Source organism: Hevea brasiliensis, chromosome 3 (genome assembly GCF_030052815.1).
Source record: "Hevea brasiliensis isolate MT/VB/25A 57/8 chromosome 3, ASM3005281v1, whole genome shotgun sequence".
Lineage (NCBI taxonomy): Eukaryota > Viridiplantae > Streptophyta > Magnoliopsida > Malpighiales > Euphorbiaceae > Hevea > Hevea brasiliensis.
The window spans coordinates 23351582-23423670 of NC_079495.1; the positions used below are offsets into that span (position 1 = coordinate 23351582).

Below are 72089 nucleotides of genomic sequence, written 5' to 3' on the forward strand. Positions count from 1 at the left end.
GGTTGGAAAAAGAAATCCTCAAGAAAGAAAGTAGTAAAACAGATAAGACACAAGGCGGGGTCCACTACCCTAAATCATACATTATTATCACGTGTAGCACACTCCTAATTTTCTTGGTCTCAAAGCACTGTTAATCACAGGCTACATCCCTGTAAGTCTCTCACTTTCTCTCTCTTTCTATATACATTTATGCATGGAACATATGGTTTCTTGGTTCTTTTTTTGGTGGCTTTTTACGTGTTATTAGTGGTTTTTATTTGTTGACTGCCAAGAAAATTTGAGAATAGGAGAGAAATGAGTTCTGGGTATTTGTTATTTGTCTGGTACCAGAAAGCATTGACCTTTATTCTTCTGAATTAATATAATTGTTTGTTTAATTTATCACTTGCACTAGAGGAAGAGAATGGTGACAATTCAATATTCTTTTATTGTGATTTGGGCCCCTTGCTATATTAGCAAGGAACTTTTATCTTTTTGCTTCATCTGATGTTTCTGATTCTAAGCATCCAAAACGCAGAAATGGAATTCCCATTTAATGGCCATAGTCTTAGTACATTATTGGTATAGCATAATTGTAGGCAACTCATGTAATGAAATTAACCGTTAGCTCATTTTTCTATTAAATTTTTATTTGATTACATTCCATTAGGTTTAATTACATCCTACCAAACATGCACTTAGTGCTTTCTTTGTTCTGTAAGTTGTATTAGCTGATTTGAGGATTGATTGACTAGTAAGGAACTGGGGGTAGAGAAAGTGTAATTTGATTGTGGCAGATGAGAGGATTTTTCCCCCACTTATCGAGTTTTACATTGTTCTGCTACTAAGTTGCAGCGACCTTCTAGGAAATCTCCCTAAGGAGTTCTACCATTGGTTCAGTCTGTTTTTGCTAGTCAGATACTATGTTTAGATAAAGATGTGGAGTTGGGGAGAGATCACAGTGCTTAAAGATTGACTCCTGTTTTTGCAGCAGGGTTAATGTTTCCTATGAACAATGATCTGAAGTGTGGGATAGTTAGAGTTTCACATTTCCATGAGAGAGAATATCGATTTTCTACCAGAGCACCATGGAAGTATTCTTTTCAGCCAGCTTTTGTGGGCACACATGATCTGATTGAGCACAGGAAACTTCATTTCCAAGCAAGAGGTACAATCAAAGTTATGTACTTTATATATTCAAAACTGAATACTTGAACAATAAATACTATAACTAAAGGAACTTTAAAACAAAGTAAGATCACATGAGGTGGCCCTAGTATTGATTCAGGGGATGAAAGGTTTGATATGAGTTTTCAAAATTTCTTTGTTGGTTCACATTTCAGGTTTTAAGTATCAAAAGATGTCATCTCAAGTCATGGAAAAAACAAAAAGCAATGAGGCTGTCAAAGATTCTTTGCAGGACCTGCCTCTTTCAAACTCCTACGGAACTGCCATGGAAGCACTTTCCTCCCTTATTACACGTCAGAAACGTGGAACCCCCTCATCCATTGGTGGCAAATATGGAAAATTGGACAGGATGCAGATGTATCTTAAGGTAACACGATAACATTCTTGCTTTGCAAAGGGTATATAAGCAAGGGGCAACAATCTTTTATTCTGTACAAGTCAGTCGATGCTTCTTTACCTTTTATGGTGTTTTTATTACCTGTTTCCATTCTTTTGGTTGAATCATTATGCTTGATTAGTTTTATTTATCGACATTGTACATGGCATTCAAGTGCTCCTTTAGTTTTTCATCTCTACTATGAACCTGTTTCCTGCTTATATCAGGGAAAAATGCCCTTTGAAGTTTCTTATTGGTAATGCCCGGCAGATAGGCAAATTATTAAACTTTGTTATTTTGTTGTCCTAAATGAAATTGCCTGAATATTGAAAGATAGCATGTGTGTTTCTTTACAAATACTCAACTTGGAAGAGCATATACCTGAGCTCAAGATTATCCATGTAGCTGGAACAAAAGGGAAGGTACAGTCCCATCCCAGTTTCAAATGTGTTCTTAGTAAATTGATTAGATTGTAGACAACAATTTACACCCTGCTGACATGTCATTTAAATCTCACTTTAACATTTAGATCAAACCTTTTTTGTTGTCCGTGTCCCAAACAGTGTCTGTTCTAAAATATTGTTTGGTGTCACATGAGCATGCTGAAGGAAATAGGTGCACTTTTACTTCAATAACTCGATGTTCTACACACACAAGGAAAAAGAAAAGAAGAGGAAATATCAATATAAGTTTCACAGCTTCTACCCGTGATTATGCTATCAGATTTTGATCTGAGGCTTATATTGTTAAAAGTGTATTAAAATTTGAAAAGCCAATGGTATTTGATAGCACTCATTCTTTAACATGGTTTGTTTTCCTTTGATTGTTTTATTTCACGGTTCAACGTGCACATTCTTTGAAGCTATTTTATGAGAATGTGGCTTTCGAACAGGATTATTTACTTCCCCTCACCTAATTGACATGAGAGAAAGATTCCTTATAGATGGCTTAGTGTTTGAATTTATAACACAACCTCCCCCCCCCCCCCCCCCCTGCGGGTCCCATACAGGGAAAAACAAGAAAAGAGAAAAAAGAAAAATTCAAATCTATTACTTCCATGCCTGGAATAAAAACCATGATAATGAGTTATTGAGTTTTACAATAACAACAAAAAATAGTTCTCTAAGGACATGTCCCCTAAATTATGGAGTTATGAAGATCAAATGCTGATGAGATGGAAGAAAAATTTGTGATCTTTAATTGCTATGTTAACTGACTGGTTATTTCATGATCATTGGACCATCAAATGCTCCTTCAAACTTTTCTAGTTTTATTAGAGGCACTAGAAGCTTCTTCTTTTTGGAATCATTGGTTTTAATTGCAGGCATGGCTTTGATAACAGTCATGGTAGCATGTAGTGGAAATGGGACTGTCAAGGCTGTAACATAACAGTAATGACCTATTGCTAAAAAATTGCAAAATGCAGTAAAATAATAGATATCAATAGAATCAACTAAAATTAACTACAACATAAACTAAAACTTTTGTAAGTATAAGTAACCAAAAAAAAAACAAAAAGAAAATATGAAGAATTCTCCTTTCTATATGCCTTTTCCCTTGATGCCTAGTAAAATGTGGCATTACTTTCAAATTGGTTGAAGCAAAAAAAATAAAAATAAAAAGCAGATGTGTGGAGGAAATAAGTCTTTAGCTTGGATTGTGGGCAGTTTCTCCTGATGCTTGCTAACATATCTTCTTTTTGAAGGAGTGGAAGCGTGACTATTGGACATTAGAATCTTGAATTTCAAAAATTTTCTAAGGTTACATGCACCATACCAAGTATTTTATGAACTTAATCAATTTTCAATGCCCAATTGCTACCAAAACATATTTTAGCATGCATTAAAAATTTTATTTGCCATTAAAGATTATGAATTAACATTTAATTCAATTAAACTCTAACTAAAAGAGGGATTTTTAGGTACTAACCTCTTGATGCACAATTGATGCAATCTTAGAATGTTCTTAGGACCAAATATTGTCCCTCTAGTTTGTCCACCACAAGCACACACCAAAGTAGCAGTGGCAGCCCCTAGATTTCCTTCTCAAGCCTTGTCAACCAATTTTGAGATGGGGTTTATGCTTTATGAAGGTTGTATGAATGTATTGGTGTTAGAAATACTTTCTAATAATTTAATTCAAGAGGAAATTTAAGGGAAGAGGAGGAGAGACCTTTGTGCCGTCCCATATAAGAGAAAAAGAGGAGTGGCTGATTTTTTCTTTATAACCTCTCTTTATATACTTAGGTCAAACCCTAACTCCCTTGCCAAATGTCATCACAAGATCCCATCTTGTTATTAATTGATTTAATCCTATGAAGCCAAGTGTCAAGTTCCATTTAAATCATGACATGTGGTCTTCCATCACAGGAAGACAAGTGGCAAGATCATATGGTGCCATGTATCACCATCTCATGGTGTCATATGTCACCATATGAAAAGACCAATTTGCCCTTACTCTTTAATTTGAGTTCTCAACACAAAATCATAATTTCTCCTCTTTAAATTAATTTATATCAAATATAAATTAATTAATTAATTAATCTCTATTAATTAATTTCTCATAATTAAATTCATATTTAATCAAATTAAATATAAATTTAATTTATACTATACATCCAATAATCTAGATTTAGTTTCAAGTAATGCTAGAGACTTTGCAATCTTATTACAAACCAAACCTCTTTAATTAATTAATTAAACTCTTTAATTAATCAATTAAATCACATTTTAAATAATGATTAACTTGTGTAGATGTGAGACTCACCACTCCATCTTATTTATATCTCATATAAATACCTTAGGAACAAATATGATTATAATCTTTCTGGATAAGTCATGTCCTTTGTGAAGTATCCTCGATTATGAACCAATTTATGATACTTTGTACTAGAAATACTGTCACTCATATTCTTAATAACTTAATAATATAATTTCTAACAAAATATTAATGGACATTTTCTATTACACATAAATATATTATATAAACGGAAAAGTAAAATTGCCTTTTATTAATTAAATATGTACAAGATACATGCAAAATGATATGCTCTAGGGCATACTACTAACACTTTTATGTGGTAATATCCCTTACAGAAAGGGTAATGGTCAAATAACAGCTGTTATTGTTACATTACAGTGGTAATGGCCATTAACAAATCAAAAGAAACATGCCTGTTAATGTTGGGTAATAGGGATAATGGTACAAGTATCCCCAAAAAACCTTTGTTTAACAGCTGTTATGTCCATTATTATGTCCATGTTTGGTATCTATTGTGATATTACACAATTAATTTGCACTTCAAATGGTTTCATTTGAGTTTGACTCTTTCCACTGTCAAATATGAGAGAAATTTTGGGTTTTATGGAATTATCAAAACCAATTTTGACATAGGTATTCAACCTATTTGGGGGCTACAATTATAGTCCTTTAAGTTATATGGAAGTTTAGTTCATTCATATGATTCAGATACATGCTAGCTGTTAGGTTTGGACTATGGATAGCTGATCAATGTCTAAACTATTTTTCTTTGTTAATTCGATTGTTTTTCATTGGTATTGATTTGTGTCTGGCTATGAATTGCTTTTGCATATTGGACATATCTGAAGATAAATTTTTATTGTATTTTTGGGATTGTTGGAATCAGTTGAAGGTTTCATTTCACATCTTTCATTATTTTCAATAATTATTTGATATTTGTGCAATCTTTAAATGGTAGTGGCTGCTACTTAATTCTTGAAATTTTGATTTCAGGAACAGACCTGCCAATGCCCCCACTATTTCAATTCCTCACAGTCTTAGCATTCAAAATATTTGTCTGTGAACAGGTTGACAACAGAATTTTTAACATGCAAAATGAAGTTAATAGTAAGTTTCCTCATTGTTAATTGAAACAATCAGGTAGTAGCACAATTAGTCCTGTCTCTTAACTTTTCTTTGCATATGCTTGTCATTCTGACTAAAAGAGACTTAATGACAGGATCTCTGTGTATATTGACAAATGCCAAGAACATTATCTACTATAGCTAATTCATAGGATAAGGCTATCTAGGAGGGTTTTTTTTTTTTTTTTTTTTTTTTTTAAAGTTGATGGAGCAGTTGGAAGATTATATGACTCAGGAGACAGAAGAATTACCATCACCTTCTAAGATTCCCACTTCCTAGACAGCCGGAGTTGTACTGCTCAAGTTGCCTTAGTCTGGGTGTTCTTTTGGTGGTGGCAGTGCTGGGTTTTGAAGGCTGGATGGTGGCGGCTGGTGAAGGGAGGAGGGGTGATGGTGCTGTTTGTTTTCTGTGTTTTTTTATTAGCAGGCTAAGGAATTTCAAAGGGAAACAGTAGAAGGAAGGGGTGGATTTTGAAGGCTCTAATACCAAATTGATGTAAAACCAAGAAAGAAACCAAGACCAAGAGAAAAAAGTTTCAAATAATTTTATTTAATTGTTAATAATATCATAATAAGCAAAGCCAATTATGTAGAAACCATGGGTCCTATTTGTAGAGTTTTGCTACCCTAATTACATTACAATTAGAAACCTAAAGCAATAAAATACTAATTAGAAATCCTAAACAAACTTAAACTAAAATAATAATAATAAATCTAATAAGAATAAAATTCCTAAAAGATACTATAATTCCTATACTTCCAGTGCTGCATTAACATGTCCTCGCTACATTTTTTTTCCTTGAATTCTATGCAAAATTTTTTAAATCCTTGATCAACATCATACCTATTTCACTTTGACTAAGCAATAAGGGGTCCTTTTAAGTTTTTCATTCTGCTTTTCCTTTCTTTTTAACAGGTTGATGTTTCCATAATTGAAGTTGGTCTCGGAGGAAGAAAGGATTCAACAAATGTGGTATGCTCTCTTCCTGGATTCAAGTATATTGATTATTGTAGAGCTTACACCAATTATTGGCCTTTTGACATATACTTCCAAGAAATGTGTGATAGGCTGACAACTGAGAAAATTCTTATTTTGTAAAGCTTTCCTTTATGAATATTATAAAGTGAAATAGAGAATGAGGTCAATGGTTAATGATCTAGTTTTGTTTGTAAAACATTTCAGATTAAAGAGCCTGTTGTCTGTGGCATTACACCTCTGGGGATGGATCATACAGAGGTTCTGGGTGTGCGGTTTTCTCATATCTTATTCTTCTTTGTACTCATTAGACTTTTCTTCTTTTATTTGTAGATGCAAATTTATGTGAAGGATTATTTTCTGGACTGGGGCTTAATAGCCAACATCAGAGGTTGTTTAGTCACAATATTAATCGATTCAAGTAGCACCCATAACTTCATCAGCAAAATTATGGCACAAAAATTGGGAGCAACCTTGGATTCTCAAAGTGCTTTACAAGTGGTAGTGGCAAATGGAGAAAAGATTCCTAGTATGGGCACGTGCAAGGAGACTATTCAAGTATCTGGTGAACACTTCCCTATCGAATTATATGTTATCCCACTAGATGGATTTGATGTGGTTTTAGGTGTATGATGGCTGATGACATTGGGCCCTATCTGGTGGAATTTTTCAACTCTCACTATGTGTTTCGAATTGGGAAATAGACAGGTCACCTTGCAGGGGCTCCAACCTGGACATAAACCAAGACTACAACTTCTGAATGCACAGCAAGCAGAAGGATTGGAGGGAATTCTTGAACAATTTGCTGATTTGTTTTAAGAACCCAAAGGCTTGCCTCCCATTCGTTCATGTGATCACCGTATATTCTTATTTCTGGGTTCAGCACCTGTGGTAGTCTGGCCTTACAGATATCCTCATTTTCAGAAAGAATAAATTGAGAAGCAGTGTGAGGAAATGCTAAGCCAAGGAATCATCCACCCTAGTCATTCCCCTTACTCATCACCAGTTTTGCTTGTTAAAAAACGGGAGGGCACATGGTATTTCTGTGTCGACTACCGGGAGCTTAATACTAAAACAATTAAAGATAAGTTTTCGATTCCAATAGTGGATGAGTTATTTGATGAACTCCTTGGTGCTCGGTACTTCACAAAATTAGATTTGAAATCGGGATATTTCCAGGTCCGTATAGCGGCTAAAGATGTAGAGAAAACAGCCTTTCGCACTCATCATGGGCACTTCGAATTTCTGGTTATGCCATTCGGCCTCACCAATGCTCCATCCACCTTCTAGGCATTAATGAATGAGGTATTTCAGCCTTACTTACACAAGTTCGTTCTAGTTTTCTTTGATAATATTTTGATTTACAGCAAAATGTGGGAAGACCATTTGCAACATGTCCGTATAGTGTTTCAGTTACTTCGCTCTCACCAATTATTCCTTAAAAGATCCAAATGTTCCTTTGGTGAAGAGCAAGTGGCCTATCTTGATCATGTCATTAGTGCTGTTGGTGTTGCAGTTGACACTTCTAAGATTTCAGCCATCCTGGACTGGCCACCACCTACTTCTATTAAGGCATTGCGAGGGTTTCTTGGGCTAGTAGGATATTACTGAAAATTTATTTGTAATTATGGATAGCTCGCTAACCCATTGACGAGTTTGTTAAAAAAGAATAGCTTTTACTGGACTGCTGAGGCTGCCACTTCCTTTGATGCACTTAAAACTGCATTGTCGCACGCCCTTATTCTTCAACTCCCTAATTTTAATGGTGAATTTATAGTCGAATGTCATGCCTCGGGTGTAGGAATCGGTGCAGTTCTTCAACAGAGCAGCCACCCCATTGCTTTTTTCAGTCGCAAATTGGCTGGCCGACACCATAAACTGGCTGCATATGAGCGAGAATTAATTGGTTTGGCCAATGCGGTGGTTCATTGGCCCCCTTATTTGTGGGGAAGGCAGTTTCTTATCCGAACTGATCATTATAGTTTGAAATATTTGCTTAAGCAATGGCTTACTACCTCGCCACAGCAGCACTGGCTCAGCAAATTAGTTGGTTTTGATTTTTGAGTCAAGTATAAAGCTGGGCAACAAAATATTGTGGTTGATGCACTATCTCGGCGAGATGAAGAACAATGCACTTTAATGGCTATTTCGTAACCAATAATGTCATTATTGGAAGCTATTCGAGCTGAGATTAACACTGTAGAAAGAGATGATTCTCATTAATTTCAATTAATCTGTACATGGGTATATATATACAATTGATTCCTATAATTGTGTTCTACTAATTAGGAAGAAATCCTAAATAAGAAATCCTAAATAGGAATACAGAATACAAAATATACAGAGAAATAATATAGTGATTGACTTTCCATAATATAGTGATTGACTTTCCATAACACTCCCCCTCAAGTTGGAGCATAGATGTTAATCATGCCCAACTTTTTACAAATGTAGTCAATCCTAGCTCCATTCAGAGCCTTTGTGAAAATATCTCCTAACTGCTCTCCAGTTTTGATGTGTCCTGTTGAGATGATCTGTTGTTGAATCTTTTCACGAATAAAGTGACAATCAATCTCAATATGTTTAGTCCGCTCATGAAACATCGGATTAGAAGCAATATGAAGAGCAGCTTGATTATCACACCACAATTTTGCAGGCAGGGAGGTCTTAAAACCTGTCTCATCTAGTAATTGAAGTATCCACATTACCTCACATACTGATTGTGCCATGGCTCTGTATTCGGATTCAGCACTAGATCGAGAAACTACACTCTGCTTCTTGCTTCTCCAAGACACCAAATTTCCTTCAATAAAAACGCAATATCCAGTAGTTGACCTCCTGTCAACCTTAGATCCAGCCCAGTCGGCATCTGAAAAACATTCAACATTCAAATGCCCATGATTACTATATAGCAAACCTCTTCCTGGAGCGCCCTTCAGATAACACAAGATTTGTTCCAAGGCTTCCCAATGAGCAACAGTTGGGAAAGACATAAACTGACTTACCACACTAACGGCATAAGCAATGTCAGGACGAGTGACTGTAAGGTAGTTCAATTTTCCTACCAATCTCCTGTATCTCTCTGGATCTTCAAACAACTCACTATCCTCTGCTAACAATTGTAAAGTTGGAGTCATTGGTGCGCTACAAGGCTTAGCACCTAATTTTTCTGTCTCTGTCAATAGATCGAGGACATATTTTCTTTGAGACAAAAAAATACCCTTCTTACTTCTCATAACTTCGATACCCAAGAAATACTTTAGCAATCCCAAGTCTTTGGTCTAAAACTGAGTTTGGAGGAAGGTTTTAAGAGATGAAATACCTACAGAGTCACTCCCAGTGATGACAATGTCATCCACATAGACTACCAAGAGAATTAGACCAGCCTCAGATTGCCTATAAAATACTGAGTGATCACACTTACTCTTTTGCATACCAAATTCTCATCGCTTCACTGAATCTCCCAAACCATGCCCTAGGACTTTGTTTCAAGCCATAAAGAGACTTCCGAAGCCTACAAACTTTACCCAACTCCCCCTGAGCAACAAACCCAGGTGGTTGCTCCATATACACCTCCTCCTGAAGATCACCATGAAGGAAAGCATTCTTGATATCCAATTGATGCAGGGGCCAATCATATGTAGCTGCTAAAGAGATAAACAAGCGAATAGAAGTAAGTTTAGCTACAGGAGAAAAAGTATCAGAGTAATCAACCCCATATGTCTGAGCATATCCTTTTGCTACAAGGCGTGCTTTTAACCTAGCCACAGAACCATCAGGATTTACCTTTACTGTATATACCCATTTGCAACCAATAGCTTTCTTACCAGTGGGCAAAGGCAATAGTTCCCATGTACCATTAGCATCTAAAGCCTCCATTTCCTCTTTCATAGCATCACACCAGCCAGGATGAGACAATGCCTCATCAACAGTATTAGGGATAGGAACAGAGTCTAAAGAAGTAACAAAACACCGAGAACAAGAAGACAATTGATTATAAGAAACAAAAGAAGAGATAGGGTAAGTACATGAACGTTTACCTTTATGAAGAGCAATGGGTAAGTCTAGATCAGAATCATGATCAGTATGAGGTACAGGATCTCCCAACGAAGTAGCTGGTGGAGGATCTAAGTCAGGAATCTCCAATCTCCTGGAATAAACATGAACAACGGGAGGTCGAGTAGGTCTAGAGACAGAAGGAACAGGCTAAGGGAAAGGACTAGACATTGGTTGGACAGTATATATTAAGAGATTATCCTCCTCCTTCTGACTCTCATACACAGATGATGGAGGAAAAAATGGAGTGGACTCAAAAAATATGACATCTTCAGAAACAAGATAACGATTAAGAGTAGGAGAGAAACAACGGTACCCTTTTTGGAGCCGGGAGTATCCAAGGAAGACTCATTTGAGAGATTTTGGATCCAATTTAGTAACCTGTGGACGAACATCACGCACAAAACAGGTACAACAAAAAATACGGGGTTCAATAGGGAACAAAGATTTTGTAGGAAACAAAGTAGTATAAGAAATATCCCCATTAAGGACAGAAGACGGCATACGATTGATAAAAAAACATGCTGTAGAAACTGCATCCGTCCAAAAGTGTTTAGGTACTTTCATCTGAAAAAGAAGAGCACGAGTTACCTCAAGAAGATGACGATTTTTCCTTTCGGCCACGCCATTTTGGGATGGGGTATCCACACAGGAAGACTAATGAAAAATGCCATTTTGTGTCATATAAGGCTGAAATTGTGCTGAAAAGTATTCTTTGGCATTGTCACTTCTTAATATGCGCACAGAAATATTAAATTGAGTTTTGATTTCATTACAAAAGGCACAAAAGATAGAAAACAATTCAGAACGATTCTTCATTAAATATAACTAGGTAACACGAGAGTAATCATCAACAAAAGTAACAAAATAACGAAATCCAGTTTTAGATGTAACAGAACAAGGACCCCAAACATCAGAATGAACTAACTCAAAAGGAGATGAAGCCCGTTTATTGACTCTAGACACAGAAGGCAAACGATGATGTTTTGCAAACTGACACGACTCACATTCTAGTACTGATAAAGACTGAAATTGAGGACACAGCTTCTTCATGGTAGACAAAGAAGGATGACCCAATCTACAATGAGCTTCAAGAGGTGTTAAGGTACTGGAGCAAACAAGCGACCGCGGTACATGATTTTCCAGAATGTAGAGACCACCTGACTCGCGTCCTCTACCAATAATCTGCTTCGTCGTAAGATCCTGAAACAAACACTGGTCAGGAAAAAAGGAAACAGAATAATTTAAGGTACGAGTAAGTTTACTAACAGAAAGTAGATTAAAAGAGAATTTTGGTAAACACAAAACAGAAGTCAAAGAAATTGACAAAGTCGGGTTCGCAGTTCCAGAACCCATGACACAAGAAGTAGAACCATCAGCTAAAGTAACAGTAGAGGAAGTGAGATTAGACTGAAAAGCAGATAGAAGACTAGAATTACCTGTCATGTGATCTGTCGCACCAGAATCAATAACCCATTTGGATGAAGAAGACACAAGGCATGTAGTGGATTTACCTGACTCAGCGATCACAGTGACAGGGGAACTGGTAGGCTTTAGAGATGCCTGATACTGGGAAAATTGTGCAAAATCCTCTGCAGATACCAAAATAGTTTTCTCAGAGGAAGATACTATAGAATTCTCTGCTGCCATATTTGCCATCTATGATCGCTGATTTTTTCTCTGAAGTTGCGGACAATTATATTTTGTATGGCCAGGCTCATGGCAATAATAACAAATGACTCCTCTTGAGTCCTGATTAGAACTAGCTTCTTCATTACACCGATTACATTGCTGTTCGTAATTCCTCCTCTACTTCCTCTTCTATTACCCTGTTGTCCATTTGGATTACGGCTAATAAGAGCACTACTGGCAGGCTGTGAAGATTGAGCACTCTCTGTACGAAGGACCCATGTGAACGTTTCATGCAAAGAGGAAATCTCGTAATCGAGAGGATCCGAGATTTAGCGCCTCATACTCTGAAGGAAGGCCTGCAAGAAAACTCATAACAGCCAGTTGCTCCCGTTGGGCCTGCTGAACTTTCACATCAGGACTAAAAGGCAACAATACATTAAGTTCCTCATATACCCATTTAAAATCCATAAAATAAGCCGTGAGAGACTGATCTTCTTTCTCAGCACGGTAGAATGCCTTACAAACATCATAAATACGGGAGATATTCCCTTTACCAGAATACAGAAAATCTAAGTAATCCATCAATTCCTTAACAAATTCACAGTGATTAATTAAACTAATTACCTCACTATGAATCGAGTTCCGAAGCTGCAAAAATAACCGAGCATCCTCCCTTAGCCAAGTTTGTCGTGTATCATCAGTGGGTGGATCTTTAGTAAGGTGATCATCCTTATCAATGCTACGCAAATAGACCCTAATGCCTTACTCCACCTGTAATTCGAACCATTAAGTTTGTGTTCCGTAATCTTAGTCATCACCGGAATCACATCAGAAATAACATTCTTATTGTCTGCCATTTGTTGAGACAAAGAAAACTAACCGAAACGCTAATCCAAAGTGCTTATAGCAGCAAAATAACCCAAAATCACAAATCAAGCAAATACCAAAATAAGATCTGAGAGCCAAATCTCAGAAGTCCTTTAATGGTTATACTGGATCAGGCAACAACACACAGTGGTGGAATGAGGGGGTTGAGACGACGCCGGCGATGTTGAACGGGGTTGAAACGGCCGATCGGCGGCCAAGGTCTCTCCTAAACTGGGTAGTGAGAACAAATAGTCACCCTAGATTGATGACTTGCTCTGATACCATGTAGAAAGAGATGATTCTCATTAATTTCAATTAATCTGTACATGGGTATATATATACAATTGATTCCTATAATTGTGTTCTACTAATTAGGAAGAAATCCTAAATAAGAAATCCTAAATAGGAATACAAAATACAAAATATACAGAGAAATAATATAGTGATTGACTTTCCATAACAAACACCACTGACTCTCTTAGTCAGTTACAGCACCAAGTTGAAGATGGTGAGCTCGGTTCAGAATGGTCGGTATCCAATGGTCTCATTCATTACAATCAGCGGGTTTTCCTTCCATCAACTTCTCCACTAATTCCTACTATCATTGCAGAAATACATAATAGTACCCATAAAAGCATCCAGAAAATGCTGCATCGCATTCGCAGTGAATTTTATTGGCGTGGCATGAAATCTGCTATCCGAGACTTTGTTGAATCTTGCACAATTTGTCAACAACAGAAGTCATCCAATTTGCATTCGGCTGGGTTATTACAGCCCTTAGCCCTTCCATCTCAGATATGGTCAGATATATCTATGGATTTTGTGGAGGGTTTACCCAAGGTGAAAGGCAAGTCTGTTTTGTTTGTTGTAGTTGATCGCTTTTCTAAATTTGCCCATTTCATACCCCTTTCGCATCCCTATAATTCTGTAACCATAGCCCATACTTTCTTTTCACATGTTTTTTGCTTACATGGATTACCCGAGTCCATTGTTAGCGACCGTGATTCTGTGTTTACCAGTAATTTTTTTCGCGAATTGTTTCGATTGAGTGGAACCAAGCTGAATTTCTCTTCTGCCTATCATCCTCAAACGGATGGGCAAACAGAGGTTGTTAATCGCACTATAGAAATGTATCTCCAGTGTTTTATGGGTGACAAACCAACCAGTTGGGTGGATTGGCTTCCTGGGGCTAAATACTGTTACAACACTTCCTTTCATTCAGCTTTACACACTACTCCTTTCGAAGTGGTGTATGGGCGAGAACCACCAAAATTGTTGACTTATGATTCGGGCTCTTCTCGTTAGATGTAGTGGAAAAAGCCCTATTAGACCGAGATTCTGTTCTTGTATACATTTGTCAACATCTTCAGCAGGCTCAGTAATGCATGAAAACATATTATGATAAGGGTCATCGTGATGTTCAGTTTGCAGCTGGTGATTTGGTTTGGTTACGTCTTCTTCCCTATAGACGTCTTTCCCTTACCAACACCCCTTATCATAAGCTCTCACCCAAGTTTTATGGCCCCTGCAAGATTTTATGATGCATCGGTGAACTTGCATATCAGTTAGAGCTTCCTCCTTCAAGCCGGATTCATAATGTCTTCCATGTTTCTCTCCTCAAACCATTTAAAGGTGAGCCTCCAGTTTAGGTTCCGCTCCTTCCTCCTGTTGTCGAAGGCCGAGTGGTACCCACTCCAGCTTCTGTCCTTCGCACCAGATTGAACAGAGGCACTTGGGAGATACTAGTGCAATGGGCACATTTACTAACTTCAGAAGCAACTTGGGAAGACCTTGACCAATTCCGCCATGCTTATCCAAACTTCGAGCTTGAGGACAAGCTCCCTTCTCAGGGGGGGAGTGATGTCGTGGATGCCTTTGTGGGACAGCACTACTACAGACGTGGACATGGAACCAGCAGCACCAAGGAAATTTGATTGCAATAGAATTCTTGGGATCTAGTATCTTTGTTTCAGTTGTTATTTTTTTATGCATAAATTAGGGGATTAGCTTTAGTAACTAATTTCCTTGATATTAGGATGATTTTATTTCCTATTTAACAGAAACTTATTTATGGAATTTCTTTATGCCATGTAAAGCCTATATAACAGGCTGAGTATTATGAAATAAAGGAAGCAAAAAATTTATCTCAATTGTTCTGTGAGATTTGAGACTCTCTCTTAACAAGTCTTAAGGTCTTAGGCCCTCTCCGACGAGTCCTGTTTTTCTTTTCTGTTATCATAGGTCCATCAAGAGGGAGAAATCGCAACAAAGGGAAGGCTATAAGTTTTGGAGAAGACTTCGTAGTTCATCGTCCCGTGACTCGATCCTTGATTCGTGAACATAACAGATGTATATACAGAGATATGCATGCATATCCATTTATGTTTTAAACATAATCTTTTTTTTTTTTTTTTTCTGCATTTGTATATGTTCATGAACACGAGCAAATGTGTATCATCTGAGTAGCATCTACATTACATCTAATTTTTTTTCCTGATGCCCCTAATAGATCTTATAGTGCAATGTGATTATATATCCATTTATTGTTGCTCCTTTTTTTCCCCATGTTTATCGGTGGCAGTATCTATTCTTCTTCCTCAGTTTGTCTATGTTGGTTTACAACAGCTAGTCACTGGTCAACTTTGTCGAATGTAATAGCAGGATAACCAGGAAGGTAATATACCAGAGGCATTTCTTAGAGGTCTTGCAACAACACATCTTTCTGGGAGGGCTCAAGTTGTTTATGATTCTTCTTCAAATTGCCACAGTTCCTCAGCACTACTGGAAAATTCTTCTGGAGATTTGATTTTCTACTTGGATGGAGCTCACAGTCCAGAAAGCATGGAGGTCTGTGCCAAATGGTTCTCTAGTGCTGTTCAAGAAATCAAGCAATTACCAAAGTTATCATCATCTTCTCATGATGTTGAAAGTATGAAGGAAGTTTGGGGCAATGGTTATATCCAAAGTGAAAGAGGTAGCACTGACGAGTCTAACAAAATATCGAAGAAGGTGAGATTCATTATAGTCAGTGAGATTTAAATAGCGGGCTCCGAGTTCTTAGCCTTTTTCTTTGTCACTTGTATGATCCCATCATTGTGGATTTTTTCTTAAGTGTTCAAACTGTCTCTTTTTAATGCTTCTAATGTACTAGTGTTTATGCCTTGTAGATTCTTTTATTCAATTGCATAGAGGTCAAAGATCAACTCCACCTAAGTAGTTTGCGCTTAGCCGGTCCCAAGCCCGGATAAAGGAGGAGGGTTGCTGTAGGTGACAACCAGCGTAAAAATTTCGTCACACCCTATGATATGGATTTAAATGATATAAACGTTGGGGCATCCTCTACTAACGATGCGCTACATCGAAGCCCGAGTGTAGTGAGAAATATGCAAGGGTGTAGGGCGTTCATCGAAAGCGACGAGCCATGCTGGCGCCCGGGTGTGGTGTTAAGTGAGCAAGGGTTCCCACATCATGGACGGGTGTGGGTAAAGAAGGCAGTCCATAGGATAGATAGTAGAATAAATAGTGGAACAGAACACAAGATAGACATAGAAAACAATAGAAGATATTATAGAAGGAGACCAATTAGGAAGAAGTAGGATAGGAGGAGAATCAGGGTTGGTACTTGGAATGTTGGATCACTTACAGGAAAATTAATGGAGCTTGTGGATACCTTGGAAAGGAGAAGAGTGAATATTGCTTGCATTCAGGAGACTAAATGGATAAGAGAGAAAAGTAAGGAAGTGGGTAATTCAGGGTACAAACTGTGGTTTACCGGAAAGGAGAGAAACAAAAATAGAGTGGGCATAATCATAGACAGGACATTGAAAGACGCAATAATAGCTGTGAAAAGAGTAGAAGATAGAATTATACTAGTAAAGCTAGTACTACAAGGAGAAACAATAAATATAGTTAGTGTTTATGCCCCACAAATAGGACTAGACAGTGAGAGTAAACAAAGGTTTTGGGAAGATATGGATGATTTAATGCAAAGCATACCGAATGAAGAGAATATTTTCATTGGTGGAGATTTGAATGGGCATGTAGGAAGTGATAGACAAGGTTATGAGAATGTTCATGGAGGTTTTGGTTTTGGCAGTCGAAATGATGAGGGAAAAAGCATCCCGGATTTTGCTATGGCATATGACCTAATACTAGCAAATACCTACTTTATAAAAAGAGAGTCACATTTAGTGACTTTCAAGAGTGGGCAACATAGAAGCCAAATCGACTTCCTCTTAACTAGGAAGACAAATAGAGCTCTATGCAAGGATTACAAGGTCATTCCAGGAGAGGCTTTAATAAGTCAACATCGGTTGGTGGTCTTGGATGTCAAGTTTAGGAACAATTCAAGTAAAGTCAGAAGAAATAGTGTTGCTCGAACAAAGTGGTGGGAGTTCAAAGGAGTAAAGCAAGTGAAGTTCAAAAATGAGCTTCTCGAGTCCGAAGTATGGAAGCTGGATATGGAGGCCAATGATATGTGGATACAGATGGCATCAAAGATTAAAGAAGTAGCTAGAAAAGTACTTGGAGAGTCTAAAGGACATGGACCACCCTTAAAAGAGAGATGGTGATGGAATGAGGAAGTACAAAAGGCAGTGAAGAGAAAAAGGGAATGGTATAAGAAATTACCTAAATATGTTAATAATGAGGCATATGAACAGTACAAGATAGCAAAGAAAGAGGCAAAAAAGGTAGTTAGTCAAGCAAGAGCACAGGCCTTTGAAAAGTTATATGAGAAACTTGAAACTAAAGAAGGGGAGAAAGATATTTATAGATTAGCAAGGAGGAGAGAAAGGAAATGTTAAGATCTCAATCAAGTTAAGTGCATTAAGGATAAAGAAGGAAAAGTGTTGGTGAAAGATGAGGACATTAAAGAAAGATGGAGAAATTATTTTAATGATCTCTTTAATAATAGTCAAAATGGTAATAGCGTGAATATAGATTATAGAACAATAGAAAAGAATGTGAATTATACTAGAAGGATTAGATCTTTAGAAGTAAAGGAAGCACTTAAGGATTAGATCTTTAGAAGTAAAGGAAGCACTTAAGAGAATAAAAGTGGGTAAAGCCTGTGGACCCGATGAAATACCAATTGAAGTGTGGAAGTATTTGGGAGATATGGGAGTGGCATGGTTAACTAAATTATTTAATAAGATTCTAAACTCAAAGAAAATGCCTGATGAATGGAGGAAGAGTATTTTAGTACCTATTTTTAAAAATAAGAGAGACATACAGAGTTGCTCAAACTATAGGGGAATTAAACTCATGAGCCATACTATGAAGTTGTGGGAGAGAGTTGTGGAGCATCGACTACATCATGATACTTCTATCTCTCTCAATCAATTTGGTTTCATGCCCGGTCATTCAACTATGGAAGCGATCTTTCTCATTAGAAGCTTGATGGAGAAATATAGAGATGTGAAGAAAGATCTACAAATAGTTTTTATTGATTTGGAGAAGGCTTATGATAGTGTTCCAAGAGAGGTCTTTGGAATGTGTTAGAACAAAAGAGGTATCTATTAGGTACATACAGGTATTGAAAGATATGTATGAAGGAGCAACTACTATTGTGCGCACAGTGGGAAGGGACACAAGAGATTTTTCGATCTCAATTGGATTACACAAAGGATCAGCCATAAGCCCTTACCTTTTTACGTTAGTTTTAGATGAACTGACGAAACATATACAAGAGAGTATTCCTTGGTGCATGATGTTTACAGATGATATTGTTCTGATAGATGAGACACAAGAAGGAGTCAATAGAAAGCTAGAACTTTGGAGAAGTACTCTGGAGTCAAAGGGTTTTAAGTTAAGTAGAACGAAGACAGAATACATGCATTGCAAGTTCATTGAAGGCCAAACTGGTGATAGAGAAGGAGTTAGTTTGAATGGAGTGATACTGCCCCAAAGTAATCACTTTAAATATCTAGGCTCAGTCCTTCAAGTAGATGGGGGATATGAGGAGGATGTTAGTCATAGGATTAAAGCCGGATGGTTGAAGTGGAGACGTGCCACTGGAGCTTTATGTGATCGTAAGATTTCCAATAAATTGAAAGGAAAATTTTACCGTACAGCCATACGACCAGCTATGTTATATGGTAGTGAGTGTTGGGCATTGAAAGAGTCGTATGCATCTAAGATAAGAGTTACAGAGATGAGAATGTTAAGGTGGATGAGTGGCCATACTAGACTAGATAAAGTCCGTAATGAGAGTATTAGAGAAAAAGTAGGAGTGGTGCCAATTGAAGATAAGTTGAGAAAAGGAAGATTGAGGTGGTTTGGTCATGTGAAGCGTAGACATACGGAGGCTCCAGTTAGACAAGTAGAGTACATTATGTTAGAGGATAGAAAGAAAAAAAGGAATAGACCTAAATTGACTTGGAGGAGAGTAGTACAACATGACCTAGAAGCATTACACATTTTTGAGGATTTAACCCAAAATCGTTCAGAGTGGAGAAAGCGAATCCATATAGCCGACCCCAAATTTTTAGAATAAAAACTTAGTTGAGTTGAGCATGGAGTTCAGAGATGCTCAAATTTTGCTTCCACGGCTAGTGAGTAACTGTGCTTCCTCAGGTAATTGCTACTTTGGAGATTATTTTATTCAAGAGTTTTGTTGTATTATTCTACTTTTCTTCAAATTTTCCATCTCTCTTTAAACTCTGCATTTTGAAAGGAGTAGTACCTTGAAGGTTATGTTATCATGATATATTGCTATCTTTAGGCAGAGCAAAGCTTTGTTATATATAGAGCGCAACTGCCCAACTTACTTTCTGCTAAAAAAAAAAAAAAATCCTCACCCTCTTTGCTCTTTTGTTGCATGAAAATTTAATAGATAAAATTAAAAAAAAATAAAGTAAAAAAACCCTGTCTTGTACATTAGAGGCTTAGAGCCAAAAACAGAGAGAATAAAAATAAAGAAAATAAATAAAACAATTGTATAACCATTAAACTTCACTCGCCAAAAAACATTTTTCAAACATTTTAGACTTTACTTTGAATCATTGCAATAATGATTCACTTGTCAATTATTGTATACAAAGTTCTATTTGATTGTTTTTTCAATGAATTTGATTTTGTAGGGAAATTAATGAAAATTTCAGACAGAAAATTGTCCAGGGTTGAAATTGTAATGTTTGAAATGATAGGGCTCGCACTGCTCTTTAATCCGTTCCATGCTTAAAAGGTTTTTTCCCCCTTAATAATTAACCATGATTTTTAGGTTTATATTTTTGTATGTGTGTTCATGTGCTCTCAAACGAACAATTACTTTATCTACCTAATTGAAAGTCTTGGCTTCATTCTTGCTTTTAGGACTTGGCTATGGAAATTGTTTATATCTTAACTATGCTCTTTTTCCTATTTTTAAATTGTGTGCTACTTCAATTGAGTCCTTTTCCCCATATGGTTGCAATCTTGCATCTTCCAAACTTTAATGGCGTGATCCATTATTCATATTACATAGCCATTCATGAAAATCCATGCTTTCTTATACTTTAATTATTAGCTCCATGTAATTCTCTGAAAGTTATCTCTAAATTTAGAAACAAAATGAATAAACCGAAAATGAAAAGAGATATGATGAGTTTTAAACTTTGGTCTCTAGTAATAAATATGCTTCATTTTGGACAACCTCATTAAAACAAAATTTGAGCTGATGTTGTCAGTGGAGCTTTGAGAAATTATTAATGACGTCGATTTAGACTTAGGTACTGTTGTTAAAGGGTTATTAATGATGTCAATTTAGACTTAGGTACTGTTGTTAAGGGTGTGCTTGAGGTGCAAGTCGCAGCAGGCACAAACCTCAAGGCCTCAAGAAACAAAGGACGAGCGATGTTATTGAAGCAAGCCTAAGTCGCATGCCTTGCACTAGGCACCAGGCTCACCCAAGCGCGCCTTACCCAATCATATCAGCACAAACATCCTCTCATTGGGAAGATTGCTTAACTTTTGAGGCATCATAATTTTCAAGACATTAGCATCTTAGCAGTTTATTTTTATTGTATTTTGATTACAAAAATATTTCCACTTGAATGCTTATTATTTTCTTTAATTTTATTTTATTTGACTTTTGATGGATTATGCCCATTTTTTAACTAGTTAGAATTTGAAATATATTATGGTCTTTAAGACATTAATATCTTTAGTAGTTTAGTTTCATTTTATTTGGATTGCAAAAATATTATTACTTAAATATTTGAGTGTTAAATATTATATGGTATTGATATAAACAATTGTCTTATATAATACATAATTTTATTTTCTATTATTATTATATATATTTTTTTTTGCACTTCATGTCATTAGGTGCTCACCTGATCCTTGCGCCTAGACCTAGGATTCCTTTGCACCTTAATAACTTTTTTAAACTTAGGATGATCTTATTAAATGTGGTTGCCTATAGGAAGAAATTTTCATTACAAGGAATGACATCTTTTCTTCTTTTCTTCTTTTCTTCTTACATTTGCACAAAAATATCTGCATGGATATGAGACTTGATATGATCACTGTCAGGTATCTACTTCTCAAAGGCCATATTTGTCCCATGCATTTCAACATATAACAAGGTTACTTCTGGCACCTCAGCCATTCCTTCAGGAATCTCTAGTCAAGATTTGTCATGGCAATTCAGCCTGCAAAGGCTTTGGGAGAAGATTATCCATGGCATAGGTACTCTAGTTTTTGGCTTTCTGAAATGCTTGTATATTTTTATTCATTCTTTGTGCTAGAGTCCCTTCTCGCCTTCGTCTATTGTCTATAAATATTGGTGATTACTAATAAAATCTATTGTTTATTAGCAAATAATAGAAAAACCTTGCTAAGCATGAAGATCATGCTAAACAGGCTTATTATCATAATCTCTCTCCACTTCTATTTTATAGGAATATAAATAAAAGTAAAGAACAGGAAATAAAAGAGAAATTTGAAGGGAGGGAGCTATATGCGACCGCATTTTTAGCTATTATGGTGCAGCACATAGGCTTAATATGAAGTACAGTATTGCTCCTTTTTCCCCTCTAATCATAACTTTACCTATTACATGGCATTTAACCAGTGAAATATCAGTATAAAAATGAACTTGTTTCATATCTTGTTGAACTACATCTGATAAAAGGAGATGAGTTCAGCAATTTCTACATTTTTTTCTCCTTACTTTGTTCATTTGAATTATAAGTGATAAATTGTTGTTGGGGCATTCGTTTGGTGCCAACGCATCATCAAGTAATGGGCAGCAATGAAAATCTTTTGTTACATGCAGATGGAGATGTTTTACTTGACAAAAGCTCCAAGTTGGCCAGTGCAGAGACCTTACCACCGCGTGAATTCCTTTACGAGGATGCTTCTGGTTGCAGTCCTGCAGATGGAATTTTGGCTTGCAGTTCTGTCATTTCTTCATTGCCTTTGACAATAAATTGGTTGAGGGATTGTGTTAGAGAAAACCCTACCCTTAGAATTCAGGTAAGATTGCCTGCTTAGAATTAATGGTTCATCTGTTAAACAAAGTGTATGGTGAAAATAATTTTCTTACTTATTGCAAACTGTTTAGGGCTTTTTTTTTTTTTTTCAAATAGGTGTAATTGAAAAATTAAAACACCAAAAAGTGTCCCTTTGAAACAAAATACTAAGTGGGGGTAAATTTTAGGAGGCTGGAAAGGTCATGGAGCTAGATACTACTCAAACTAGCAATCAGCAATAAGAAATAAGTAAAACCAAATAAAAAATATTGGACGCTACTTATAATAGCAATTAACACACAAATAATTAAAAAAATGAATCCAGCATAAATAATAATAAAAAAAATTGTTTTCTGAAACCTTTATAAAATGGCTTATATGATAATCATTAGGAGATACATATATTCCTACACGTATAGCAAATGTATTGTTTGCTAGAATATATGTTTGGTAAAAAAAATTAAAAAAAATCTATGCCTTTAGAGAAGTGCATAAAGAGTAAATTGTGAATATTATTTCATTAACAAAATTAATAATAATAATAATAATAATAATAATAATAATAATAATAATAATAATAATAATAATAATAATAATAATAATAATAATAATAATAATAATAATAGCGACAATGTAAAAGTTAATCACCATAAAGTAATGTGGATTAAGATATATTATTAGCAACGAATTCATATATATATTACTATTGGTCTTTGAAAATAATTATATTTATTTTATTCACATAAATAAATAAATAATTTAAATATCATGTTATTTTACTTAATTCTATAAATAATTTTTTTTTTAACAAACCAAACAAACTGCATTAATTACTTGGGTAAAAAGAAGCACATCAACAAGGAAGGATGGTGGTGAAGACCAAAAAGAAGTACATCAACAAGGAAGGATGGTGGTGAAGACCCCTAATTCGCCAAATCATGCAAAGAAACAGTAGCCCTTGCAAGAGCATGAGCACACTGATTATTTCACAAAAGAAAAACTACAATTAACAAGCTCAAATAGCAAAGCTTTACAATTAACAAGCTCAAATAGTATGTATATAAATAAGTTAAAATAATTATAATAAAATACACATTTTTCATGTATTAGTTATTGTCCACAAAATAAACAGAATATATTTTTATGCATTAATTTTATAAAAAATTTATTATTTATTTATGTATATAAAATAATTATAACTATTTGATCCATCGTGTAATGCACATTATTCAAAAACTAGTAGTGATAAATATTCGAATTCATTGCTAATAATATATCTTAACAATAAAATAATCTATCACTAATCCATATTCTTTTGTGGCGATTAGCTTTTACTTTATTATTATTATTATTATTATTATTATTATTATTATTTGTTGTGCTGGACGCTACTTATAATAGTACCCAGTTATTTTTATTTTTTATTCTGTGTGAAGAGCATATTAGATTAGAGGATAGAAAGAAAAAAAGGGTAGACCTAAATTGACTTGGAGGAGAGTAGTACAACATAACCTACAAGCATTACAAATTTCTGAGGATTTAACCCAAAATCGTTTAGAGTGGAGAAAACGAATCCATATAGCCGATCCCAAATTTTTGAGATAAAGGCTTAGTTGAGTTGAGTTGAGTTGAGTTGAATATGTGTGCGAGACACTACTTATAGTAGCGTTCAGCTTTTTTTTATTTATTTTTATTTAGTTTCTTTTGCTAGTCGCTAGTTTGAGTAGTGTCTATCTTTTTGGCCACTTCAACCTGACAAAATTCGCCACCGTTTGGTATTATGTTTCAAAGGTGGTGTTTTGATTTTCTAATTACACCTGTTTAGGAAAAACCCAAATGTTTATCCAGGTCTGGGAAGAAAGAAGGTTGCCAAGTGACATTTTTTTTTCTAAAAAATAACGGATTTGTTATTTCCTTTATAAAACTTTCCCTATCTATAAATTGACTTGGTTCATGTTTGGCATTGCTATTGCACACAGCTATCAAATATGCGTGACAAGAATTTGAGTTAGAGAATGAATAGCTATTTTCAAAAGTAAATCAATGCAAGTTATTAGCTATTTGTAAAAGTTTCAAATATTAGCTTTTTTCAAAATCAGCTTTTGGAATATGAATGTTTCTTCAAACATTTTGTCTGATAGTTACTATTAGCATCAGCAATGCCAAACATGCTATCATGATCATAGTTTGCATATGGGAGTTTGGAGAATCATGTTTCAAATATTAACTTTTTTCAAAATCAGCTTTCGGAATGTGAACTTTCCTTCTAACATTTTGTCTACTAGTTGCTGTTAGCAACAACTATGCCAAACATGCTAAAGTGCTTATAGTTTGCATGCAGGAGTTTGGAGAATCAAATTGGAAAATGGGTTTTCATCACTTCCTCTGTTGGATCACCAAAATTTTATAAAAATGATCTAACTTTGGTGTATTCTTAAGTTTATTCTTTTCGTATTTATTAGGGCCTATTTGGTTTAACTGTTGAATACAACTGATAGCTGTTAGCTGATAGCTGATGATAGCTGTTTTATATGTTTAGTAAAATTATATTTAGCTGTTACTGTTGATATGTGAAATGACTAATAAGGGTATATATTATATAATTTATTTAATTTTTAAATAAATATAAAATTATAAATTTATTACATTATATTATTTATTTTATTATTAAATTAAATATATAATTATTAAATTCATATATTATATTATTTAAATAAATATATAATTATTAATCTATTATATTATATTATTTATTTCATTATTGAAATAAAAAAATAATTATTTTTTAAGATAATTAAATAATTTTAAAAATATAGTTAAAATAATAAAATAATTATTATTGTTAATAGAAAAATTTATAATAAATTTTAAGTTTTTAGATATAAATAAATATTTTATATTTTATGTTATTAATAAAAAAATATTTTAACAAAGTTAAAATACGTTAATTAAAATGTTAAAATTACAAATAAAAAATAAAAACATTAATAATATTAATTTTCAAGTTAAATAAAAAGGATAATATGGTCAAAATAAAAAATAAAACCAAATCAGCTATCAGCTGATGAGAAACCGCTCTAAAAATAGAGCTGATACAAACTGCAGCTGATGGGTATCATATCAGTTGCCCATCATATCAGTTGCTCATCATCAGCTATCAGTTGTATTTTTTTAAGCTTGCCAAACCTGTTTGGGTGTCCATCAGCTATCAGCTGCACCTAACAGGTAAGCTAAACACCCCCTTATAAAGTAAATGGGATTGGACGCAGTGATGTGAATTGCGCATACTTCCCTGTTAAGTCGTAAAAATTAAATTCCCAAAACAAAAGGAAACTGTCTCACTGATATTTGTTTCCAACTTTTTTCGTCTGATGTGTATTGTAAATAGTTTCTTTTGCAGACAATTGTGCTAACCTTGCACCGTATATGGAATTACAGGTGCTTGTCACTGGATCATTACATCTGGTTGGAGATGAATCAGATGATATTAATTTCAAGGCTTTCCAAACTTGGTATTGTCCTTGCATTCTTTCACACATTGATTTTAGCTCTCATTTTTAAAGCAGCCAATTTATATCATGAAACTTGATGCTTGGCTAAACTAATTCTTCATATTGTTCAATTGCCAGTCATGGTTTGTTTTTTGAGAAATTTACTTGCATTCTAATTATTTGAAAGACCATCCATTGTTTTAAAATTTATTCTTCGAATGTCCAATTTGGCTTTCCAATCACCTTGGCATGCAAACATGATTACACATTGTATTTCTGACGCAATAATTCTTTCATGTTATTTATTGGAAATGGGACGACAAACGACTTGCAATGATTTTTATGACAGCAGGAAAAAATTTTCTGCTCACACCTAGTTGGTGGTTTATGGGGTCATATTCTGTGGAATGCAGTCCTCTAAGGGGTTATATTTCCATAACAGCTTTGTGTTGCATCTGTTTGGATGCATCAAAGTGGTACATGATTAGGGAAGAGTCCTGAAAATATTTGTGTTGGTCAATCCATTGTTAGGAAGTTGTCTTGCAGAAATGAGTTCTCAAGATCTCAAACTAGCAGAGAATGAAAACTGTAGGAGGATTTAAAACCTGCCTACCCATGTGACTTACAGACCAATTCTGGAAGTTGCCTCTTCCCAGGCACTGGAAGAAAATTATCCGAGGGAGTTATGCTATAATAGCAAGCACTACTTGAATAATGTGTTTGCTTCACTTGCACATAATGCATAATGTGGTTGCTTTCTTTAGCTGGCAGAAGAAGATTGATTTGCTTCTCCAATGATGAAAGGTTAGACTTTAAAACATTCAACGGAAAAATTATTAGAGCTTGCTAATGTTATTGGATATTCACAATATCTAAAAGATTTTTGTACTATGGAGACGAAACTTAGAGCATGTTTGGTTTAACTCATAAAAAATAGCTTATAGGTTTCTCGTATTTAACAAGCTAATTTAAATTTATAAACATTTAAAATTTTAAGTAGTTATATATTTGGTTAAAGTATCTATAAGTTATTTGTAAGTAGTTAATGTGTTTAATAAAAAATAACTTATAAGTATATTTATTATTAAAATAATTAAAAAAAATATTAAATAAAATATGTGATGAAATTTTAAAAATTAAATGAGAATAACATAATAATATACTTGGTCAAATTAATTTAGCACAATATTTATAAACTCTAAAATAAAAAATTAGTCTCCAACTATTTATTTTAGTTATAAACTACAAAAAAATGTTATAAACAAATAGGTAAACTTACTTTTAAAGTTTTAAATTAAAATAAATAATTTTTTAATTTTAATGAGTGATAGTTAATTTAAGATTATTTTTAATTGTAAATATATTAAAAAAAAGGGGGTCCTTTTTAGAAGTTGAAAAGTGGCTTGTAATCATCTATACAATGGGTTATTGGTCATGATCCATCTAAAAATGATAAAGATGATGATGATGTTTATGCCATACTTCCCCTATAAGGAGTCTCCCTTTGTTCTCCTTTTGGGTGTTGTGTTCCACTAGGTTATCTCTCAATAATGCATAAATAAAAATTAAATAAAAAATATTTTTTTGTTTTAATTTTATTCTAAATTTTTAATTTTACCAATTTAATTTTAAAATTTTTAACATTATTTTTTTAAGTCTGAGAATAAATTAATGAAATTAAATTTTTTTATTAAAATTGAAAATTCGCTTATATAATTTTTTTTTTGTCATTTGACTTTTGTTGACATATGATAAAATAATTAATTGTTAAATCAAATGATAAGTATTGATTTGATGAATGATGATATATATAATTATGGTAATCAATTATAGTTCTGTTTGGATCATATCATAGCTCTTTTCCCCATTTTAAATAAATTTTTTTCATTTTTTTTGAAAATGGATTGCCTCTTTTTTCACTTTATTTTTTCATTAAAAACTTTTTAGAAATTAAAAATATATTATTAAAATTTAATAATAAAAACTGATTTGCAATATGTTTTTTTTATACTGAAGATCTTTAAGGGAGAGGATTTTGTGCTATCCTTTTTAATTTTAATAATATATTAATATATTTTAATAATAAAAATTTTAAAATAATAAAGCAAATTTTAAATTATTTGTTTTAATAATATCCAAATAAAAGTACTTTTTCCAAAAGTAATTTTAAAATAACATTTCTAAAAGCAATCTAAAATCTAAAAATTAATTTAATTTTTTTATTTTCTTTTAATTTGTTGTGCATTCCCATTAATTAAACAAATGAGAGACGAAGGGTACACATATATAATAGTAACTAAGAAGAATCAATAGAGTATTGGAAGGCTTCTAACTAAACATCAAGAAGCAAAAAAAGAAAACTGTAATATTCTATGATTAGTAATATTATTTAAAAAAAAAATAAGATAATTTAAAAAAAATTTATAATTTATCTCATAAAATTTTTATCAATTGATTTTTTTGATAAATTAATTAATTATAAAAAAATTATTAACTTAATAAAAAAAAGTTTTCTCATATAATTATATTCAATGTGTTTTTTAATATGAACTAACTTTTTTTTTAAGTTACTATGCCTTATTTAGTATTATTTGTTATTAATAGTTTTCATATTATAAAAAAATATTATATGCGTGGACAAACTTTATTTATTTCGAATTAAGCTAATAAAGTTTTCATAATTAATTATTTTACAAAAAAAAATATTGTAAATATATGTCAAAATAATTTTACTTTGTTAAATAACTATAGAATACACCTAATTTTTATAATACCTAATTAATATATTTAAAATAAGTTAATTAAATACAAAAGTCAATTTTTTTTGTCGATTTATAATTTTATCTGATGAATTATCCACATCTTTCAATTTTAAAAAATTAAAATTAAAAATCAAAATTTACCAATTGATTATAATACACTTGTCATGTGTTTATGAAAACTTAACAAAACGCTCATAGATTTTGTTTTACGTCCCATGTTATCAAATTCTCTTTTAACATTTTTTTTTGTTTAATTTTATAATAAAATTTATTTTATTTATAAATAAATTCTATGATAGAATTTATTTATAAATGAATTTTTTTATTTAATAAATTTTATATTAAATATGAAATTTATTTCAAATGAAATTAATTTTGTATTTGAAATAATTAAAATAAAATAAAATAATATATAATAAAAATTCTTGTAAAATTTTAAATTTACAAATAGTGTGATAAAATCAAGTAAAAGTAATGAAATCATACACAAAGTAAAAGAAAATCTACTAATTAATAAGGTAACAAATGTCAAATCTCTTAGTTTCTACCAAATTAAATTCTTCATACCTAACATTTGTCCAAACTTTCCAAATACCATAATCATAATTAAGGCTTTTATTATCTTATTGCAAATATAGAAGTTTCAATGGAAATTAAGAAAAAACAATTATTAAAAAAAAAAATTCAAATTTCAAGACATTAGGCTTCACAATTTATCAGTTTGAGTGTTGGAGTTTAGTTTGTTTTCAAAATATTTTTAATGTATAATTTTTTTTGGATTTTATTTATTAAAATATTTACTTTTAATTAATATCTGATTCATATTTTTCAAAAAAGAAGTGTAATTTTAGGAGTCTGTTAACTGTAATTTAGAAATTTGCTCAATTCATTGTTTAATTTGTTTCAATAATATACTTGAAAATTATACCTATAACTGAAATATAATAAAATTATAATTCAAATATATTATTATTATTATTATTATTATTATTATTATTATGATAATTCAGTTATTTATTAAAATATAATTTTTCATTTTATTAAAAAATTAACATATTAAATTATTATTTAATAATAATAAATTTAATAATGTTAAATAAATTTTTATATATTGCCACGCAATAATATTTTAATAAATATCATTATAAAAAAAAGGAAAAGCAATAAATTAAACAAATCAAAAGTAAAGCTTATGAAAATAGTTTACTTTTGTGTCCACCGAAAAAAAAAAAAAAAAGTTTACTTTTGCATGTCAAGGCATGGCAAAACAAAAGTGTTGACCTAACAAGTAAATAGACCACCAAATAGCACACTTTAAACACAAGGCAAGAAAGTTAAGTCTTCTTTAAAGATCAATTAAATACTAAAGCAAAGTAATCACCACATTATTGCATAAATAGTATACTAAAGTGTTGAAACTAAAGAGGAAAGAGTAAAGAAGATCAAACATTAAAAGTTTATGGTAATTTAGCTTATAAGTCAGTTAAAAATATTTATAAGTAAAAAAGTTATAAGTAAATTAATGATTGATTTGATTTATAAATTGAAAAAAAATTACTTAAAAATAAGTCAGAAAACATGAGTCAATAATCATTTTGATAATTACTTTTACTATTTATTTATTTTCAAGGGCAAGAAAATAAGCCTAATATAACGCACAAGTTTCATCGAGATGCTTGTAATAGTTAAAGTGAGAACAAATAATTAAAAGATAAGAAAGAAAGCTCTTAAATGATCTCAATAACTCTTCACATGTATAAAAGCTTTCATCAAGTCAAAAGAGATTAAATGATACCTCACATATAACCCTTTTGAAATCTAATTGTTGGAGCTCAAAAAGGTGACGAAAGATTACAATTTTTGAACCAACTAGTTGGTATTCCTTTGAAAATGTGAAAGTGGATTTTAGAGAGGATTTTGAAAAAGTAGCTAACTTAAATTTTCTCTTGTAAATCAATAAAGTATAAATGAAACTGCTTGAAATTAGTTAGATAATTTTGTTATAAACGATAAAAGTAGAAAACTAATTTCACTAACCTTTCCCTTTCACTTGAAATATATGAATTTTTTACAAATCACTGAGAAAAATTAATTTGACCATTCAAGCACTATAGGAATGAGTTAAAAGCATTGTCCAAACTTTTTAATTTGAAAGCTAAAGCTTTGGTGGTTCAAAATTTGGCAAAATTCCTCTCTTTCCTTTTACATTAAGCCTATAAAGACAGTATCTATCATGTTTCTTTTTTGACTTTGATTGCATCTTATTTTTCTTAAGTTGATAATCTTTTAGAGGCTCAATAAAATTTGTACGTCTTTACTATCTTTACTATCGAAGTCCAACCTAAAAAAACACTTAAAGATATATTGTATCTTTGATTAGTTTAATTACTTGAATTTTGTTATCCTCAAAATCAAACACAATGGGACTAATAAAGATCTCGAGACCCCAAGCACCTTAATAAGCATAATACTTTATTAAAGACAAATAAGTGAATAATTGTAATGACCCACATTAAAGGTTGCTACTGGCACTAGGAAACGAGCTGATATAAGTTTACTGGAACCCATCGAAAGCCTACAGCTGTACATATAATCGTAAAAATGGTCCACATAAACATGATAGTACATGTCAGTATCTAAAATAAATATGTGTCATGTAACATTACATACACAATACAAAGTATAAGGAAGGGCCCTCATATAAATTTATAATCAACAACCATAGACTTGGCGTTAGGTTTATGTCCCAACACACCAAGGTGGCAAAGCACAGTCTATCTTCAATATGCACTTTTACGGGTAACATTGTATGGTTTTTCTAGTTTCACTTTGCTTCTCTATTGCTATTGTTTGGGGTTCACTCCTTGTTTGCCAAAGCGTTTTCCTGTAGGGGTTAGGGGAATGTGAGTTGGGAATCTTAGCGAGTAGAAACTATTGAAAGCCATATATATAAAACTCATACAAGTGGTGTATGCAAGCATATAATTTTACATTGATTACAAAATCAATCAAAGTAGCCATGTCACCATTAATTCCTTTAAGCATTTGTCCAATCGCCATAGGTGAAGACGAGGCCCAACTAGTCTTTACATTTACTTTGACACATGTACACTTATAATTTCCCGCATTTTCATTTCAGGAATCTATGGGTCATCCATGTACTACCACACATCAAAGACAATAATGTGAGTTATGTAGTAGAGTCATGAGTCATCACATGCATTTTGTATACATTATAGATATACATATATAGTCAATACTTAATTATGATGCATGAATATGTAATAGAACATGATTTCTTTCACCTATACTAAAAAAAAAAAAAAAAATTACTCACCTCTTGTAGACTGATTATCATTTATCTTACTTGTGTCTTGGTGACTCATTCCTAAACTTGCTCGCTTGGTTTCTTGGCTTTAGCTCTAGTACACCAAAAACAATTCATGAATACCATTTACATTAGACTCTACATTCAAGCTAAAACTCTCCCCAAATAATGTATTACACACTTAATCCATGTGATTACCTTGGCTTACACGATTAAGGCATGTAACATACTAGAAGTAAAAAGGTGTTGTCCCTTTCTAGACAATGCATTGTAGGCCTAAGCCATGTGTTTCACTTGATTTACATGGTGTAACGTACAAGAAAAACTTCACTTATATCCACACGGCCCATGTACATGTCACACGGCCAATTCTCACATAACACAACTTGTGTAATCTGTCATATGACAGTTAGTATGTTTTGTGATTCCTTACAAAAAATAGTTAGGCCATATTACTAGATAAAGACATAATAATACTCTAACATCCCACCTCCTGGTCCCCAATACTTCAAAAATACACTTCTAGCTTGCCAAGTCTCAAGAGAACTTAGCTCAACTATCCTAATATGGCTACATGCATAAACATGCAACTCAACAAGCCATTCAATCTCAACCTAATTTACAGAGAATTCACTTTCTCACTCTTAAATTGAAATCAAAGATAGAATTTGGCATACTTGTTTGTTTGAATGCTAAAAGCCTTATACTTAGCTATGCTCTTCAATCTTCTTCACTCCCTTTTTATGAACTTTACCTTATAGCTCCTTCATCCTTGAAGAATATAACTACAAATATGTTTGAAGACACTTGAAAGACCACTTGACTTTAGGAAAATTTGTGTAGGATAGAAGAAGAAAAAGAAGACGACTACTCCACCCCTAGTCTTGAAAGTGTGTGGGCTCTAGATTGAGCTCACATTAGGCCCATTTGTTTTTTTCAATGGTAATCCAACATCCAGCAAGAGGAAAAGGAGGTATTGGAGTTAGCCATGAGCACCCATTACAATGACTACAACAAAATCATAAAAAGAAAGGCAATTATTAATTTTAACACAACTAGGCTTCTTGTGAAGGATCTTAGAAGTGGCGTGGAGGAGAGAGTCGAAGATGGAAATATACAAGACAACGAAAAATCTAAGGGAGTGAGATTTTGAGAAGACTAATCCAAGATAGAGGATAAACATTAAGTCCAATTGAGGGTGAGCTTAGTGTATGGAGGCCATGAGGGATGTTGACCAACAATGAAAAGGAGATTATGGTGGAGGAATTAAAGAGAGTGATTTTATGGTTTTGTGGAGAGAGATGTGAGAGTTGTAGTCATGGTTGCTATGATTGGCTATGAAATGAGAATGGGTTTTGTGGTTATGGGGGGGTCTTGCTAAGAAAACAAAGATATTAAGAAGAATAGGGTAATATTTTCATTTATTTTAAGATTATTTAAGATGAGGTAAGAAACATCATTTTTATAGGTTTTATACCATGCCATTTTATTTTATTTTTTGACAAGTTTAGTGTCACATTAGAAACTTTCATTAAGAATTTAAAATGAGATTGAGTACATTCTATAATTGGAGAAATTATTTTAGTGGTAAGCATATAACTCCTCTCACATGTACGAAATTCATTCTTTATATCTAAAAGGAATAATTTAAATTTTGTGAATATGATAAATTCCCCCATGGTTGATGGCCAATTAAAAATTAAAATTTCTTATGAGCAATTTTTTTTTTAAAATTGTTATTTTGAAAATTGCTATATTTTTTTATAGTTAGCCTAAAAAACTTTTGGATAATTTAAAAAAAAAAAAAACCCTGAATGGACGACGACGGCAATTACTACACACAGCTACAGCTAACGACAAAAAGGTTACGCTGTATCATTCATCCATAGTTTTTCTTCTGCCATTTCAGTTTCAACTTCTCTCTCTTCTTTTTTTTTTTTTTTTTTTTTTTTTCTCTCTCTAAACTTCTACATAGCACATATTTCCATATAAATTATATATGCGCCAATCTCTCTTTGCTCCTTACAAGCCCTCATGGCGGGTTCAAGACCCTCCTCTGTCTCTTCGCAGTCTTCTTCTCAGGCCTTCACTTCCCGTCTGTTATTGCTCCTCACTCTCCTTCCCTTAACTCTTGCTGCCTTCGCTTTTGTTCTTCAATGGCGTGGTGGATTGACCGACCCCGTTTCTCGCTGGTCGCCCGACCACCACGAGTTTCCTGGAATGGAAGCCACCACCTCCTCCACCTCTTCATCAAGAACGAAGGATTCCGGTTGTACGGATCTTCTGGGTCGGAGCCATTACCCGTCATTTCCTTATTACAGGAACTGGAAATTCGATTTCGGGTCTGATCTGAAGCCCAAGGTGAGTTTTGGGTTCTTGGGTTTGTTTTGAATTTTTTGGGGTTGATCTTTGGTGGGTACTTTGTATTTATGCGTTTTTCTCGTGTATATAATATTGGATTTCGTTTCGTTAATCGGTTTTCGGGTTTGGATATGGATCCAGTATCTGTATCTAAGAATTGCTGATTCAAGTGGTGCATGATTTGATGGCTATCGATTCCTATGCTTTTTTTTTTTTTTGACATTTCTGAATTATCTTATCACATTGAAACTGGATAGAGGTAGATGCTTCTTTGTTTGTTTTTTTTTTTTCTCCCTTTTATGCTTCTTCATATTTATGCAATTATAGTTTGGCCTAAATTTTTTGATTCGATCTCTGGAAAGAGATGATTTATAAGAGTATGAATCGTTATGCATGCAAAATAGCTGTGTTCCTATGGCTAGATAATTGGATGATTATTGTGTCTGGAAGTTCATAGTTAGTTTCATCAAATAGAACCCTATTGCCAGATGATATTGTTAATTATAGTTTAGTATTTGACTATCAGTATTTGACATGGAGTTTGAGCCTTACATAATTGATTTAATAAATTGAACTGATAAAGGGCCCTTTTTTTTGTTTAATTAATTTCACTTGCTGTTCATTTGATCTAAAATTACTTGATATTTCTTCCATTATATATCATTCTGATTCGCAAGTCAGAATATTTCTCCACTTGTTCTATTTATAGTTATTTTAACAGCTTTGTTGTATGCAAAATTTGTTGCATCTACTTTGGAGATACTTTGATACCAACACTGTTAAACTTATAGAATTCTTCTATTCATTCATTGTCATTGTTCTGATTTTTGGTATTTTAATGTGTTCACCATTTATTGATTTTCTTTGTGTTTCATTTGAAATTTATTACTGCTGTGCATAATGTCATCCATTTATTTGCCTCTAAGAATGAAAAATTGGATTATTTTATGACTTTTTTCCATTTCTAATTTTGCTGCATGCCAGATATGTATAACTACAAGCACTTCTGCAGGCTTAGATCAGACTTTGCCCTGGATATTTTATCACAAAGTTATTGGAGTTTCATCCTTTTTCCTTTTCGTGGAGGGGAAGGCTACCTCTCCTAATGTATCTAAAGTTTTGGAAACAATACCAGTGAGTTAATTATCTAGCTCTTCAACCTCAATGTTTTACAATCAAGCTTGTTATACCCTTCTGCTGCTGTATCCCCAGAATAGGTTTACTTTCCGGTTTGTGGTTTTGTGAACTTATTGTTGTCGTGGACTACATGTGTCTTTTCAGGGTGTGAAAGTTATATACAGAACAAGAGAACTGGAGGAACAACAAGCTAGAAGGTCAGCGCATTTTCTTCTTGGATATTATTATTCTATGAAGCTAATTTTAATTCAACTTTGTTCTCTTAATATACCAAATATTGAAGTTTGGAAAGTTTTGTGGTACAAAAACAAAGGCTTTTTGTTTTTAAACTTTAGAAACTTTCGTCAGAAGTATTTAATCAGTTAGCCATAAGATTTTAGGATTGATGTATTCTTTCATATTCTATACTTTACTCTTTGACCATGATTATGTTTGTTAAGGATTTAAGTATGAAGGATTTATTTAACAAACACTTAGTCCCTAAGGGGAAAGCCTTGTGAAAATATTGGCCATTAGATAGTGGGAAAAAAAAAAAGTTCATTGCACATGCATTGGAGTGCTTAGGCTGTTAACCAGATATAGGTGAACCCTTAAGAATCCTAGAATTGTAGCCAATAACTGCTGTATGCTTTTGATTTTCATTGTGTTTACTCTGGCTATTTAGATGGTACGTGTTCTTGTAGACTAAATGGAGATTGTTTAGAATCTTTTATTTCATAAATTTGCTCTTTTCTGTTCCACTGTACAAGTTATTTACTTTATGAATCTCATTAAATGTATGTTAATATTGTTTCTATTATGTTTTCGGTCATCAGCCGGATCTGGAATGAGACTTGGCTGGCAAGCTTCTTTTACAAACCATGTAATTATGAATTATTTGTCAAGCAATCCCTCAACATGGAAATGGCCATTGTCATGGCAAGGGTATGATTATTATATTTTCATTTATGGTGCAAGTCATCTGCTTATTGTTATGTCTTCTGAAGGTTTTATGTATTTGTTTAACCGAACTTTAGGAGGCTGGCATGGATTGGATTATCCATCTTGATACTGATGAGCTAATACATCCTGCGGGAGCTCATGAATATTCTTTGAGACAATTGCTTTCAGATGTGCCTGGAAACGTTGATATGGTCATCTTTCCAAATTATGTAAGTGGATCAGCTTCTTGAGATTTAGAGTTTGAGTTCTATCTTTGAAATGTGATACCCATAGTTCAGTGTAAAAAATTTTCTTCTCATGACGCGGTATGTTTATTGGCTTCTTTCTCTTCTTCATATTTACTGAAGAGATTATTTGTTTCAGGAGAGTAGTGTTGAGCGAGATGATGTCAAGGAGCCTTTCAGTGAGGTATTATCTCCTTAATTTATTTTTTTTCCTACAACATTAGCTAGTTTAAATTAAAGAATACACATAACTAATCATCTGGCCATAGAGATTAGAAGAAGGCCAAAGTATGGATGGACTGCCTTTGAATTTTGATTAATGTAATTGACCCAATTTCTCGTTATTCCTCATGAGACCATATTCATTTGGTTTACACACAGTAGGGTGATATTTTGCTTGGAATTGAGTAGATCCATAAAACTTGTTAATTATATTTTTGGCTTGTTAATATTTAAACATAGGTAACACTTTACAAGCAAAATTAGTTTTTCATCAATATTTTGTTTTTGTTGGCATAGGTTTCATTGTTCAAGAAGAACTATGACCATCTTCCAAAAGATGTATACTTTGGAAATTATAAAGAAGCAACTCGTGGTAATCCAAACTATTTTCTGACATATGGAAATGGGAAATCCGCAGCTCGAATTCAAGATCATCTTCGCCCTAATGGTGCACATAGATGGCATAACTATATGAAGACTCCAAAGTAAAGTTGTTCATTTTAGAATCCTATTAATTTTATATGCATGATTCCTGTTTTTTTTTTTTTTTTTTTTTTGAGTAAATATGTGATCTCTGCATGTATAGATTCACACACGTTTTAATTTTCAATTAGATGAATTAGACATGATAGAATATATTTTGATTATGTGCAAACTGTGGTTTGTTCATTGTCTCTCGAGGGTCAAGGTCTTTACATGGATTTCGATATCTACTTGTTTTCTGAATCCATTATGACTCGAGAAGCTTTCAAACTTGGCAAGCACCTAAATCTCTTTATATGTAAACTTTGGTAGTGAGATCAAATTGGATGAGGCTGCTGTTCTGCATTACACATACCCAAAATTTTCCGATTTGACTTCAAGACGGGATCGGTGTGGTTGCAAGCCTACAAAGGATGATGTTAAAAGATGTTTTATGTTGGAATTTGACAGAGCTGTAAGTTCTCATACATATCCTATCTCTTATTCTTTTCATTGTCCTCTGTTTTCTAGTTGGAACAGCACCTGTTAAGTTTCCTGTTTTCTAGTTTTTCTAGCTTTCTACTTTTTCTAGTTTTCTTATTTTCCCTTATAATTGACCTTTGACTCTCTTTTCTGATTAATCTGTTTTAGGATTGGGGTTAGTGACCATGAAAAGAATGGGTTTTGGAAGGTTTTCAATTTTTGTAATTCAGTGGAATGATGTTAGTAAAATTTTCAATTACAGGCTTCATTAAGGTTTCATCTCAAATTATCATCTAATTTGTTGAGCTGTTTGCTAGTTAGGAATTAGGATAACTACATGGCATATTTCCTCTTGGAATAGAATCAGAAAGAGACAATGTCAAAAAAGTGAGGAAGGAAATGAACTTATATTTTTATTCCCTCTCACCTCTCACTTTCCTGCTTTTTGATATTATCTTAGGATTCAACTCAATGATTTAATTACGACCAAGATGGAACCCTGCTATAATAGAAACACCTATTAAGGTTTTGCACTGAATTGCAAAAAAATAATTGGCCAAAATTTGAAAAAATATTTGCAATTCATACTTTTTTTCTTTGTTTATTAAACAATTATTATGCCTTTAATATTTAGATAATTAAAACCTTATGGTTATTTTTCAAACATTCGTTCAAAATTTATTGGGACATTGGCTCAAACACTAACATGTGGATATTTATAAGGTAGTTGATTGGGCATCTTGGTAGTATATTAGGATACTGTTCTTTTTGGTCAATGCAAAAGAATATTAAACTATTTCTCCTTCTTTTTTTTTTTTTTTTTTTTTTTTCTGAGAAGTTCCCATGAAGTGGGGGAACAATTGCACTTACTCCAATATTGGAGGAAGAATAAGGTGGTGACACGGGAAATAGTATAAAATATTTTGTGAAAATAATTTATGAAGAAAATAGTGTCTTTTCTTGCTTTTCATTTTCATTTATGATGTCCACAATAATGTGGTTCTTTAGTTATGCTTTGAATTTCTAGTGGAGCCTGCAACATTCATAACTCCTAAGCCATTAGGGAATCCTAGCAAATTCTGCAATTGTTTTGGCCAAGTAATCAAAATGATACTTGGATTTGACTTTGGCCATATTAGCCTAGTCCTTATCGGATTTGAGTTGGTTTTACACCAACTTAGCCTAGGACAAGCACTATATTCCTTATTCCTTTGTTGCAGCATCAATTTCTCAGAGTTTTATGAGCTCCTCTCTTCTTCATTCTGGTGCGGCAATTTTGTTCTATATTGTTACTACTTTATTTGTTTTTAATTTTTAGGAAGGGAGGTGAGTTTTTGGTGTACTTGGGTTCAGGGCTTGAGTGTTAATTCTCTATTTGTTATTGTACCCTTCTGAACTTATTGGTGGATTTCAGCTCCCCTTTGCCTGTGGATGTTGGCTTATGCCGAACCATGTAAATTTATGTCTTTCCTATTTCTTTATTTTTTGTTGTCCAATTTAATCTAGCCCAAACAAATTCAGATTAATCCTAACAGCAGTGATACTTGTAATTTTATACACCCCAAGATTGTGTCATGTCTACACCCTACAGAAAGGTTTCTTTTGTATACTGATTGGACTTTGAGATCAAACTTATTCTTTATTTTGACGTACATATTGCAACCAGTGTCACTGGACACCGTTGTGAATTATGGTGTAGGTTTTAAAAAATTTGAGGATAACATATGAGCACTTTAATATTCAAAGACCACTAATTACTACCCTTGCCGTTTTGCTCCACCATTGTGCATGCTCTTTTGGATTGGTTCTAGAGCTCATTATATTTGAAAGCTACTATTGAAAAGCTTTTTCTGCATCATTAGGATAATTTTTATTTATTGTGTTTTATTATTTTCCCCTACCTGTCGTGGCATCTTATCACATAAGCTTACATGGTGTAATGTTAAAACACAATAAGAACATCTCATGGAAAGACTGCGCTTGATTATTTTGCTTATCAATCTATCCTTGCTATGATCTGAGCAGGCATTCATAATTGCTTCAACTGCAACAGAAGAGGAAATGCTTCACTGGTAATAGCCATATAAAAATTCACTATTTTTCTGTTCTGAATTAATTCAAAGTTGATGTGAAGTTGTGAACCCATGGAGCTTTTGAGGTGTTATTCTGAGAAGCACCAGCAAATGGGGCTGTCAGGCGTAAAGTAACATAGGTTTTGTTGCTATCATTGCTATCAAGTGATGATACTTTGTTTATCTTTCATAGATACATTAAAGTGCTTTTTTAAGTTATTCAAATATTAATATTCTGCCCGGCATTCAGTATTCTGTAGATGCAGTAAATTAATTGCCATTATCCTAAATACTGCCACTCATACAATTCTCATTGCATCAGGTACCGGGAACGTGTTGTGTGGACTGACAAATCACTAAATATTAAACTCATGAGAAAGGGCATTTTGACCCGCATTTATGCTCCAATGGTCAGTTTAACCACCCAACATTGCTTTGAGGCTCCTATGATCTGTGTAGTTAATTTTGGGTGCATGTTATGCAGTTCCTCCTCCACTTTCTTTAAAACTTTCTTAATTCAATGTTTGCAGGTCATAGTCCAAGGACTCAGAGAATCTGGTGTATTCAGTAATGTCATAGCAATGTCACAGACAAATCTAACAGAGTTCTTATCATCAGTTGAGAATAGTGATTCTTCTAAAGCAGCTAAATCTGGAGTTATTTCTTCACGAAAGATCGGTCAAAATGGACAATCTCAGGTGACTGCTAGACGGGTCTTGCAGATAAGCAACAATGCTTCCTTTCCCTCAGCTGTTCCACCGGAATCTCCTCCTGGCCATGAAGATATTCAGGTAGAGATATGTTGACATTACATCCATGGCGGCCCTGGCCTTCTTCATACCATCACTCCTTACTACAGCTTGAGAAAGGATGAGAGCATTGGAAAAAGAGATCCTGAGGGAATGGGAGAAGTAGCATAGGCTGCAGGTGGTGGTGCATTTTAGTGTTCGGTTGCATGGGGCTCTTCCCGATCGTTACCCAAGCGCTGGCATACATTTTGAGTAGATAATAGATTCTATAGAGTGATCAGAGGTGTAGAGCGGGATTCTGATTACATTTTGGTGATTTTTGTCTTCTTTAGTAGCTTTTGTAGATGCCATGCCATGGCTGATTGCATTTGGTTTGTAATTGGAAATCCTGCTAGTTCAATTCCTTTATACACATTTTGAGAGAATGCATGATTGTATCATTCCCCATTCATGATTATTGGTTGAAATTTGATGTGGCTTATTAAAAATCATTTTTAATAATCATTAATAAAAATATATAAGCTAATATTTGTCTCAATAAAAGCTCAAGTCAGATAGAACCTTAATTAATATCTCAATAAACTTAACATTATTTGATGATTCCATTCTCACAGGAGATTACTTGATTGATTCAGTGACTGTTGGTGAAGTTAATTCTGAGGCCATTGAAAATTCTCAGAGGCTTTAACAGGTATGGATAATTATATTAATGGTCATTAAATTTGTTATTTAATTTTATATTGGTCATATAATTTCAACATATTATAACTAGATCACATAATTTCAATTTTATTTTAATTTTTAGTACTTTTCACTTGATTCTGAAATAAATTTCATTGGAAAATTAATATATATAAAAGGTCCAAATCCATTATAGGGCCTTAAGAGGCCTAAATTATATGCATATAAGAATAGCCTAATGTTACTAATAGCTCGTAAACTCCACGGGCAAGAAAGAACCTGCGAAAACAAGAATTCAAGCCCTATCCAAAGGTCCAAGCCCATCTCTTATAACCAAAGAAACAATAGCTTGAGCCCAACCCATGAAACCTAGGGCAACAGACATACGGGTAAAGATAGCCGAGATAGAGGATCCGAAGAAAATGAGCCAGCGCCACATCGTCTCCCTTGCACCACCATGGAGGTCCTGTAAGACGGTGATTTTGCAAAACCAAAAGGACCATCCAACACAAACCAGTGTTGATTCTCAGCTAGCTCTCTTCAGCACAACCAACATGGGTCTAAAACTAATTGAAACACAAGAAACCTTAGGTCTTGGAAGAGATGGAAACCGCAGAGCACCACGGAGTCCTGCATAGGGTAGCCATGGTAGGTCTCTTGGGCGTCCCACTCACACCTTTCGGGTTGCCCTTATCAGCTTTGGGTCCCAATGAGACACTAAAACCATCTGTTGTCCCTCTCCCTCTACGCTGATGAAGACCAAGACACTGGCCTACAACAACCCAGAGTACCACAGTTTGCTCAAATGTCGCCAAGAACGCGGCCCTGCATGCAGATGTAAAACCTACTACAGAACAAATCTTCAAGCCGAGCTCCCTTCTATGAACCGTCCATAGTCTTGTAACCCAACAAAACAGGACAAAAACACTATTTAATTATAAAATTATTATCAAGAGATTAACTATTTAATTAAATAAATAATTTACATTTATATAAATAAAAATTTTAATTCTATTCATTTAAAATCATTTTATTTGTTACAGATTTATAGCATTTTTTAAATATCAGTAATGGATAAATTTTAATTAAATATTAAAATTGAGAATTTGAATTTTTAATTTAATTCAATTATAACAACCACTTTATTATTACAAAATTATAAGTTTTTTCTTAAAAAAATTATTGACATTAATAAAAATATAGTTTAAACTAAAATTTAAATTTATTTTTATATATAAAAATTTTTTCATTTACTTTATTTCATGAAAAAATAAAATATTTTTATATTTTCAAATTACTTTTAGCTATAATAAATTAAAAAATAATTTTTATATAAATTAACGGCTAATTATAGATATCTTAACTTACAAATAATTTTGTTAATAATAAATAATTTTATATGATTTAAACACTTAATGGTAAAAAAAAAAATTTAAAATTTTGATATTATAGCTTTTGTTTTTTTAATAATTTTAGCTTGATCGAAAAAGTTGTTTTTTTTTTTTAATTTTTTAACTCATAGTCAAAATTGATTCAAATTAAATAAGCTAATGTGTTGTATTTTTTGATTGTTTGTTCTCTTTCTGTTAATTAACATATTATAATTTTGACCATCGGTCTATTTTAATTTTCATTGTTGAATAAAAATAATAAATATTTAGAAGCAAGTTAAAATTTATAAAAATTAAAAATTGACTAAAATAATAAAAAATTGAAAATTTTAATTTTTTATTATCAGGAATAATTTTTTTTTCAATTATTATTAATAAAAAAATTAAGGGTAAAAAGCATTGTAATTGATGTTTCGAATGTTGCTTAGACAAAATAAAAGATATTATTGATATATAAGAATGCATGTTGTTTAATTTAATATATACAACTAGAATGTAATGAAGTATTTTTTAAATTTTTTCATAGTTTTTTTTTTTTAATTTAGATACTTAGTTTAGTTTTCTTAATTTTTTTTTAATTATTATACTTACTTTGAAGAAAAATTTCAAGTAGTTTTAAGATTTATTAATTAATTAGCAAGTATTTTTTTTTTCTAGAATTACATATAAAGAAAATTAAATCGAGAGTGCGTACGAGAATAAACATGTAAAGTATGCAAAAAAAGATATTATATATGTGTGTGTGTGTTATTTAGACCGTTAAAGTTTGGTCTATTAGTCAAATAAGCCTTTATTTTTTTTTTCTTTTACCCAAATAAACCCATTAAATTATAAAAGTGAACAAATAAGTTTTTGATATTTTAAAAATATATCAAATAAGCCCTTTTGATATTTTGGAGACAAATGATTGAGTCCTTTAGCCTTTAAAAACAACTAAAAAAGCCTAGACTATAACCTACCTCCAATTCAAATCTAACTAAGGCCGTGTAGAATGATTTCCTAGTGCATGGGGTTGTCATTACATATCCTACGTATTCGAGCTACAATATCTCGGCGGATATCTGCTGTATTCTAAAATAGATTAATAAATTGTTTCTTGTCAAACATTCAAAAATTGTCTCTATGGATTTATCGTCTTTGTCATAGTTACCGTCATCAAATTAATTATAATATGATGGTCTAATTTTGATTATTCTATAGAAAAACAAAGTTTTGACCTTTTGAAAAGTATAGAGGTGAGCAAGCAACGAAAACTCAAAGATATTGCCAAAAGCACGTAATCTTATAGATATCACCAAAAGGAAGTTGTTGCATAGAGATTAAGTAGAACATGAAGAAAAGATGCCAATTGGAAGTAAAATCTTATTTGATATATTTTTTAATTTTGAAGGGCTTATTTGTTCCTAAGAGTTTATTTGATTTAATTTTTAAAATTTAAAAGGTTTGTTTAATTTGTTTTGTAATTTAAAGAGTTTATTTGATTTCAAAAATTAATATGCTTATTTTATTTTTAAGTAGGTATGCGAGTTGATTCCTAAATAATTAGTTAGGTTTGAAAAATATGTATTTTCATCACTATTTGAATGTGCTTAGCTATATATTGTTGGCATGCAATAAGTTGATCTGGATGGAGAACCAACTAGTAGCATTGCCTACATTTTCTTCAGTTATTTGGCATATGATGTTGACGTCGTCCGGAACATGTACAAATATGGTGTGGTTCTCATTGCTATCAAGCCTAATTGCTTGCACTGACTAGGGCAAATAATTTGGTATATTTGTCTTTTTCAATTGAGTTTGCTTTTTTTTTTTTTTTTTTGATAAGCCAAACCTATTAAAAGTATAAAGGAATTGATAAATAGAATTGTTAAGAAAAAATTCCATTTTAAAATACTATAGTAAAAATGTTCTGTTGACAAGTGCTCAAAATACTAATTTTAGAAGAAAAGAAGAAGGATACAAGATGATTCTACCAAGAAGAATCCTGATAACAAGCGAAAAAAGACAGGATGAAGGCTGTCACATTTCACAAACAAAATCAATCAAATTCTATTAAAAAAAAGTTTTGAAGAAAAAAAAAAGTGATTTTGATATAAAAATTGATAAAAGAACTATTTATAAATAATTAAAATAATATAAAAAGCGGTTGAATCATTGGTATAAAGCTGATCTGAAACAAATTTTATCTATAAGGCCAGGAGTTTAAATCCTAGAATCATTTTTATTGGGAGGTTTTACCTGAATACCATTCTTGGCTCAAGTGTGAATTAGTCTTATCCATATGTACGGGATGGGGGGTGGGATACGAACTAATTAATAAAAAAAAAATTAAAATATTAAAATTAAGACCCACCAGTTAGCACATTCTTTGTAACAAAAAATTTATATAAAGAATAAAATTCATACAAATGAAAATTTTGAATAATTATTACTTTAAAATCCAACCAATGATAATCGAATTTGATAATTATTTTAAAATAAGATAAGAATGACAAAATGAAATGGAAAATATTACAACGTAATATTCTGAAAAATTACATAGACGATAACTCAATTTAGGAGTATATAACTGTAAGGAACCTAAACTTCAATTTGTAACACAAAACTCTTTAATTTTTAATTTAAGTAATAGAAAACTCTCTATGATATTCAGTAGCCAGTTTTAGGTTATTTTTGCCGACAACACACTTGTAATGTTAAAATTATATTTTATGTCTGTTAATTCCACACTTATCTAGGAAAAAAAATTTAATTCTGTTTTTTATCTACACATAGTCACGACAATTAAAATTGCACATATTGACATTTTAGTAACCTATAATTTGTTTACTTGATGCTATCAGTCAATGAAAATATAATTTGTTAATTTGATAAATGTCACGTTAGCATAAATAACATAAAACCAGCTACTGAAGTTCATGAGGAGGGGCTTATGTTACTTAAATTGGAGATCAGAGGATTTCGTATCACTCCCGGCTTCAAGTTCTTTAACCAATTCAAATTGTTAGCACAAGTTTAGTCACTAAAACTGCTAACCCGGAAATTGTCCAAAATACTGTTCATTTGGTATGCTTGACCAGTTTTAGCAAAAATGCCATAACTTGGTCTCCAAAGCTGCAAATTGAGTGAAACTAGTGCCAAAAGTTTTATAAGACATAGCACAACAATTTTTATGTTTTGACAAAGCTCTAGAAACCATTGCATCCTAGGGAAAATATTAGCCATTAGGAATTGAAATCTAAAAAATGTTAAGTTGAATCCAGAATTCCATTTGATACCTGTGTGTTCATTTGGCCATAACTCCCACTAGAAAATTCCATTTGAGATGTCCAATATGATCTGGAAACATGACACTTAGGGCTACAACATTGATTTAGACACCTTTGCCAAATTCTAAGTGTAAAGACCCTAAAAAGAGGGTCAAACATACTGCCCTGAAGTTGGTTATTGCCCTTATAGGACTGAGAGTCCAGGTTAATACACTGACTATAACTCACTATACCAAGCTTGAAAAATTATGAAATTGTACCTGGGAGTCCCTAAGACATAGAGGAACATATCTTGTGAAGGAACCTAAGTCTAAAAATGACCATAAAATGATCAAATGACTGGTCAAAGTTTATTGACCAGGAATTGTAAATTCTGGATAGCTTAGAGGCAAAGGGACCAGTTATGGTATTATGACCATAACTTGAGTTCTATAACTCCAAATTCAGTGATTCAAAAACTGAAATTCAAGTTTAAACATAGAGGAGCAATTGTTATGAAGAAAGTGTGACTAAATAGACATCCTAACCTAGTCAAATTTCTAGATAAAGATAACACATCAACATGAACCTAAAGAAAGGTTCATGGGAAAAGTGCTATATATGATAATTAAAATACTCATAAGGAAAATTAATATTAAAAATGATATGAATATGTAAATTGGGACTAATGTCTTATTAATATGAAATTAATGGTACCAATGAACAGTAATAAAAAATAGTAACAGTGAATAGTACTAAATTAATTGCCCATAGTATACCCAGACTTATTTATTTAGTTGGATAAATTGGTTGTGACACCCCTTACCCGTCTACATTATAGCCGAGCAAGAAGTACCACATTCGGTGCCGGAGCACCCTATCTTGTTTTATCATATCTATTGTAAACTTTTTATGTCATTTAAAACATGTATTCTATGTGTAAAATTTTTTTTTTTATTTTTTTTTTATTTTTATATCTTATTTCTGTGGAGACCCGGACAGAGCCTCCCTTATTTATTAGCATCTGGCGGATTCCACTAATCACCTGTTAACATGTCCATATTCATTTCACACATTTCCATATCATATTCTCATGTATCATATCATTTACAATTATTTATGAGTTCTCAAAATGAAGTATTATCTATTGCATTCATATAGAAATTCATAGATAATAAATTACAAGTTTTCATTTCAATTTCAAAGTTTAATTACAAGTCCAAAATGAAATACATCATAAACTAGTAATTACATCATGACTAAACATAATGAACCAAAATACTAGTCTATACATGGGCCCTACCAAAATACAACAGACCGGTGAGGTGACTCTGGACAATGGCAGATCTGATCAAAGCTCAGTCGATTGCACTCATGGTGCTCTTCTTTGCGCTGCGGCTGCTGGGACTGATCTCCAGTACCTACGCGATGGAAAACCAACGCGCTAAGCATAACGCTTAGTGGTGCATAATTTATAATAACAATAATTTAATAATTTGAAACAATATATGCAACTCATAATTTCTGGGTCTTTTATATTTTTATTGCACTTTGAAAATAATTAACATTATTGGGATCTTTTATGATTACTTATTGTATTTTAAGTCTTAATTATTATTATTTTTTTTTTATCAGTGCCCAAGAAAACCTATAACAAATTATAAAAGTTGAATGTACGGGTGTATACTGGTTAGACAGCCATATGTCTATCCAGTATACGTCTGTCAGGCACGAGGCCAGCTGTCGGGCACGAGACCCGCTGTCAGGCTTGTAAAGCCAGAAATAAAGTAGGCATATAGCCTGTAGAACAATCATACCAGACATATATTGTCAGTTCATGATTTTCTCGGTAGGCAGTACTGCTATCTGTAGTCCCTAATTGGTATACCAATTTATCCAACTAAATAAATAAGTCTAGGTATACTATGGGCAATTAAATATTTTTAATTAATTTAGCACTATTCACTATTACTATTATCTAGTACTGTTCATTGGTACCATAAATTTCATATTAATAGGACATTAGTCCTAATTTACATATTCATATCATTTTTAATATTAAATTTTCCTTATGAGTATTTTAATTATCCTATATAGCATTTTTTTTTCCATGAACCTTTCTTTAGGTTCATGTTGATGTGTTATCTTTATCTAGGAATTTGACTAGGTTGGGATGTCTATTTAGTCACAATTCCTTCATAACAATTGCTCCTCTATGTTTAAACTTGAATTTCAGTTTTTGAATCACTGACTTTGGGGTTATAGAACTCAAGTTATGGACAAAATACCAAAGGAATAGTATTTTGGGACATTTTCTGGGTTGGCAGTTTCAGTGACCCAACTTGTGCTAACCATTTGAATTGGTTAAAGGCAAAACTGGGTTAAGTGGTCTTCATGAAAAATGTAGCCCTATGTCTAAACTTTCCATGGTTAAAATTTTAGGTCAATTGGACCAGTATAGAGAGAGTTATGACCAAATGAACACGTACTGTTCATTTGGTCATTTTCTGGGTTGGCAGTTTCAGTGACCCAACTTGTGCTAACAATTTGAATTTGTTAAAGGCAAAACTGGGTTAAGTGGTCTTCATGAAAAATGTAGCCCTATGTCTAAACTTTCCATGGTTAAAATTTTAGGTCAATTGGACCAGTATAGAGAGAGTTATGACCAAATGAACATGTACTGTTCATTTGGTCATTTTCTGGGTTGCAGGGAAATCCGAATTTGGGCAGTATTTAGATCAAGTTTTGGACAGAATTGGGGCATGGTTTCTTCATGGAAAATGGGCTATTTTGGGTCTAGTTTCACCTCCAATTGGCCTCATACCAATTGGGGTCACACAATTTTATTTATGGCCTAAAATGTACACTGCCCTCAACAAACACAACCTGCAGAAAATTGACACTTCCAAAACTCAATCTCCTCCAACTTCCTTACTTCAATTTGCATGCAATACACTTCTATAAGCAACAATCTCATCCCAATAGATCAATTTCAACATCTTACACAAAGTCCTCAACATTTACACAAACCCTAGTTTTCAAAGTTTCAAATTTACACAAACACTACACAATCAAACACCCAAACATTTCAACTAATTACACATTCTCATAGAACCATTTTTCATCACTTAAAAGCAATAAATTTCAAGTTCCATGGCTGTCAAAAATTCAAGGGTTCTTTCCTCTAGATTTTCTTTTTGTTTTAATGGTATTTATGCTTAGCTAAATATGCTTTTCATGTTTAATAAAGAGAAGAAGAGGGATTAGTGCACTAACCTCTTGTGACCCACTTCAAACTTTAATCTTTCTTCTTCTTATGGGTATCTAAAGCTTCCTTATGGTGTGGGCTAAATTTTTTGTGAAGGGGTCTATGGGTTTTGGTGAGTAAAAGCTTGGGAAATCAAGCTTTAAGCTTGATAAAAATGGTGGGGAGGGAGAGAGCAAGGGAACGGCAAGGAGAAAGAGAGAAGAGGAAGAAGAATGGTTGGTGGGGTTTTGTCTTCTTGTGTCTATTTATATACATTTATGTGTACTTTATTTTTTTTTAAATTTCATAAATCTATTTCCTTTCTTTTCTTTTCTTTCCTTTTCTTTTCTTTCCTTTTCTTTTCTTTTCTTCTTCTTTCTCTTCTCATTTTTCAAATTCAAATTCATAAAATTAATTTATGTTAATTATTCTATTTCCAAATTTTTATTTGACATTTAAGTCAAAATTCACCTCTAGGGGTGAAATGACCAAAATGCCTTTCATGGTGCTCATCGGATTATTTTTATTTTATTTTTTTTTATACCAATTAATAAATTCTTTAAATTTTATTTTATTTCTCAAAATTTTTCCTATATATTTTTTTAATATTTATTTCATTAATTTATGCCTCCTCACTATAGTTTAGGTGTAGTTCCAGACATTTTGACTGTCCGAACAGATATGAGTCGTCGGAACAGTAAATTGTACGGACTACCTATGGTGAGGGTGTTACAATTCTTCCCCTCTAATAGAAATTTCGTCCTCGAAATTTACCTAATGTGAAGAGCTGAGGGAACTGCTGCCTCATCGTCTCCTCGCTCTCCCATGTCGCTTCTTCCGTGTTGTGGTGTCTCCACAAGACTTTCACTAGTGGGATCCTCTTATTTCTGAGTTCTTTCACTTCCCGTGCCAAGATTCTAACTGGTTCTTCTTCATATGTCAAATCAGGTTGCACAATTATCTCCTCTGCTGAAATGACATGTGAAGGATCTGATCTGTATCTCCTGAGCATCGACACATGGAATACACTATGGATTTTGTCCAGCTCAGGTGGTAAAGCTAGCCTGTAGGCTACTGGACCCACACGCTCAATGACATCGTATGGACCAATAAACCTAGGGCTCAACTTACCCTTTTTACCAAATCTTAGCACTTTTTTCCAAGGTGATACCTTTAGAAACACCTTCTCGCCAACCTCATACTCTATATCCTTTCTCCTCAGGTCGGCATATGACTTCTGTCTGTCCAAGGCGACCTTCAAATTGTCTCTGATGAGTTTCACTTTTTCCTCTGTCTGTCTCACTAAATCTGGGCCCACTATTTTCTCCTCACCCATTTCATCCAAGATAAGGGAGTTCTACATCTCCTCCCATCCAACTATTCATATTGAGACATTTTTATACTGGCTTGGTAGCTGTTGTTGTAAGCAAACTCTACCAAAGGAAGATACTTCTCCCAACTTCCTTCAAAATCAATGATGCAGCTTCTCAACATATCCTCCAATACCTGAATCACCCGTTCTGACTGTCCATCCGTCTGTGGATGAAAAGCCGTACTGAAGTGTAGTCGAGTGCCTAAAGACTCCTGTAGCCTCTTCCAAAACCTCGAAGTAAATCTCGGGTCTCGGTCAGATATGATCGATGTTGGCACTCCATGTAGCCAGACTATCTCATCTATGTAAATTTCTGCAAATCTCTCTAATGAGTAGCTGGTTCTAACTGGTAGGAAATGAGCTGACTTGGTCAATCTATCCACAATCACCCATATAGTATCATGCTTCCTCTGTGTCAATGGTAGCCCAGTCACAAAATCCATGGTAATGCGATCCCATTTCCATTCTGGTATGGATATAGGTTGCAACAACCCTGATGGAACCTGATGCTCAGCCTTAACCTGTTGGCATGTCAAACATCTAGTCACAAAATCACCAATCTCTTTCTTCATTCCAGGCCACCAATAATGTGTTTTCAGGTCTTGGTACATCTTGGTACTTCCTGGGTGCATAGCATGGAAGCTCATGCGCCTCTTTTAAGATATTCTTCTTGATTCCTCATCTCTTGGTACACATATTCGCCTTTATAGTACAGGCACCCATCTCCTTTCAACTCATAATCGTCTCCTTCCCTCTTGAGTTACGCCATGTGATTAGCAACTTTTCATCCCTTAACTGTGCCTCTTGTATTTGCTGTAACAAACTTGGCTTTACACACAACTCAGCCAAAAGTACCCCATCCTGTGCTAAAGACAGTCGAGCATTCAATGCTCTCAAAGCCATCATGGACTTCCTGCTTAGGGCGTCAGCCACTATATTTGCTTTCCCAGGATGGTAGTCGATCACACAGTCATAGTCTTTAAGGAATTCAATCCATCTCCTCTGTCTCAGATTGAGTTCCTTCTGAGTTGGCAAGTACTTTAGACTCTTGTGATCAGTGTAGATGTAACACTTCTCACCATATAGGTAATGCCTCCATATCTTCAATGCAAATATTATTGCCGCTAATTCCAGATCATGAGTTGGGTAGTTCTTTTCATGTGGCCTTAGCTGTCTAGAAGCATAGGCAACTACTTTCCCTTCCTGCATTAGAACACACCCAAGCCCATTGTGAGAGGCATCACTATAGATCACATAGTCTTTCTCTGACTCTGGCTGTGTCAACACTGGAGCTTCTGTAAGCATAGCCTTCAGCTTCTCAAAACTGGTTTGACATTTTTCATTCCAGTCAAACTTTGCATTCTTATGCAGTAACTTAGTCAGTGGGGCTGCTATAAGGGAAAATCCCTTCACAAATCTCCTGTAGTATCCAGCTAACCCCAAAAAGCTTCTGACTTCTGTTACATTTCTGGGAGGCTTCCATTCAACTATTGCTTCAATCTTCCTTGGATCTACCCTGATTCCATCTGCTGACACAATGTGTCCAAGAAAGGATATCTCATCCAACCAGAAGTCACACTTGGATAACTTGGCATACAACTGCTTTTCTCGCAGTGTCTGTAGTACTACTCTCAGGTGTTCATCATGCTCTTCCCGGTTCTTAGAATACACCAAGATATCATCTATAAAGACCACAACAAACCGATCCAAGTAGGGATGAAAGATGCGGTTCATTAGGTCCATGAAAGCTGCTGGTGCATTTGTTAGCCCAAATGGCATCACTAGGAACTCATAGTGTCCATACCGGGTCCTGAAAGCAGTTTTAGGAACATCTTGGAGAATACTCCAGCTCTCCTCAATTGATCAAACAGGTCATCTACCCTAGGTAAAGGGTATTTGTTTTTCACAGTCACCTTATTCAGCTGCCGGTAGTCTATACATAGCCGAAGGGTACCGTCCTTCTTCTTCACAAATAGCACTGGTGCTCCCCAGGGTGACACACTAGGGCGTATGAAGCCTTTGTCTAGTAGCTCCTGTAACTGAACTTTCAACTCTCTCAGTTCAGTAGGTGCCATCCTATATGGAGCAATGGACATTGGTGCAGTACCCGGCATAACCTCTATAGCAAACTCCACTTCTCTATTGGGTGGCAAACCCGGCAACTCTTCCGGAAACACATCCGGAAAATCACATACAGTGGGGATCTCCTGCATGCTTGGGCTAGTCTTCCTGGTATCAACCACATGTGCTAAGAAAGCCTCACAGCCCTTTCTTATCAATCTTCTGGCTGTTGTGGCTGATATGATGGTGGAAAGACAACCCGTTCCTTCACCCACAACTGTAATCACATCCCCATCTACTGTCTGTAGTGACATCCTCTTTAGCCGACAATCTACCATCGCCTGATGACGTGATAACCAGTCCATACCTAATATCACATCGAACTCATGGAATGGTAGCTCAATCAAGTCAGCTAAAAACTCATACCCTTGTGTTTTCAGAGGACAACCCTTGTAGACCTTTTTCACCATGACACTATGGCCTAAAGGGTTTGTGACTTGTATGTCCTCCTCTAGCTCCTCTACTTGTACCCCTCTATCAATTGGTGGTGTGATGCACACATATGAATGTGTGGAACCCGGATCAATCAATGCACATACTAGCAGGTCATAAAAAGAAAATGTACCTCTAATGACATCACCGCTCGCTCATCTCGAGCTCTCATGGCATAAGCACGAGGTGCTACCCTAATCTCCTACCTCTAGACTGTCTCTGCAGTAGGCCTCTGTGATGTGCCAGCTGTATCAGGCCTCGCAGGTCTCCTACCTGCTGCTGGGGCAGACCTCTCCATCTGAGGTGGAGCAGTGGGAGCACTAGTGTTCCTCTGTGGACAATCCTTCAGGAAGTGATCCGTAGACCCACATCTGAAACATCCACCAACAACAAGCTGCACTCTCCTCTGTGGGGTCTACCACAATGTACACAAGCAGGTGGTGGGGCTGATCCCCGTGTAACTGCACCTGGTGAACTACCCACTGATGCACCAGATTGTCCTCCTCCTCTCCTTGGAGCAAACCGAGACTTCTGTTTCTTGCCCCGACCTTGAGTCTGACCCTGAGACACCTTGGGTCTCTTACTACCCGTGTCTGCTGAACCGGACTGACCAGACCCAGAACCCCTCTTGCGTTGCCTATCCTTTCTGGACTGCTCTTCATTTCTGACTCTCTCCACATCAAGGGCTGATGCTATCAACAGAGAAATCTGTGAAGTGGTGAGATGTCACTATCAACCTGATGTTGTCATTCAGTCCATCCTCAAATCTTCTGCATTTATGAACCTCTGTTGGCATCAACTCCAATGCATATTCGCTAAGTCTCACGAATTCTCACTCATATTCAGAGACTGTCAGCTGCCTCTGTCTCAGTGCCAGGAATTCTCTTCTTCTGGCCTCCAAGTACACATGACTGATGTATTTCTTTCTGAATTCAGCCAGAAAGAACTCCCAGGTGATCTGTGCAGGCTGTACTACTCTAGATACTGTCACCCACCATCTATATGCATCCTCCTGTAGCAGTGATAGAGTACACTCCAACTGCTGCTCTGGGGTGCAATGCAACTGCTGCAATACCCTCTCTGTCCTCTCCAGCCAATACTCTGCACTGGATCATCATCCTCTTACCTCTGAAGTCAACTGCCCCATACTTTCGCAGTCTCTCTAGTGGAGATCTGTGTATAGGTTGCGGCTGTGGGGGTGGAGGTGGCTGTACAGGTGGTGGTGGTGGTGGCTGTGGCTGTGGCTGTGGAGGTGGAGGTGGCTGTGGCTGTGGCTGTGGAGGTGGAGGTGGCTGTGGCTGGGGAATGGCTCCGGCAAACTGATGGAACAGCTGTGTCATCTGTTCATAGAAGGCCTGTTGTGCCCTACTCACAGTACCTCGAGATGACTCTGCTCTACTGCCACTTCTCCCTCGACTAGGAGCAGGTGCGTGACTCTCTACTTCCTCCTCTATCGGTCTTGGAGGTCCGTGCTCTGAAGGATCAGATGCCATCGATCCTATAAAACAGACAAAGAACAGATCTGCATTAGTGTCACCTCGACTCTATCTAAAGGCCCATGCATGTGATGCAACTATTTCTTTCTATCTATCTAGGTCTAGGACCGCCTAAACCAGGCTCTGATACCACTAAATGTGACACCCCTTACCCGTCTACATTATAGCCGAGCAAGAAGTACCACATTCGGTGCCGGAGCACCCTATCTTGTTTTATCATATCTATTGTAAACTTTTTATGTCATTTAAAACATGTATTCTATGTGTAAAAATTTTTTTTTTATTTTTTTTTTATTTTTATATCTTATTTCTGTGGAGACCCGGACAGAGCCTCCCTTATTTATTAGCATCTGGCGGATTCCACTAATCACCTGTTAACATGTCCATATTCATTTCACACATTTCCATATCATATTCTCATGTATCATATCATTTACAATTATTTATGAGTTCTCAAAATGAAGTATTATCTATTGCATTCATATAGAAATTCATAGATAATAAATTACAAGTTTTCATTTCAATTTCAAAGTTTAATTACAAGTCCAAAATGAAATACATCATAAACTAGTAATTACATCATGACTAAACATAATGAACCAAAATACTAGTCTATACATGGGCCCTACCAAAATACAACAGACCGGTGAGGTGACTGCGACAATGGCGATTTGATCAAAGCTCACGCTGCACTCACCATCTGCTATCACTGCGGTCTTGGACCGATCTCCAGTACCTACGCGATGGAAAACCAACGCGCTAAGCATAACGCTTAGTGGTGCATAATTTATAATAACAATAATTTAATAATTTGAAACAATATATGCAACTCATAATTTCTGGGTCTTTTATATTTTTATTGCACTTTGAAAATAATTAACATTATTGGGATCTTTTATGATTACTTATTGTATTTTAAGTCTTAATTATTATTATTTTTTTTTAACATTGCACAAGAAAACATATAACAAATTATAAAAGTTGAATGTACGGGTGTATCTTGGTTAGATGACCATATGTCTATCCAAGATATCGCCCTGTGCACGAGGCCACCGTCGCACGAGACCCGCATCGAGGCTTGTAAAGCCGTAAATAAAGTAGGCATATAGCCTGTAGAACAATCATACCGGACATATATTGTCAGTTCATGATTTTCTCGGTAGGCAGTACTGCTATCTGTAGTCCCTAATTGGTATACCAATTTATCCAACTAAATAAATAAGTCTAGGTATACTATGGGCAATTAAATATTTTTAATTAATTTAGCACTATTCACTATTACTATTATCTAGTACTGTTCATTGGTACCATAAATTTCATATTAATAGGACATTAGTCCTAATTTACATATTCATATCATTTTTAATATTAAATTTTCCTTATGAGTATTTTAATTATCCTATATAGCATTTTTTTTTTCCATGAACCTTTCTTTAGGTTCATGTTGATGTGTTATCTTTATCTAGGAATTTGACTAGGTTGGGATGTCTATTTAGTCACAATTCCTTCATAACAATTGCTCCTCTATGTTTAAACTTGAATTTCAGTTTTTGAATCACTGACTTTGGGGTTATAGAACTCAAGTTATGGACAAAATACCAAAGGAATAGTATTTTGGGACATTTTCTGGGTTGGCAGTTTCAGTGACCCAACTTGTGCTAACCATTTGAATTGGTTAAAGGCAAAACTGGGTTAAGTGGTCTTCATGAAAAATGTAGCCCTATGTCTAAACTTTCCATGGTTAAAATTTTAGGTCAATTGGACCAGTATAGAGAGTTATGACCAAATGAACACGTACTGTTCATTTGGTCATTTTCTGGGTTGGCAGTTTCAGTGACCCAACTTGTGCTAACAATTTGAATTTGTTAAAGGCAAAACTGGGTTAAGTGGTCTTCATGAAAAATGTAGCCCTATGTCTAAACTTTCCATGGTTAAAATTTTAGGTCAATTGGACCAGTATAGAGAGAGTTATGACCAAATGAACATGTACTGTTCATTTGGTCATTTTCTGGGTTGGGTTGCAGGGAAATCCGAATTTGGGCAGTATTTAGATCAAGTTTTGGACAGAATTGGGGCATGGTTTCTTCATGGAAAATGGGCTATTTTGGGTCTAGTTTCACCTCCAATTGGCCTCATACCAATTGGGGTCACACAATTTTATTTATGGCCTAAAATGTACACTGCCCTCAACAAACACAACCTGCAGAAAATTGACACTTCCAAAACTCAATCTCCTCCAACTTCCTTACTTCAATTTGCATGCAATACACTTCTATAAGCAACAATCTCATCCCAATAGATCAATTTCAACATCTTACACAAAGTCCTCAACATTTACACAAACCCTAGTTTTCAAAGTTTCAAATTTACACAAACACTACACAATCAAACACCCAAACATTTCAACTAATTACACATTCTCATAGAACCATTTTTCATCACTTAAAAGCAATAAATTTCAAGTTCCATGGCTGTCAAAAATTCAAGGGTTCTTTCCTCTAGATTTTCTTTTTGTTTTAATGGTATTTATGCTTAGCTAAATATGCTTTTCATGTTTAATAAAGAGAAGAAGAGGGATTAGTGCACTAACCTCTTGTGACCCACTTCAAACTTTAATCTTTCTTCTTCTTATGGGTATCTAAAGCTTCCTTATGGTGTGGGCTAAATTTTTTGTGAAGGGGTCTATGGGTTTTGGTGAGTAAAAGCTTGGGAAATCAAGCTTTAAGCTTGATAAAAATGGTGGGGAGGGAGAGAGCAAGGGAACGGCAAGGAGAAAGAGAGAAGAGGAAGAAGAATGGTTGGTGGGGTTTTGTCTTCTTGTGTCTATTTATATACATTTATGTGTACTTTATTTTTTTTTTTAAATTTCATAAATCTATTTCCTTTCTTTTCTTTTCTTTCCTTTTCTTTTCTTTCCTTTTCTTTTCTTTTCTTCTTCTTTCTCTTCTCATTTTTCAAATTCAAATTCATAAAATTAATTTATGTTAATTATTCTATTTCCAAATTTTTATTTGACATTTAAGTCAAAATTCACCTCTAGGGGTGAAATGACCAAAATGCCTTTCATGGTGCTCATCGGATTATTTTTATTTTATTTTTTTTTATACCAATTAATAAATTCTTTAAATTTTATTTTATTTCTCAAAATTTTTCCTATATATTTTTTTTAATATTTATTTCATTAATTTATGCCTCCTCACTATAGTTTAGGTGTAGTTCCAGACATTTTGACTGTCCGAACAGATATGAGTCGTCGGAACAGTAAATTGTACGGACTACCTATGGTGAGGGTGTTACATTGGTATACCAATTAGGGACTACAGATAGCAGTACTGCCTACCGAGAAAATCATGAACTGACAATATATGTCTGGTATGATTGTTCTATAGGCTATATGCCTACTTACTGGCCATTGTGCCTACTTTATTTCTGGCTTTACAAGCTTGACAGCGGGTCTCGTGCCCGACAGCTGGCCTCGTGCCTGACAGATGTATACAGGGTAGACATATGGCTGTCTAGCCCGTATACTCCCGTGTATCCAGCTTTTATAATTTATTATAGGTTTCTTGGGCATTGATAATAATTAATTAATACTGAATATACAATAAGTAAACAGGAAAGATCCCAATAATTTTAATTGTTTCCAAAGTGTAATAAAAAAATGTAAAAGACCCAGAATTTATGATTTGTAAATATTAATTCAATTGTTTAAATATTGTTATTATAAATTATACACCACTAAGCGTTATGCTTAGCACGTTGGTTTTCCATCGCGTAGGTACTGGAGATCAGTAGCCATCACAAAGAAAGAATGCCACAGTAGTGTTCGGACAGAGCTTCGACCAGATCTGCCACTGTCCAGAGTCACCTCACCAGTCTTTTGTATTTTGGTAGGGCCCATGTATAGACTAGTATTTTGGTTCATTATGTTTAGTCATGATATAATTACTAGTTTATGATGTATTTCATTTTGGACTTGTAATTAAACTTTGAGATTGAAATGAAAACTTATAATTTATTATCTATGAATTTCCATATGAATGCAATAGATGACACTTCGTTTTGAGATCTCATAAATAGTTGTGAATGATATGATAAAAGAGAATATGTTATGGAAATATATGAGATGACTATGAATATGTTAACAGTTGATAGTGGAACCAGCCAGATGCTAATAAAACAGAGGAGGATCTGTTCGGGTCTCCACAAAAATAAGATATAAAAAAAAAAAAATTTCTACACATAGAATACATGTTTTAAATGACATCAAAAGTTTACAATAGATATGATAAAACAAGATAGGGTGCTCCGGCACCGAATGTGGCACTTCTTGCTCGGCTATACGGTAGACGGGTAAGGGGCATCACACATTCCCTAACACATCCTCACATGAGGACACCGCCAAAGGCCCAAAACAAATGGAACATAGCTAACAATTAGAAGAAAGCTACATGACCATTCAATCTACAGTGCTCCAACATTGCCAGCGAATCGGTCATTTGTTAGATGTTGCTGCAAGTTGGGCACAAAACTTGTTAACTAGCTTGTCATGAAGAGGCAAGTTTTCATTCATTGCAGGAACACTTGAAAACTCTGGCACCCATTATGATAAAAATGGAAATCCTACTTTCCCATCACTTTAAAGCCAAGTATTTCAGGTTGGCAAGCTTACCTAATGCAATATCAAGAAATCTAATAATCTCTTTCCTTTGAGCTCCTCTTCTGAAAATTTCTGTTCTCAATGGCCTGAACTTCATCTTCTTTTCGCTCCTTTCCTTCCTTGGTTAATATTTCCTACAGTGTTGACACGACTGTAACAAGAACGCCCATATTATGCAGCAGCCAACAAAAATAGAGTAGGTTTAGGGGCTGGTGCGCAAGATGTGCTTCACATCTATTGAACAAAATATATCAAATAAGTCCTTCATTTTAAAAATATATCAAATAAGGTCTTTTACTATTTTGGAGACAAATGATTAAGTCCTTTAACCTTTAAAAGCAACTTAAAAAAAAAAAAGGAGTATAACTTGCCTCCAACTAGAATATAACCAAGGCCATGCATGATGATTTTCTGGTGCACGGGTCCTCATCACATATTCTGTGTATTGGAACTCCAATATCCTAGTGGATATCTCTTGCATTTTAGAATGGATTAATAGGTTATTTCTTGTCAAACATTTCAAAAAGTGTCTCTATGTGTTCGTCGCCTTTGTCAAAATTACCGTCATCAACCTAATTATGATCTAATTTTGATTATTCTATCGAAAAGCAAAGTTTTGACCTTTGAGTATGGAGGTGAGCAAGCGACATAAACTAATAGATATCGCTAAAAGCAGGTAAACTCATAGATATCACCAAAAGGAAGTTAGTTACATGGAGATTAGGTAGAACATGAAGAAAAGATGTTAATTGGAAGCAAAATCATTTTTGATATATTTTTTCATTTTGAGGGGCTTATTTGTCCCAAAGAGTTTATTTAATTTAATTTTTTAAAATTTAGAAGGTTTATTTACTTTTTTTTTTTAATTTAAAGAGTTTATTTGATTTCAAAAAATTTAATACCCTTATGTTACTACTGAACCAAATTGTGAGGACCTAATTAATATATTTATTTTATTTTATTTTATTTTATTTTATTTTTAAGTAGGTATGCCGAGTTGATTCCTGAATAATTAGTTAGGTTCTAAAAACATGTATTTTCATCACAATTTGAATGTGCTTAGCTACATATTGTTGGCAGGCAATAGATTGATCTGGATGGAGAACCAACTAGTTGCAGTATGGTGTGGTTCTCATTGCTGTGGAGAACCAACTAGTTGCATGGCCTACATTTTCTTTAGTTATTTGGGATATGATGTTGACATCGTCCTGAACGGGTACAAGTATGGTGTGGTTCTCATTGCTATCAAGCCTAATTGTCTTTTTCAATTGAGTTTGCCTCTTTTTTTTTTTTTAAGCAAAACCTGTTAAAAGTATGAAGGAATTGATAAATAGAATTGTTAAAAAAAAAAAAAATTCTATTTTAAAAAACTACTGTAAAAATGTTCCGTTGACAAGTGCTCAAAATACTATTTTTAGAAGAAAAGAAGAAGGATACAAGATGAATCTACCAAGAAGAATCCCGATAACAAGCGAAAAAAGACAGGATGAAGGCTGTCATATTTCACAAATAAAATCAACCAAATTCTGTTAAAAAAAAGTTTTGAAGAAAAAAAAAGTGATTTTGATATAAAAATTGATAAAAGAACTATTTATAAATAATTAAAATAATACAACAAGCGGTTGAATCATTGGTATAGAGCTGATCTAAAATAGATTTTATCTATAAGGTTAAGAGTTTAAATCCTAGAATCATTTTTATTGGGAGGTTTTACCTGAATATCATTCTTGGCTCAAGCGTGAATTAGTCTTATCCATATGTACGGGATGGGGGGTGGGATACCAACTAATTAATTAAAAAAAAATTAAAATATTAAAATTAAGACCCACCAGTTAGCACATTCTTTGCAACAAAAAATATATATATATAAAGAATAAAATTCATACAAATGAAAATTTTGAATAATTATTACTTTAAAATCCAACCGATGATAATCGAATTTGATAATTTTTTTAAAATAAGATAAGAATGACAAAATGAAATTGAAAATATTACAACGTAATATTCAGATAAATTACACAGCATTTATACCTCAATTTAGGAGTATGTAACTGTAAGGTACCTAAACTTCAATTTGCAACACAAAACTCTTTAATCTTTAATTTAAGTAATAGAAAACTTTCTGTGACTTTCAGTAGCCAGTTTTAGGTTATTTTCGCCGACAACGCAGTTGTCATGTTAAAATTATATTTTTTGTCTGTTGATTCGACACTTATCGAGGGAAAAAATTTTAATTTTGTTTTCTATCTACCTGTAGTCACGATAATTAAAATTGCACATATTGACATTTTAGTAACCTATAGTTTGTTTACTTGATGCTATCAGTCGATGAAAATATAATTTTTTAGTTTGATAAATGTCACGTTAGCATAAATAACATAAAACCAGCTACCGAAGTTCATGAGGAGGGGTTTATGTTACTTAAATTGGAGATCAGAGGATTTCGTATCACAGATTAAAGTTTAGGTGCCTTATTGTTACATATCCTAAAATTAAGGTACCGTTTATATAATTTAGCCTGTAATATTCACAAAAGCTATAAGAATTTTCCTTTATAAATAGCTACACATGCAAGCAACCCGCGTAGAGAAAAGCAGAGTAAAGAGTTAGGTATAGTATCAGAAAAATGGCAGTCTCTCATTTTGTTCTTATTCATACCGTATGCTATGGTGCATGGACTTGGTATAAGCTTACATCTGTCCAGCTGTCGTGAGGCAGCCATTTTAATGGATCAGAAAAAGTATCAGAAAAAGTATTGTAATGGATATTTCGTATCTTGCTTAGATAAAATAAAATATATTATTGATATATAAATATGCATGTTGTTTACTTTACTATATTCAACTAGAATGTAATGAAGCATTTTTTAAATGTTTGCATAGTTTTTCTTTTTAAATTTAGATATTTACTTTAATTTTCTTAATCTTTTTTTAATTATTACACTTACTTTGAAGAAAAATTTCAATTAGTTTTAAGATTTATTAATTAATTAGCAAGTAATTTTTTTTCTAAGATTACATATAAAGAAAATTAAATCAGGAGTGCGTATGAGAATAGACAATATGTAAAGTATGTAAAAAAGATAATATATGTGTGTGTGTGCTTGCGCACGCGCACTTGCACAAAAGGCTTATTTAGACCTTTAAAGTTTGGTCCATCAGTCAAATGAGCCTTCAATTTTTTTTTTTACCCAAATAAGCCCATTAAATTATAAAAATGATAAAATAATCTTTTATATTTTAAAATATATCAAACAAACTCTTTTACTATTTTGGAGACAAATGATTAAGTCCTTTAAACTTTAAAAACAATTGAGAAAGGCTGGACTATAACTTACCTCCAATTCAAATCTAACCAAGGCCGTGCAGGATGATTTTCTGGTGCACGTGGTCTTTATTACATATCCTACTTATTCGAATTGCAATATCTTGGTGGATATCTGCTATATTCTAGAATAAATTAATAAGTTGTTTCTTGTGAAATATTGCAAAAACTGTCTCTTCAGATTTATCGTCTTTGTCATAGTTACCGTCATCAACTTAATTATGATATGTGATCTAATTTTGATTATTCTGTAAAACGCAAAGTTTTGGCCTTTTGATTTTGGAGGCGAGCAAGCGACGCAAACTCATAAATATCACTAAAAGAATGTAAACTCGTAGACATCACCGAAAGGAAGTTAGTTACATAGAGATTAGGTAGAACATGAAGAAAAGATGTCAATTGGAAGCAAAATCTTATTTGATATCTTTTTAAATTTTGAAGGGCTTATTTGTCCCTAAGATTTTATTTAATTTAATTTTTATAATTTAAAAGGTTTATTTTAATTTTTTTAATTTAAAGAGTCTATTTAATTTCAAAAAATTTAATATACATATGTAACTATTGAACCAAATTGTAAGGACCTAACTAGTATGTTTATTTTAATTTAAGTAGCTATGCTGAGTTGATTCCTAAATAATTAGTTAAGTTCGAAAAACATGTATTTTCATCACAATTGCCGACGTTTTCTTTAGTTAATTGGGATATGATGTTGACATCGTCCTGAACATATACAAATATGGTATGGTTCTCAATGCTTTCATGCCTAATTGGTTGCACTTATTAGGGCAAATAATTTGGTCCATTTGTCTTTTTCAATTGAGTTTGCCTTTTTTTTTTTTTTTGATAAGCCAAACCTATTAAAAGTATAAAGGAATTGATGAATAGAATTGTTAAAAAAAAAAAAAAATCCTTTTTTAAATACTGTAATAAAAAGGTTATGTTAACAAGTGCTCAAATACTATTTTTAGAACAAATTTATTAAGAAAAGAAGAAGGATAGAAGATGATTCTGCCAAGAAGAATCCTCATAACAAGCCTAAAAAGACAGGACGAAGGCTATCATATTTCACGACGAAAATCAATCAAATGCTGTTAAAAAAAAGTTTTGAACAAAAAAAAAAGTGATTTTGATATAAAATTTGATAAAAGAACTCTTTATAAATAATTAAAATAATACCGATAAGCGGCTGAATAATTGGCGTATAGCTGATCTTAGATAGATTTTATCTATAAGGTTAGGAGTTTAAATACTGGAATCATTTTTATTGGGAGGCTTTACCTGAATACCATTTTCGGGTCGAGCGTAAATTAGTCTCATCCATATGTATTGTGGAATGCCACTGATGAAAAAAATTTTCCTAGAAACTTAAACCTAGGAATGTGTAACAGTAAGGTATTTAAACTTCAATTTGCAATACGAAACCCTTTGATCTCTATTTTAAGTAACAGAAAACTCCCATGATATTTAGTTGCCAGTTTCTAGGTTATTTTTGCTGATAAGACACTTGTCATATTAAAAGTTATATTTTCTCTCTATTAATTTTATACTTCCCGAGAAAAAAAAAAATTCTGTTCTCTATCTACCCATATCTACAATAATTAAAATTGCACATATTGACATTTTAGTAACCTATAATTTGTTTACTTGAAACTATCAGTTAATCAAAATAATTTTTTTTAATTTGATAAATGTCACGTCAGCATAAATAACATAAAAACTATCTACTGAGATTCTTGTTGGGGGGAGGAGGGGTAGGGTGAGATTTCTGTTACAAATTGAAGTTTACCTACCTTACTTTTACATACCCTAAAGTTGAGGTACCGTTTGTATCATTTACCCCATAATATTCACAAAAGCTATAAGAATTTTCCTCTATAAATGGCTACACATGCAAGGCAACCTGCATAGAGAAAAGCATAGTAAAGAGTTAGATATATTTTCGGAAAAATGGCAATCTCTCATTTTGTTCTTATTCATACCGTATGCTATGGTGCATGGACTTGGTATAAGCTCACACCTGTCCTTGAGGCAGCTGGCCACAAGGTCACTGCATTGGACCTTGCAGCCAGTGGTATTGACCCAAGGCAAATTGAGCAGATTGGATCCTTTGATGAGTACTCTGAACCCTTATTGACGTTCATGGCATCACTCCCAGAAGGAGAAAAGGTGATATTGGTAGGAGAGAGCTGTGGAGGCCTTAATGTCGCTATTGCTGCTGATAAATACCCAGAAAAGATTGCAGCTGTTGTTTTCGTCAATGGACTAATGCCGGACACTGATCACAGCCCATCTTATGCTTTGGATAAGGTTCGTAGACATAACCTAATTTCTCTCAATATCTGCTCTAATTTGTTTGTCTTCAAATCAAAATTATTAAAGAAAATTAATTTTTTGCTTGCTTTGTTTCTCTCGTGTTATTACACAGCATATGATGGCCATTCCCAAAAAGGACACCGTACCTTTTACGTACGTTAACAAGGCCGAGACTATAACTGGATGGAAAATGGGCTTCAAGTTTTTAAGTGAGAATGTATTTACGGCATGCACTCCCGAGGTATATCTTCTATTAGGGTTAATTTCAGTTATATGATGTTATGCACCAATTATTTTTTGAGTGGGAAAAACTGACCTAAATTTGATCCATCTTTGTAAGTTCTACAGATAAACACATATTGGTAGCTTTTATTGGCGGGGTGCAAAAACATCCTAATGTAGGAAATTTTAGTTTACAACCATTGCATGTGTAACGATTTTGTTATAGCCATTGATTTTGATAGGTTTCATGTGAATCTCATCATAGTTGTATGTACAACGGTTACATAGAATAATTTCTCCTAATATAAGCAAAAACTTTTTGAGAAAGAGTTGCTTTAATCTTAATTTATTCTGATAAAAATTTTCATTGATATGTTTTCCTTTTTTCCTTCAAGGATTGTAAGCTGGCAACGATGTTGCTAAGGAAGGGATCATTATTTCAAAGTATTTTAGCTAAACGGGAAAAATTCACTAAGGAGGGATACGGATCGATTAAGAGAATTTATGTGTATACCGACTCAGACGAAATATTTAAACCATACTTTCACAGTTGGCAAATAGAAAACTACAAACCAGACAAGGTTTATAAGATCGAAGGTGGAGATCAAAAGTTGATGCTTTCAAAGACTAATGAGCTAGCTCAGATTCTCAATGAGGTGGCTGATACATATATGCATCATGTTTGCCTTTGAATCATTTATTATTATGTGTGGGTGCAACTATAAATAAATTATCTCACGTTTTCACGTGAAAAAGATTATTTGGTATACCATAATATATGTAATGCAATCAAATATTATATTTAATTCAATAAAAAGAAAAGTTGATTGTATTTTATTGTATTATGGTCTATCAAACGTAATGTTTGTTTCCCCAAAATAATTGTTTTTATGTTGTTTATGCTTTGTTTTAACTTTATTAATCTCAATTAAATATAAGGTATCGATTAAACTTTGTTTCTTTGTATTCTGCATATTCCTCCATGTTTTTTTTTTTTCATTTATGAATTACGAACCATAGATAATGTGTTGCTATCATGCCTCATAGAAAATAATGAAGAAAAATATTTTTTGAAAGAATAATTACCATTTATTATTATTATTATTATTTTTTTGTTATAAACGATGAAAGTTCTATTAAAGAAAATGGAAATAAGGCAATGGCAGATATCTAAACTACAACCATACAAATAAGCATTCCCTAACACATCCTCACATGAGGACACCGCCAAAGGCCCAAAACAAATGGAACATAGCTAACAATTAGAAGAAAGCTACATGACCATTCAATCTACAGTGCTCCAACATTGCCAGCGAATCGGTCATTTGTTAGATGTTGCTGCAAGTTGGGCACAAAACTTGTTAACTAGCTTGTCATGAAGAGGCAAGTTTTCATTCATTGCAGGAACACTTGAAAACTCTGGCACCCATTATGATAAAAATGGAAATCCTACTTTCCCATCACTTTAAAGCCAAGTATTTCAGGTTGGCAAGCTTACCTAATGCAATATCAAGAAATCTAATAATCTCTTTCCTTTGAGCTCCTCTTCTGAAAATTTCTGTTCTCAATGGCCTGAACTTCATCTTCTTTTCGCTCCTTTCCTTCCTTGGTTAATATTTCCTACAGTGTTGACACGACTGTAACAAGAACGCCCATATTATGCAGCAGCCAACAAAAATAGAGTAGGTTTAGGGGCTGGTGCGCAAGATGTGCTTCACATCTATTGAACAAAATATATCAAATAAGTCTTCATTTTAAAAATATATCAAATAAGGTCTTTTACTATTTTGGAGACAAATGATTAAGTCCTTTAACCTTTAAAAGCAACTTACAAAAAAAAAAAAAAGGACTATAACTTGCCTCCAACTAGAATATAACCAAGGCCATGCATGATGATTTTCTGGTGCACGGGTCCTCATCACATATTCTGTGTATTGGAACTCCAATATCCTAGTGGATATCTCCTGCATTTTAGAATGGATTAATAGGTTATTTCTTGTCAAACATTTCAAAAAGTGTCTCTATGTGTTCGTCGCCTTTGTCAAAATTACCGTCATCAACCTAATTATGATCTAATTTTGATTATTCTATCGAAAGCAAAGTTTTGACCTTTTGAGTATGGAGGTGAGCAAGCGACATAAACTAATAGATATCGCTAAAAGCACGTAAACTCATAGATATCACCAAAAGGAAGTTAGTTACATGGAGATTAGGTAGAACATGAAGAAAAGATGTTAATTGGAAGCAAAATCATTTTTGATATATTTTTTCATTTTGAGGGTCTTATTTGTCCCAAAGAGTTTATTTAATTTAATTTTTTAAAATTTAGAAGGTTTATTTACTTTTTTTTTTAATTTAAAGAGTTTATTTGATTTCAAAAAATTTAATACACTTATGTTACTACTGAACCAAATTGTGAGGACCTAATTAATATATTTATTTTATTTTATTTTTAAGTAAGTATGCCGAGTTGATTCCTGAATAATTAGTTAGGTTCTAAAAACATGTATTTTCATCACAATTTGAATGTGCTTAGCTACATATTGTTGGCAGGCAATAGATTGATCTGGATGGAGAACCAACTAGTTGCATTGCCTTTTAAAAGTATGGTGTGGTTCTCATTGCTGTGGAGAACCAACTAGTTGCATGGCCTACATTTTCTTTAGTTATTTGGGATATGATGTTGACATCGTCCTGAACGGGTACAAGTAAGGTGTGGTTCTCATTGCTATCAAGCCTAATTGTCTTTTTCAATTGAGTTTGCCTCTTTTTTTTTTTTTTTTTTTAAGCAAAACCTGTTAAAAGTATGAAGGAATTGATATAATTGTTAAAAAAAAAAATATTCTATTTTAAAAAACTACTGTAAAAATGTTCCGTTGACAAGTGCTCGAAATACTATTTTTAGAAGAAAAGAAGAAGGATACAAGATGAATCTACCAAGAAGAATCCCGATAACAAGCGAAAAAAGACAGGATGAAGGCTGTCATATTTCACAAATAAAATCAACCAAATTCTGTTAAAAAAAAGTTTTGAAGAAAAAAAAAGTGATTTTGATATAAAAATTGATAAAAGAACTATTTATAAATAATTAAAATAATACAACAAGCAGTTGAATCATTGGTATAGAGCTGATCTAAAACAGATTTTATCTATAAGGTTAAGAGTTTAAATTCTAGAATCATTTTTATTGGGAGGTTTTACCTGAATATCATTCTTGGCTCAAGCGTGAATTAGTCTTATCCATATGTACAAGATGGGGGGTGGGATACCAACTAATTAATTAAAAAAAATTAAAATATTAAAATTAAGACCCACCAGTTAGCACATTCTTTGCAACAAAAAATATATATATATAAAGAATAAAATTCATACAAATGAAAATTTTGAATAATTATTACTTTAAAATCCAACCGATGATAATCAAATTTGATAATTTTTTTAAAATAAGATAAGAATGACAAAATGAAATTGAAAATATTACAACGTAATATTCAGATAAATTACACAGACGATACCTCAATTTAGGAGTATGTAACTGTAAGGTACCTAAACTTCAATTTGCAATACAAAACTCTTTAATCTTTAATTTAAGTAATAAAAAACTTTCTGTGACTTTCAGTAGCCAGTTTTAGGTTATTTTTGCCGACAACGCAGTTGTCATGTTAAAATTATATTTTTTGTCTGTTGATTCGACACTTATCGAGGGAAAAAATTTTAATTTTGTTTTCTATCTACCTGTAGTCACGATAATTAAAATTGCACATATTGACATTTTAGTAACCTATAGTTTGTTTACTTGATGCTATCAGTCGATGAAAATATAATTTTTTAGTTTGATAAATGTCACGTTAGCATAAATAACATAAAACCAGCTACCGAAGTTCATGAGGAGGGGTTTATGTTACTTAAATTGGAGATCAGAGGATTTCGTATCACAGATTAAAGTTTAGGTGCCTTATTGTTACATATCCTAAAATTAAGGTACCGTTTATATAATTTAGCCTGTAATATTCACAAAAGCTATAAGAATTTTCCTTTATAAATAGCTACACATGCAAGCAACCCGCGTAGAGAAAAGCAGAGTAAAGAGTTAGGTATAGTATCAGAAAAATGGCAGTCTCTCATTTTGTTCTTATTCATACCGTATGCTATGGTGCATGGACTTGGTATAAGCTTACATCTGTCCAGCTGTCGTGAGGCAGCCATTTTAATGGATCAGAAAAAGTATCAGAAAAAGTATTGTAATGGATATTTCGTATCTTGCTTAGATAAAATAAAATATATTATTGATATATAAATATGCATGTTGTTTACTTTACTATATTCAACTAGAATGTAATGAAGCATTTTTTAAATGTTTGCATAGTTTTTCTTTTTAAATTTAGATATTTACTTTAATTTTCTTAATCTTTTTTTAATTATTACACTTACTTTGAAGAAAAATTTCAATTAGTTTTAAGATTTATTAATTAATTAGCAAGTAATTTTTTTTCTAAGATTACATATAAAGAAAATTAAATCAGGAGTGCGTATGAGAATAAACAATATGTAAAGTATGTAAAAAAGATAATATATGTGTGTGTATGCATGCGCGCGCGCACTTGCACAAAAGGCTTATTTAGACCTTTAAAGTTTGGTCCATCAGTCAAATGAGCCTTCAAATTTTTTTTTTTTTTACCCAAATAAGCCCATTAAATTATAAAAATGATAAAATAATCTTTTATATTTTAAAATATATCAAATAAACTCTTTTACTATTTTGGAGACAAATGATTAAGTCCTTTAAACTTTAAAAACAATTGAAAAAGGCTGGACTATAACTTACCTCCAATTCAAATCTAACCAAGGCCGTGCAGGATATTTTCTGGTGCACGTGGTCTTTATTACATATCCTACTTATTCGAATTGCAATATCTTGGTGGATATCTGCTATATTCTAGAATAAATTAATAAGTTGTTTCTTGTGAAATATTGCAAAAACTGTCTCTTCAGATTTAGGACCGCCTAAACCTCTGCTGTGGTATCACTAAATGTGATGCCCCTTACCCGTCTATTGTATAGCCGAGCAAGAAGTGCCACATTCGGTGCCGGAGCACCCTATCTTGTCTTCTCATGTCTATTGTAAATTTTAATGTCATTTAAATCAGGTAATTAATGTGTAGAATTTTTTTTTATATATATCTTATTTTTATGGAGACCCGGACAGATCCTCCTCTGTTTTATTGGCATCTGACGGGTTCCACTATCACGTGTTAACATATTCTTAGTTATCCCACATATTTCCATATCATATTCTCTTTTATCATATCATTCACAACTATTTATGAGATCTCAAAATGAAGTGTCATCTATTGCATTCATATAGAAATTCATAGATAATAAATTATAAGTTTTCATTTCAAGTCCAAAATGAAATACATCATAAACTAGTAATTACATCATGACTAAACATAATGAACTAAAATACTAGTCTATACATGGGCTCTACCAAATTACAAAAGACTGGTGAGGTGACTCGACAAGGATGTGATCCGATCGAGCTCTGTCGGTGCACTATTGCTGCAATACGCGATTCTTGGATCGATCTCCGACCTACGCGATGGAAAACCAACGCGCTAAGCATAACGCTTAGTGGTACATAATTTATAATAATAATAATTTAATAATTTGAAACAATATATGCAACTCATAATTTCTGGGTCTTTTACATTTTTATTGCTCTTTGAAAATAATTAACATTTTCGGGATCTTTTATGATTACTTATTGTATTTTAAGTCTTAATTAATTTTTTTATCAGTGCCCAAGAAACCTATAACAAATTATAAAAGCTAGATACACGGGAGTATACGGGTTAGACAGCCATATGTCTACCTCAGATACATCCTGTCAGCACGAGGCCAATCGGGCAGAGACCCACGCTTTGTAAAGTCAGAAATAAAGTAGGCACAATGGCCAGTAAGTAGGCATATAGCCTGTAGAACAATCATACCAGACATATATTGTCAGTTCATGATTTTCTCGGTAGGCAGTACTGCTATCTATAGTCCCTAATTGATATACCAATTTATCCAAACTAAATAAATAAGTCTAGGTATACTATGGGCAATTAAACATTTTTAATTAATTTAGCACTATTCACTGTTACTATTTTCTAGTACTGTTCATTAGTACCATTAATTTCATATTAATAGGACATTAGTCCGAATTTACATATTCATATCATTTTTAATATTTAATTTTCCTTATGAGTATTTTAATTATCATATATAGCACTTTTCCTATGAACATTTCTTTAGATTCATGTTGATGTGTTATCTTTATCTAGGAATTTGACTAGGTTAGGATGTCTATTTAGTTACACTTTCTTCATAACAATTGCTCCTCTATGTTTAAACTTGAATTTCAGTTTTTGAATCACTAAATTTGGCGTTATAGAACTCAAGTTATGGTCATAATACCATAACTGGTCCCTTTGCCTCTAAGCTATCCAGAATTTATAATTCTTGGTCAATAAACTTTGACCAGTCATTTGATCATTTTATGGTCATTTTTTGTAACAGCCCGATCCTTCTCCAGTTAGTATTGTCCGCTTTGGCCCATGGGCCTCACGGATTTGTCCCTTGGGAGGTTTCATTCCCAAAAGCGCGCTGACCAGGTGAGGAAGGCTCCCACATATATGGCCCAAATCTTTTCTTCCCGTTTCCGATGTGGGACACGGTTTCCACCCAGGCGTAGCTGGTTGAACAAGCACGTCCCAACCCCATCCTCGGGTCGTGACAAGCCCACTGGCTCCGCAAAGGCGTCCTCGCACCACACATCATACTAGAGGGAGTCCAGCTCTGATACCAAATTGTAACAACCCGATCCTTCTCCAGTTAGTATTGTCCGCTTTGGCCCATGGGCCTCACGGATTTGTCCCTTGGGAGGTTTCATTC

The 72089-nt window shown here is 33.5% G+C and overlaps 3 protein-coding genes and 1 long non-coding RNA gene across 4 annotated transcripts; 3 read left to right on the forward strand and 1 right to left on the reverse strand.

Moving 5' to 3' along the window:
- Nucleotides 1–895: 895 nt before the first annotated feature.
- Nucleotides 896–1737, forward strand: LOC131178656 (uncharacterized). The gene is made up of 2 exons (XM_058143941.1): nt 896–1147; nt 1323–1737. Exons 1-2 carry the CDS (start codon nt 979–981, stop codon nt 1544–1546), a joined length of 393 nt encoding a protein of 130 aa, XP_057999924.1. The 5' UTR covers nt 896–978; the 3' UTR covers nt 1547–1737.
- Nucleotides 1738–33922: 32185 nt separating this feature from the next.
- On the forward strand, nt 33923–41097 carry LOC110651513 (glycosyltransferase-like At2g41451). Its single transcript, XM_021806870.2, has 11 exons — nt 33923–34355; nt 35340–35489; nt 35637–35689; nt 36308–36416; nt 36509–36643; nt 36798–36842; nt 37178–37365; nt 37676–37817; nt 39851–39897; nt 40220–40307; nt 40428–41097. Exons 1-11 carry the CDS (start codon nt 34029–34031, stop codon nt 40701–40703), a joined length of 1560 nt encoding a protein of 519 aa, XP_021662562.2. The 5' UTR covers nt 33923–34028; the 3' UTR covers nt 40704–41097.
- Nucleotides 41098–64534: 23437 nt separating this feature from the next.
- On the forward strand, nt 64535–65995 carry LOC110652529 ((S)-hydroxynitrile lyase-like). The gene is made up of 3 exons (XM_021808135.2): nt 64535–64925; nt 65044–65172; nt 65549–65995. The coding sequence occupies exons 1-3, from the start codon at nt 64566–64568 to the stop codon at nt 65843–65845; spliced, it is 786 nt and encodes a 261-aa protein (XP_021663827.2). The 5' UTR covers nt 64535–64565; the 3' UTR covers nt 65846–65995.
- Nucleotides 65986–66893, reverse strand: LOC131178657 (uncharacterized). Its single transcript, XR_009147596.1, has 2 exons — nt 66652–66893; nt 65986–66491 (listed from the first exon to the last, which is right to left on the reverse strand). It is a non-coding gene; the product is annotated as an uncharacterized LOC131178657 (long non-coding RNA).
- Between the last annotated feature and the right edge of the window lie 5196 nt (nt 66894–72089).

Bases quoted from the DNA above. Each gene is read 5' to 3' on its own strand.
- LOC131178656 (XM_058143941.1), top strand. From the start codon at position 979: ATGTTTCCTATGAACAATGATCTGAAGTGTGGGATAGTTAGAGTTTCA. The intron at 1,148-1,322 runs GTACAATCAAAG...TTCACATTTCAG, and splicing joins ACTTCATTTCCAAGCAAGAG to GTTTTAAGTATCAAAAGATG.
- LOC110651513 (XM_021806870.2), top strand. From the start codon at position 34,029: ATGGCGGGTTCAAGACCCTCCTCTGTCTCTTCGCAGTCTTCTTCTCAG. The intron at 35,690-36,307 runs GTCAGCGCATTT...TTCGGTCATCAG, and splicing joins GAGGAACAACAAGCTAGAAG to CCGGATCTGGAATGAGACTT. The intron at 40,308-40,427 runs GTCAGTTTAACC...CAATGTTTGCAG, and splicing joins CCCGCATTTATGCTCCAATG to GTCATAGTCCAAGGACTCAG.
- LOC110652529 (XM_021808135.2), top strand. From the start codon at position 64,566: ATGGCAATCTCTCATTTTGTTCTTATTCATACCGTATGCTATGGTGCA. The intron at 64,926-65,043 runs GTTCGTAGACAT...GTTATTACACAG, and splicing joins CATCTTATGCTTTGGATAAG to CATATGATGGCCATTCCCAA. The intron at 65,173-65,548 runs GTATATCTTCTA...TTTTCCTTCAAG, and splicing joins TTACGGCATGCACTCCCGAG to GATTGTAAGCTGGCAACGAT.